General features: G+C 39.6%; 5 protein-coding genes, 1 long non-coding RNA gene and 1 pseudogene across 6 annotated transcripts; 4 read left to right on the top strand and 3 right to left on the bottom strand.

Moving 5' to 3' along the window:
* Positions 1–9,712: 9,712 nt before the first annotated feature.
* LOC140946912 (mitochondrial inner membrane protein Mpv17-like) lies at positions 9,713–43,667 on the bottom strand (annotated as a pseudogene).
* On the top strand, positions 15,361–19,550 carry LOC140946554 (uncharacterized). Its single transcript, XM_073395682.1, has 4 exons — positions 15,361–16,165; positions 17,835–17,924; positions 18,502–18,591; positions 19,426–19,550. The coding sequence occupies exons 1-4, from the start codon at positions 15,673–15,675 to the stop codon at positions 19,548–19,550; spliced, it is 798 nt and encodes a 265-aa protein (XP_073251783.1). The 5' UTR covers positions 15,361–15,672.
* Positions 21,278–26,180, top strand: LOC140946555 (uncharacterized). The gene has a single exon (XM_073395683.1). The coding sequence runs from the start codon at positions 21,618–21,620 to the stop codon at positions 26,178–26,180; it is 4,563 nt and encodes a 1,520-aa protein (XP_073251784.1). The 5' UTR covers positions 21,278–21,617.
* LOC140946938 (uncharacterized) lies at positions 26,815–28,798 on the top strand. Its single transcript, XR_012166889.1, has 2 exons — positions 26,815–26,912; positions 27,835–28,798. It is a non-coding gene; the product is annotated as an uncharacterized lncRNA (long non-coding RNA).
* On the bottom strand, positions 29,989–37,117 carry LOC140946880 (uncharacterized). The gene has a single exon (XM_073395984.1). It carries the CDS (start codon positions 36,787–36,789, stop codon positions 30,526–30,528), a length of 6,264 nt encoding a protein of 2,087 aa, XP_073252085.1. The 5' UTR covers positions 36,790–37,117; the 3' UTR covers positions 29,989–30,525.
* Positions 43,668–48,349: 4,682 nt separating the features above from the next.
* Positions 48,350–71,002, bottom strand: LOC140946910 (uncharacterized). The gene is made up of 2 exons (XM_073396013.1): positions 70,773–71,002; positions 48,350–50,129 (listed from the first exon to the last, which is right to left on the bottom strand). The coding sequence occupies exons 1-2, from the start codon at positions 70,999–71,001 to the stop codon at positions 49,813–49,815; spliced, it is 546 nt and encodes a 181-aa protein (XP_073252114.1). The 5' UTR covers position 71,002; the 3' UTR covers positions 48,350–49,812.
* LOC140946556 (uncharacterized) lies at positions 59,118–60,994 on the top strand. Its single transcript, XM_073395684.1, has 7 exons — positions 59,118–59,150; positions 59,303–59,398; positions 59,654–59,722; positions 59,861–59,949; positions 60,403–60,447; positions 60,688–60,790; positions 60,879–60,994. Exons 1-5 carry the CDS (start codon positions 59,118–59,120, stop codon positions 60,416–60,418), a joined length of 303 nt encoding a protein of 100 aa, XP_073251785.1. The 3' UTR covers positions 60,419–60,447; positions 60,688–60,790; positions 60,879–60,994.
* Positions 71,003–72,089: the final 1,087 nt, after the last annotated feature.

A 72,089-nucleotide genomic window follows, 5' to 3' on the forward strand; every position in this document is an offset into this window, starting at 1 on the left:
CAGCGTAAAAGTGGAAGCCAAGATTATGGTGTTTGATGATTTCCCCAAGAGGCGAAGCGTACAGCAGATAAGGCATCGTGCCGAGGACAGACCCCTGTGGAACTCCAAAGCCTAGATAATGATAACCATAACAGGGCATCAGGGATCTTAAGCCAAGACGTTTTTGTGCAGTTGCACTTACATTCTTCTTCTGAGGTTTTGCCATTTTTTATTCGAGCAAAGTGTCTTTATATTATTACCATTTGAGCAATTGAAAACGTTTTTTGTGTTTGCATAGCCTGATATAAACACCAGAGGGGTTGGGGGAATTCGAGACAGTTCGTCTCGGGTTTGCATAACTATCGAGAATTCTCCCAACCCCTCGAGTGTTTATATCAGGATATGCAAACACAGGAAAAAAAGTTTTCTATTGCTTTTATGAAATAACTTTCCCGAGAAATAAAGCAAAACTCTCTTGTTTAGAGCACTGATTAAAAGAGAAATTCTTACCAGTAGCAAAGTCTTGTACTCGAAGCTTGTTCGCGTAATCAGTTCTTGTTTTGCAAAAAAGATGCTTTTCAAATTACGCGTTTAAAATGTCAGCTCAAACGAAAAAAAAGTTAACACAGCATGTTTGTAAAGGTTTTTCCAAGTTTCAGCCGACGAGGAAATGGGTAAATAAAGTAAACTTGTCGACGAATTTTTCAAATCAAAACCTTTTTCAAATTAGTGCTTGCGTGATTAGCGCGCGAATAGCAAAACATCTTGACGTCACAACCATGTTTACATACTCTCATGTAAACACGCCTCTTGGCCAATCAGAGCGCGCGTACTATCTGAGTTATTTTATAAATTGTAAGAGAACATGGATGGGTATTGAACTCCCGTGTTTTAGTTGCGACTAAAAGTCAGTTTTTGGTTCTGATTACTGCGCTTTTCAAAAACATCCGAACACTGAAGTTCAAAAGCTGTCTTCGCAATTGCGTTTTTGGCTGCCGTCAACATAATTACGATCACAATGAAAGAAGCTACGCAGAGACACATAAAGCGGATCGAAATCCACCAATCACAAACTTCTGTTTCCTAAGAGATCCGCTAAGATGATTGACGGCAGTGAAGAACGCAAACATCATTTGGCTTTTGAACTTCAGAATTCACGTGTTTTTGAAGAGCGGAGTAAGGGGGAGTTTGGAAAAACCGACGGTTGGTGAAATTGGAATTTTCCCTAAAGACTTTTTTCGGTTCTTTTTTAATAGTGAAGTAAACTGCAATTGGTTTAGCTCATTGGTTAATAATAAAAAGCACATTTCCTTTTTTTTTACAATTAGAACAACCTTTTTGTACTGAGTTATTGAGTTATTCTTTTGTAGAAACAAAAATTACAAGGATCAAAGAAGAGGGCGTGTTTCTCGTTTCAAAATCAAGGTGGATTGAGTGAGATCAAAGCAAAGGTTTTTCAATATCGGGGAAGATTATCGGCTCTGCGAGCGGTTCAAACGTTTCAAGAATGTCTTAAAAAGGCGGATTTCATGCTCATGGTAAGTAAAATGAACCTCTTTCATCTCTACTCCAAATCATCGCTTTACATAACATTACAGAAAGTCGCCCCATGAAAAAGAACCCGGATTACGGAATCCGGAAAATTTTAACTTGACTGAATCCGGAATCCAGCAATATTTGCTGTTGAATCCGGAATCCTTGGTTTTGGAAATCCGGAACACATTCTAAGGAATCCTGAATCCTGCTGCCTGTAATCCAGAAACCAAGTTCTACTGGCACAGAATCCGGGAATCCAGAATCCACACCACAGAATCCAGAATCCAAGACTAGGACTCCCTTTCATGGATTCCGTCACAGTCTAACTTCCGGTAAACGACCGCCCAAAGTGCGAAGATTTGGTGGTTGCCTGCGAGTATCGAGCTATACGAGTCTCTTTCGAGAAGAGGTCCTAAGACATCTGCTTTTAGGCAAAGATTGTTTACTTCCAGTTTGTATATGTGAGGTTCCACGTTGTCACTTATAAAAGTTCTGTATACTCTTGGAAGCCTAGTACTGATTGTGAACATAGAGATTAGACCACGGGTCAGTTGGTCGCCTACAACAGGTCAATAATTACAAACCTGTCTCGCCCAAAAGTGGCCCGTAGCGGTCGCTTACTAGAGGTGGTCATTTTCTGCTTAGAGTAAAGTGGAGATCGTCTAAAAGCTCTACAGAGCTTGCTTGATCTCCTGCCTTGTAGTAGTGTAATAGGTTATGTCTGTACAAATGAATGTATGGTAAATAATTACAGGGTTTTGATTGGGAAAAGTTTTGATGTTTTTGGATAGATGGTCGCTTAGTATGTTGAAGCGATGAAAGAATCGAGTCAAAAGCAGGCCGGTGAGTGTGCTATATCACCAGATAAACTAAAGACGATGCTGAATAAGATGAGACCATCTGAGCGTTTGGATGCACCTTTACTTGGAGATGAACTAATTCCTGCTTTACCAAGTGAAATCAAGTCTGAACATGAGGAGGAGATCATAGATCAAAGGCTAGCTTATAGATAAATGCATACCGTATTTATTTGAATAAGCGCCCAACCTTGAATTTGCGCCCACCTCGAATAAGCGCCCGTCCTGAAGGCAGAAAAATTTAATAAGCGGCCAGCCTCGAATAAGCGCCCACCCCCACCCCACCTCCCTCCCCCTCAAACTCAAACTCAAATAAGCGCCTACTTCCTTTCTGGTCCCTCCCACCCAAAAAACCTTAAATAAGTACTAATAAGAGACTTGCCCGAAGCGGAGTTTTCATCAGAGTATTTTACAGAAACCTTGCTTTGTTACATCTTTGCCTTTTATTGTTACCATTTATTATATTGTTGCAAAATTGGCATCCTACACTTGCTGAAAATGGTGAAAATTTAAGTAGCTCCCAGGGCGGTTAATCGAATAAATACGGTAAATGAACTAACCCATTTTTTTTAATAAAAGCGACAATAGCACTGCCATTCTCATCACGTGTGACAACATTAGTTGTGCGATGGTAATAAGCAATTTCTACCAAAAACCGTGCTTTACATGCTTGTCAGGCGCGGATCCACACGGTTTCCACTGTTTTACTGAAATCAGTCATATTTTTCATAATAGATGTATTAAGTTGCAAGGCTTCATCGGAGGAGAAGGAACTGGCCAAATTATCCTGTCTGAATGACTCAGAAACCCAAGAAAGGGGACTTTGGGAAGTTAAAATCGAAAAAAAATTCCCATTGGGACATGCCCCCCGGACCCCGCAAAAGCTTGGGCCTTCGGCGCTCGTTTAGGAAATCGGTCAGTATTAATCCTAGATCCGCGCCTGCTTCGCGTTTTTGTTCTTGTTTCATTATAAGGAAGCTTAAGCAAAGACGTTTTTGAGTAATGCATGTCAACCGGAAGTGAATCCTTTACCATTTTAAAATGCCTTGATGGTATCAAAATAATTTGTATTCTTTAGTGTCTTTTCCCTCAAGGAAACGATTTGTGGAAAAAAACAAATGATCAAATACGCGCCCCAAAATTGCAAAAACGCCACATCCGGTTGAAGTGTTTGGCTCAAAAAAAATCCTATGTGCTTAAAAACTTCCTATTGTAATTATTATTATTATTTATTATTATTACTATTATTATTATTATTATTATTATTATTATTTCGGCTTTCCATTGTCGTTGTTGTGGTTGCTCAAGCTTGCAAGTAGCGTTAACCAACGATTTTGTCGAATAAACCAGCTATTTGATGGAAAACGCGTAACAAAAAACAGCGTCCACTGGTAGAGGCCCACTGCAGTTATACCCAATGAATGGTTCTTCGCCTACCTTTTCTTGTCAAACTGCCATTCGATTATTAGATCGAAAAGTCAGTTTTTAGGGTATAGTATTCTTGCTAAACGAAAGAGCGTGTAACCACGCATGCGTGACTGATTAAGAAGTTGAAAAGATACCTCAAGGAGATTGATCCTTGTTTGCCTCTGTTATAACCGCTATTTCAATAGGGCATTTGCACGATGGCGTCATTTTACTACTACGACCAAAATCCTCTTCGTTTTTCTTTTCATATTTAAATTTGGCAATCCCAGCGAGGTTTAAATAACAAAAGCCCTAATTTGCACTAGATAACAATTATTCACCGAAGTGGAGGTGGCTAGTCCTGGATATTTACCGAACTGCGAAATCAAACATCTGTAGTCGGGGGTGAATAGCGCATGAGTACCTGATCTGGCGCGAAAACCACGTGAGGGAGAACGCCTTAAGCTAAGCCGGTCTATTTAATCACGTGAATATAATTCGTTCTTCATTCCGGAACGAAACTCATTCCGGAATGAAAGTAATTTCGGGATCCTATTAACATCCCCTTAAGACCGCTGGTCGGCGAAAGCATTCTCTCCTCTGGTCGAAATTCTCTCTGCTCGCCCGCACACTTGCATATCATTCCCGTTCTAAGAATTCCGAGTAACATGAGACTGGCTCACAGTACAGGGTTTTTCGAAAACTGATGTCTTGTTTACAATAATTTCTTATTAACTATTCACTATTCTTTTGTGAGAGTGTACCTATTACTTTGCCATAGTACTTCCATGGCATTCTTGATAAATGGCTAAGAAAATTTATTTGCTTTCGAAACAACACTGTAATCAATCACAACAGTGACTCAATAGGGGCTTGACTCGGAAGGAAAAACATTTGATAAAGCCAGTTGAATAAGATACAGGGAAGGTGCAAAAACCCGCGACTTTAAGAAATTGTTAGGCTAAAACTTGCCAGTTAGGACCCCTCTATAAATAACCTTTTTGGCCTAAAACTTGAAACAGGTTACTATTTTCTAAAATTGTATGAAAACATTATGTACTCCTGGGCAAATAAGATATTTTAGTCAGCATGCAGAATCCTAATTACTGGAGACAACGGGGCAGGTTGTCTGTCGGCTGCGTGATAAAGTTGCTTATTAAATAGTTTCAAAGCTGTTTGTATTTATTATCCCGGCAAGTGACTATCCCCCTTCCCCTAAAAGTCAAGTAATAGTCCCATTGCGGGAGGGACGGGACACGCAACGGCCTCTTTGTATGCGTGCGCAATTTTGTCTTTTCTCCACATACACGCTACCAAGGACTATATTGGGCTTTGCCACAGGCAGCCCAATAACTACCAGCTTAGTCTGTTTCAGACTCTAAGCTAATGATATACAGAGATCGTTAAAACTGATGCGATAAACCCTCGGAGGCTATTAGGCTTTGACCTTTTTCTCGATCGAATCAAATCAAATCAAAATCAAATCAATTTTATTTAAGCTCGATAGTGTGAGGGGTGGTTGCCCAATCTCGCGAGCCAGGGGCTCATGTATTAAACGCTCGAGCATTCCGGATCGAATTGGAATTTAGAAATGTTGGTTTTTGCGGAGAGGGGAAAACCGGAGTACCCGGAGAAAAACCTCGATACTATTTGAGAGCCTGGCACTGGCTACTAAACTGTTTAGAGCGGATATTTAAGTCGTTTTTGATGATCATTTTTAGGCCTGGAATAGATTTCCAAAAACAGTTCAATATAATAGCCCTGAAAGAACAATTTAGCTGTCATGTTTCTTTCTTTCTTTTATAACTTGTGCAGATGCTAAAGACAATGGAACCAGTGGCACATTTACCAAGAGAAGGTGACTAAATGTTAATTGTAATAAATAATACGAACACGCATGGGTCGATGAGGTCTTAGCGGAGCTCCATGGGCTCCATTGAGTAGTCCCAACTAGCCATACCCCTCCCCCCCCTTCCCGCGGATGTCACTTTGCTTTGCTTGCTTTATTAGTATTATCTTTTTTTATAGATTGAAATCACATTTTCTGGTGTAAGCTTTACGTTGCTTTTTATGTTGTTGTTGTTGTTTTGTTTTTCTCTTTTTAATTCCAGGAAGAAGACAACTACCTAAGCTATGAAAGTTTCCCGGTGTTGTGTTGCGATGTCGCCTCCATCCTTCACCGCCATCCAAGAAGTATGTTTGCAAACAGACTTTTGACTGCTGCCATGAATACAAATGCATGTGCGACTGTATCGCCCAAAAATCGTACTCGGAACTACCCTACAAGCTTCCAACACTAGCTAGCCTACTAATAAACCCACCGCGAAACCCTGAATATTGGTATTCAACGTTAAAACCAGGCTCTATGTGAATGCGACCATCTGACCTTTATTTTCTTCACGTACAGTATAATTTCAAACAATTGCCCCTATGCGAGAGCTGTCAGGGTCCTGAATGATAACAGGAACTTTTAATTTCACTAGTTTTGCTCTTGAATATATATTTTTTAATAATATGAGCCGCTTCCTTCTTTCTTTTTTTTCTTTTCTTTTTTCTTTTTCTTTTAGTATACCACGAGACACTTTGACAAAGCGATAGGAGTAGGTTACAGAACAATTTTTGTCATTTATGTAATACAACCTGCAAAATCAATAAACTTTGTTATATATATTTAACTGCATGTTGTTTTGGTCATTATTTAAGTTGCTATCCTTGCTTCCTTGCCATCTAAAATAAACCTTTCAGTAGCCTGCGTAACAAACTTTTCCGCTCGAGTTAATGTGCGATAGCTGGGGTGAGTTTTCTCACAAGTGAAATGCTACTCAGGCTAACTTTTCAGTTTCTCTTGAAGCACTACGATAACTGTACAATTTGTATCATAACAATTATTCTAAAACATTCAGTCTGAGTTCCTTAGCCTATCTTTATCTTCGTTTATATTGTTGTTTATTTAGTATCTTTAACTTTAACGTGGAATTTGTTTGCCGAGCCCTCTGGCTCTTTCCAACGTTGCCCAGGAAGGGGCTTAAATGCCATAACTGTGCTGGCAGGACAAAGTATATTGATGGAAGGCAAGAGAAGTGATACCGAGGGGTCAGTTTTACCCGAGGGGTACCTTCTATATGACTAGGGGGCGGAGACACCCGTCAGGAAATTGGAATTAAACCCCTAAATGAGATCCACCTGGGTGTGTACTAAACTTTATTGATCCCTAAAAGACACCATTCTAAAACAGAAAGCACGATAAGAGCTATAGAAAATTAAATTGTAATATTGAGTTTTCAAAGATTGCTTTATATTTAGGCTTTTGTACATTATGCTAGCATTTTTTCGAGCATTTTAGTGAGGCAAAAGCATTGAGCATTAGTCGAGCATTTTAGTAGCATTTTCCCCCGAAAATTAATTTTTCCGAGAAAATAAAATAGAAATTAACATTTTTCGGGAGCCCATGCCCCATGAGCTCCTGCTTTTTTTAAACAAAATGAAGACTAAAATTCAAAATTCACAAAAAACCTAATACAGCTGGTTTTTTTGGCTGTATTTATGAACTTGTACACGTTGTCGTTGTTACTTGCAAAGCTTTGCAACACTTGCACGTTTTTGTAAGTGTAAACTTTGAAATTAATTAAAAAAACGGTTTGTATAATGAGCATTATCCGAGCATTTTAGTGACTTTTTTGGGGAGACCGAGCATTTTAGAGGGAAAACTGGAACATAAAGGTGGAGCATTTTAGTAGGGAAGCAGAACCATAATGTACAAAGGCCTATTTATATTTTTTTCTTCCTCTCTTCTGTTCTCTTATTATAAATACTTTCAGTTTCTTTAAGTTTAACCTGCATGGGTAATCACATTGGCTTTCCGTCCTGAAACTAATTCCTACGTGGTACTAAACACTGTAGTTTGGACCTCTAAACGAAATGGCGTAATGTCTAACAATCAACCATAGAATTTGTGGCTGTACCCCTTGTATCGGCCCAAGGCGTTGTCTAGCTAAATATCGGCCAATGAAATACAAACATTTGACTTTTTGTGTTTTTTTTTACGTGTTTTGTTCTCCTCTAATCTTCGTCGTCTTAGGGGCAGCTAGTTTGCGGCCGTTTATTTTTTTCCCATTTGAATCCCTCCCAGTCGTCTCGCATGGTGTTGAGAAACTTTGCGATCAGAATTCCACCAAGTCAAGTTACCTTATATCAGACTGTGTGTATATGATTGCTCCATTTCTTTCTACTTGGTGGGAATAGCATCGCAAGCAAAAGCCCATGAACGAACGGCGACCTCCGAAGTTCACGACAACTCATCGAGGAAAATACTGAAGACAAGACAGAAGCCGGCGTAAAAAATCCTCAAACACTCCGTTTTACATTGTGATTGTACTACTCTCGCCAATGGTCTTCCGGTAAGTGCGATTTGTAGTAACAACCCGTTCGAATTCGGACTTTTCGCTCGCCATGCGGAGCGACGAAAGACGGTTGAAACTCAGTTGCTGTATTGTACGATCTCTGATTAATGCGACAATTCAAGGGTTCCATCGCGAAGAGGAAATGCTCATGTAAAGCGCGTCGGTTGTTTGTTAATCATTCACTGTATTAAACATCTTCGAAAACATGGTATTATTAACATTTTAATTTATAGTTCTTTCATTGAGATTAATTAATCAGATCAATGTGATCTTTTTTGCAATAATTCTAACTGGCGGCTAGGGGCAATTTGCGTAGGGTGCTTCACCTGCGAGTTTGATCAGATAATTACAGATTTCCCACAAATGTGGTATTCTGCAGTTTATTTACTGGAGAATGTAATTTTGGTGTTGTCCCGGGGTGGGGCGTTTGCACTCCATTGTTTTAAGCTCACCGTGCGGTATTTGTATGAACGCCCGGCCCCAATGCGGGGCATTTGCCGCTTTTCCAAAACAAAATGACAAATGCCCAACAAATGCCAGGGGGAGGGGAATGGGCACGCTTGGAATTAACTGTATTAATAAACTCTTCCAATCGGCAGTGGTTTTGCATAAAGGTTCTTCGCCAGATAGCGAATCGAACAGAAAACACACAAGAAAGAAATCGGCAAAATTCTGGTGGCAGGGAAGCGTTTACAGTCAAACCGGGAAAACTGTGAACAACAGTAATATTTCTGGAATGCTATTGTGTTGCAAGAAAAAAGCCAATCAGGCGTGAGAAAACTAAGAACGCTGATTAGTTTCTGGTTTTGTGGCTTAGTTCGTGTGTGCTGATCTTTGCTGTGATTGGTCATAACACGATAAACATTCCTAAAATATTTCAATTGTTCACGGTTTTCCGGTCGCACTAGAAATCTAGGGGTAAGGGGACCAGGAGAGAAGTCCTTCCGGGAGGAACACAAGATCGAGTGGTACCAGGGGTAGCCACCCTGGACAGAAGTCCTGAGAACAGTCTCCGGTGGTGAGGCTCATATTCCCTATCGAACTAAGGGGAATCAGGAGGGGTGACCCTCCTGGGTAGAGTACAGATCAGGTGGGACTCGGGGTCCCACCTGATTTATAAGCCACCCCTTCTCCCCTAGTGTAACCTCTCTGATAAGCCCTCACTCCCCGCCCTTTGAGTGATCAACAACGATTTTCTCCTAACAACATCGTCAAAAGGAAAATAATTATCAAAAAGATCACAATCAAGGAAATGTTTTGATCTTTCAACAAATTATTCTCTAAGAAAATGTATGGAGGTCAATCTGGAAAATTTGTTTGTTGCTATTGGTGTTTAAAGGGGTTACACCCCTCTCCCCCCAACTAGTAAGACCCCTAATATTATTGTCACAGAGTGATTTGTTTCACAGCAAAAATATCTTTACTGTTAAATTTAGAACACCTGGCCATGAACTGCACCTAACAATTTTCAGCAGCATGTGTTGGAACCAATGATTATAATTCCCCTGAACTAGTCACAAAACCACAAACTAATCACCATTGTTGATTGTATTTTATTTTTCCCACACTGCACCTGATTGGTTTGTTCCTTCCGACACAATGACATTCCAACAATGTTTTCAAAACAGCCTTCTAATAATTTATTATTCCTTGCCTGTAGAGTTCTCAAAATAAAATGTCCAGTGTGTGATAATCAACTGATAAAACAAGTTTGTAAAATTTAAACCACGTATTATTTAAAAATTGATTTGCTTTAGTTTACGTTTAGTTTCTCAGAATTTACGGCTCATGCAATTCAGAATAAATTACCAAAGGCTTGCTGCTTCAGTCTTTATACATAATAGCATCATTCCCACCCAGCCCATGTAAAATATTATATGCCTGAAGAAAATAAATAAGCAATGGTAACAGCAGCATGCAGTAATAAATAATCAGAAGCTGAAATTTGACCTTGTTCATATTTGGGCATTGTGACAGACTATATTTTTTGTCTCTTGTGACTTCAAATTAGGACCAAAGTAGTGAATGATATCTACACTATAATTTTTTTTTTTGAATAGAACTGAATTAGTTGAAGGATTGTCTGTAGATGTGAATTTTTATCCTCAACCTCAATCAATGTCTGATGAGAATGTGATTCCAATATTTCAAACACCACTTTTGTATAACTTGTGTCGTTGAATTGTAAATAATTTTATATAGTAAATTATTATCACAACAATATTAGTATTTACAGTGTAATTGCATTGGAAATATTGACGTTATAGTTAAAAGATAAACTTCTGGTTGACCAGCTCTACTGAATCAACTAACCATACAGAAGGTGCTGTGAGTCACATCACTGCACCAGCTCCAAAGGGTCCTTGACAGTTAAGGCTGCAGCATCAGGTTATGGCTAGTTAGCCATCCATGACAGGTATGCATTCCAAAATATTGCTACAATTTGGACAAAATAAACACGGTGCTGAATGGGAACAAACGTAAAATTCAGAGTCTGTGCAAGGAGCAAGATCTTGTAATCTGTGATCATGAGTGTCTGTATGTAGCATTCCGAAGCATCTCATTAATTTCCTGTGGTCGTTTTCAAGCAAGTGTCTCTCACACAATGAAAAAGAAGCATATCATAAGAGGAGCAAAGAGACTCTGATCCAGCAGCATCTTTTTAAAGCCAGCAGTTTTTACAGCCCCAGGGACAATCCTTTCCAGTGTAAGATATCATGATCTTAGCACAGGGCCAATAACTAGTCCAACCACTCCCATACGAGCTGTCATGATTTGTGCCACTTCGCTCAGCAAATTGCTGGGTGATGACATCTCTGGCAGAAACAAGGACACCTAACGGAAAAAAAGCAATGAAGAGTTACACTCGTCTGTCTAATTGCAGCCCAAGGGGAAGTGCTCCCTTATTTGGCCTAATAATGGGTATCACCACTGAACAGGGTTTGGTTTTGGGGGTTTAGAGTCTTAAACAGACATAATTTGGCTATTTGGCCTCTCAAACAGTGTGTTGCCTTGAACAGGGTGTAAACTTTAGGAGAGTGCAGTGTACATGTGTGTGAGAAGGGGATGCAATGCCTAAATGCATGAGTATGTGGCTCTGAACAGAGTAAGGGGTTGGGGGATCTCTTGTCTAAAATAGAGTAGCGAAATGAACAGTTTTATAAGGCCTTGGTGGCATACAGCTTCATCAACCCAGTCAATTGCCACTTCCTCTGTATTTTTACACTGTACATAAACACATTAGATAATCACCTATTTACCTTCTTTCAAGTTGCTCATGCACAGTTTGGTCCAGCCACATTCTACCTGAATGGAGAGACAAAAAAAATGGGGAAGAGGTGGATTAGCATAAGATTTGACATGAAAGTGTAGTGAATAACAGAAATTATTACCATTCAGACAATAGCTGCTATAACATTATGCACTCCATGAACATGGTACAGTACAAGCAGCATGCAAAAAGAAAGTAGTGTCCAATAGCCCAGGGCTAGTGGATTTTGCTATTGGGCTACTGAATTTCATTCTTAACTTGACTGATGTACTAGTGCAGTTTTTTGAGGAATTCAAATTACAGTCCAAGAACTGTGTAATCAATGCAGCTCACCAAAAAGTATTTGGGGCTAGTTGAAATGACCTTTGCTGAGTGGGATAGTGCATGCTATAGGCCAAACTAATGGAAAGCTGTAAAACTTACTTTCCTTGCACCCTGTACATGCAAGTTAATTCACATTAGACTATACAGTCTCCTATTATTCCATAAGATCATCAAGTTTAAGCAGACTCTAGCTGTAACTTGCATACATCTGGGATACAAATGTACTAAGAGGAGATGGCATCAGAGTTCACAGAAGTAAATGTGTAAGGGGAAGGATTCCCATCAAGCCCCCTGAATGCAAGCTGCAGTGATGTGAGGAAAGTTCCCCAACCCCCAGTCCCAGGGTAGAATTGATACTCTTCCCTAGGTTACACTCAGTACATTGGCAACTTAGTTGGCTACCATTGAGGCAAGTGCTTAAACTTAATGATCTTATAGGAGGCTGAAATGCTCAACTTTCATTGGTTCTGCATGTTACAATGGCAGCTCAAAGTCTCGATCCCATAATAGTTAGACCCAAGTTCAACCCCAAAACTATAGCATTCTCAATAATTTATCAGATCAAGCTTGTTTTCTGGTTCAAGTACCAGAATATGCATTTTTGTCATCAGGATATTGTGGTATAGACTGTAAGTTAATTATTTTGTGCTACGTCAGAACTTAGTTCCTTTACCCATACATCAAATGCTTCTTTAGAACTTTAAAGAAGAAATCCAAACAAAATTTTCATCAGGGAGCACTAATTTAAACCATAATATAACTTTTATGAGCTTTTATGATAATTTTTGCAGGCATATAACATTAAAACTTGAAAAAGTTGGCCCAGCTTTTTCAAGTTTTAATACACATCCATCCTTGCCATTCGTAGCTAGACAACAGGATAAACTAATCAATATAGTCTCGCATAACAAAACTGGACCATTTTTTTTGGAATTCAATTGATGCAAAAACATGTTTTAGGTTTTAACAATTTAGTTAGCAAATAGTGTAGCCTAGCTCCTTTAATCTTTCTGTTATGAGAATCTCACTAAGAAACTACGGTACAATCGGAAAGTCCTTTGTAGAAAATTGCTCTCAAATTGTTTGTAGTGATTTTGCTACAAATAGGTATGGTGAGTCCTGGGACTCATCTTGTGAAAAATCATGAGTCCCAGTCCATGCCAGTACCAATAAGTCCCACTTCAAAAAACAATGAGTCGTAAATTTATTGAAAATGCTTCTGCCTTTATGTTAAAATCTGCAGACAGTTATTCTGAAGACAGACTCCAAAACTCTGTATTACATGTACAGTATACTGAAATTTATTTAGAGTCCTTCTATTTTAATGCACAACAAAGGCTAAATGAAATAAGCCTAGTTTAACAAAAGCCATAATACCTTCCACAGAAATCGCATGAACAGGATATTCTACAAGAACACATCTTCAGATCGATCAACCGATCTTTGATTTTATTTTGCATCTTTGGAGATTTTTATGCGTCAGGGACGCGGGATGCAGAGATAACAAAATCTCTGTGTTTGTAACAAAAATCTTACTATTTTATGAGCAACAATAAACAACAAAAGAAAGATACTTGTACAGTATGATTAAACTGCAGTAAATTATAAAAAGGATACTGTGAAACCTAAGAATGAATTAGTTAATTATTATAAGTGTTAATAATTACAAAAATTTGTAGATAAATTATAAGCATGAAGTTGTTTACACTTTTTTTCTAGTGCTTGTCAGTCAAGCAATCAAAATAAATAAAAATAAATAAAACACTACGTTGCAAAGAAATTCCATTTCTGGAGATGCCCTGCACTTTTGTCCCTATTATTATTTAACAATTATTCGCCGAAGGCGAAGTTAATATTGTTGAATAATCCCCGAGACGAAGTCGAGGGGATTATTCAACAATATTAACTGAGCCTGAGGTGAATAATTGTTTTAGTATATTCACACGAAGTGATCTCAACAGAATCAGAAAGGAAACCATTAAAAAACCATTAGTTTGATTGACGGGTGAAAATTCATGCGCGAACACGAAGCCGTAAACAGTGGATGCGCAAAAGTTAGATCTTTACAGTATCTTCAAACATGGCAAATGATAGTTTTAATCCTTTTGTATCGAGTTTTGTAAGCTTTAGCATCAACGGTTTAAAAGAAAACGCCGAAAATTTAAATTACTACCCAATTCTGAGAAGAAAAGTATCTAGAGCTTTATTTGTCCTGTCAACTCACCGTGAATGAGAAAGTTTTCTTCGTCGCTTCTTGCAAATGCTGTCAACAGCGGCTGCGATCAAGGTAAGCGTTGTTTATCTCCAAAGTTCTTTGCCTTGTTAACTTGCTGGCACGTACAATTTTCGAAAATATTTGCCTTCCTCTCTTCTCCATAAATTAACCTCTATTTATAGGCAAAATTGGTCTTGCGAGAAAATCCCGAAATCACAAAACAGTGACAAAGCGACCTCGTTTTCCTCTGTAGTGGTAAACATAGCTTCGAGCGTACAAAAAGTCAGCTAAAGTAAACCACTTCACAATAAATCACGCTGTTTAAACACCATGAAGTCTTTTCTTGCCTTCAAAGTCATCAGCACTTGGATATTCGTGTATTTTCAAACAGGTTTTACTTTGAAACTTTGGCAAAACACCCAGTTCACGACAGCGACTTTGCTCGGCTTTATATTCACCGCCTAGCGCGGTGAATATAACGTCATAGTCCGAGATAGCTAACCAATCAGATTGCTTGAATTACCAAGATCACTGAGTGTGTATATACTAAAGTTATATAATTATACATGTAGATCTTGATTTTACAAGGAGCAGACACAAAACCACACTAGCAGAGACAACTATTGATTAAGAGGCAAGTATTTTGAAATGAAATATCTTACACATTCTATTTTGACTCTGACACGAACTTAAACTTGCCTGTAAATAATTTACATGCATAGTCAACTTAATCCACGTCAACAATTATTGTTTATACACTCATGTTTTGTCAAAGATGTAAAATGTTGGGTATCCATGATGGAAAGTTTAAATCTTCCTATTAAATATTAACATAGCTAGCTCTATCCACTCTTTGGGAAATATTTTCTGTGAATGTTTATAAGTCAAAGTGACACAGCCAAGGTTCCTAGCTAACTTCACCATAGCCAAATGACTGACACTTAATTGTGCTTTATAAATTTATGACATCAGCATTTCTTGTGATCAGACCAGCTGGAGAAATTGGTTTACTTTCCAATATACATACACTCTTCTTCAGTTTTAAAGAAAAAGATGCTTGAACTTATCACAGATGTGAAAACATTTAGCTGAAGAGTCATTTACAGATGCTTGTTCAAATGTTTGAGTCATGCTGTTGGAAGATAAAATTTATGTAAGGTGCATACACTCAAACGCAGACGCGTATGCACAAATTGCACATAAGCATTAAGCATTTTGCCGCATGCACATTTTTGGATGGTTGTTTCCGAACTGCACTCTATAGCTATACTCTATAGGTATATAGTGCAACTGTGAAAATAAAGACAATCTTTCAGCCAAGAGCATCATCCCCTTATATACATGCAGTCAAACCCCGTTTTTTGTAGCGGAGCTCTAGCGCGCGAAGCGCGCAGCGGAGCACCATGGGTAACAAAATGTGGTAAACTACCCATCCGAGAAAATTTGGTAATCACGTGACCGTACACCGACCGCCCGACCGTCCGTCCGCACCACAGGCATACCAACGCAAAATTTCGGGTAGTCTGTGGTAAGGGTTTTTTGGCGCGAAAACGAATGGCAACCCGCGTTTTGTGAAGCATAAACAACTTAGAAGTTAAGGAAAGTCAACTCAGAACAAAAAGAAATTTTTCGTGACGGTTGACGTCTTTTATACATCCGTATTTTCTACATTATTTATTTATTATGCCCTCTAGTTTGGAGTATAGAGATAAAGAGAGGCAGAGAAAACGAGAAAGTAGGCGGCAAGCAAGCCAAGCTCAACGAGAGAGAGAGCGGCAGAGAGCTAGAGAAAGGAGGCGAAACTGCTCTGACGAGCAACGGGAGAGGGAGCAAGAAAGAAACAGAGAAAGGAGGCGCAATTTTACTGATGAGCAACGGGAGAGAGAACAGGAAAGGGACAGAGAAAGGAGGAAACATTTTACTGAGGAGCAACGCGAGAGAGAGCAAGAGAGAAACAGAGAAAGGAGGCAAAATTTTACTGACGAACAACGGGGAAAAGCGCAAGAAAGAGAAAGGGAAAGGCGACAAAATTTCACTGAAGAGCAACTGGAGAATGAACGAGAGAGAGCAAGAGAAAATAGACGCCTAATAAGCGACGAGCGGCGAAGAAGGGAGCGAGAGACAGCAAGGAAAAACAGGCGTCGTGTAAACGAAAACGAACAAGAGGGAGGAGAAGGTGAGCTAATTTTTGCCGAGGTTAGCTTTCTGTTATATGAATCGGGGATTTTACGAAAACAGAGGTAGCTTTTGTTTTGTTTGTTAATCAATAACCTCTTTGTATAAATTGCATCAGTTTTTTTGGACCAATCACCACACGTCATTTGTTGTCACGCAGTCTAGAGTTGATACCTTTATCATCCATTGAAGTTGACCTGTGTCCTCTTCATTGAAGAGAAACGATGTGATTGAAATTTCACTTTAACAAGACAGTCGCGTCCAAGATAAAATTATAGAGTAACCTTATAATTCGTGCTCCTTGGTGTATTTTCGTTGTCTCTGGCGCGGAAAATAAGGTAATCTTAAATTGTATTAATGAAATTTTATCGAAAATTATAACCATTGCCATGTGTCCGATGCATCGCTGAATGAATGATAACTCCTTATGTAAATTTTAGGCGACTCTGGAGGCGACTCTGGCCTCTGTGACAAGTTAAAATGATTCAGTGTTAGAGGATTGTAAATTATACGGTCTGTGAAAGCGTTGTTATGTTTTTTGAAAAGAGAGCAGAGAGCACCTTGAATTTGAAGATTTTCAATGTTTGTTGAAAGAGCGTTTTGGTGCAGATTGTTCGAGCTTACCTCTATTTGTTTTATTCAGGGTAAACAGAATTTGAAGGATCTATTCTCCGTCTTGTAATTGAAATAACTTTTATTATTTTACTATAAATCTAGGCTTTTCCATTTTGTAGATACCTATCTTCGAGTGTTTAAGAATGTGTATGGAGATCTATGTAAATAAGGAGGGCAGCCAGGGTTAGAAATTATTTTTGAATGTTGACAGGCCAAACAAATTTAAGCTCGGTCATGTCTAGTTACTAACCGGTCAAAATAAATTATTACCTGCCAAACAAATTTTAGCTCGGTCATGTCTAGTTACTAACCGGTCAAAATAAATTATTACCTGCCAAACAAATTTTTGCTCGGACCGGTCAAAAGACAGTAAAAACTCGTAGGTAAGAACCTGGATTTTCCCATTGCATTAACAGGTACGTTCTTAAAAAAATAGTTATTGGCAAAAAATTTGTCTATTTTTCTAAAATGAAAAGGTTCTTATTTTCTGAAAGAAAAAAAAATTGCAGATTATGTTTCCCAAAGAGGTTCACCTGAATATTTTCCAGGTGTATAGAATTTTTTTTATAGATTTGAGAAAATAAAGATGTGTGTCAAATATTGGGCTAAACAGGTTCTTGTATAGAGGGGGCCTAATTATAACTGGCAAGTTTAGCCTAACAGGTTCCTAAAAACCAGGTTCTTAGTCACAGCTAGGTTTTTACTGTATTGAAGACATTGTACTTTGCAGTAATAGCCAAATTAAGACAAAAATTATGTGATCATAAATGCTCAAAAACTCCTTGTGTTGAGAGATGGGGAAATAATATAAACCAGTTTTGAGGGTGGTTATCAAGTTGTTCATTCATTGGAGGGTACAGTGTAGTAAATAATATTTCCAGGAATATTGTCAAGCTCAGCTCTTTTTTTCTTAAAAACAATTCCCCATTAGAGTTAAACCAGAAATTACAACTTTTGGCTCAGTATTGTTCTGACATGTTTTCTTTGAACAATAGGTGTATGTAGGGGTGAGGGAAAATTCTTGCCCAACTAAAGATTTTATCTTATCTTCTTAGCCATGGAAGAACATGAAAGTCAGGTCCTCCAGGTTGAATGTAGCATGGAATGCTCTCTGCTTGGTGAACAAGAGCAAAGTCACTCAGCAGGTACTGATATAGTTCTTGGTAGATGGTATTTATTATAGAATTGCATAATTGAGTAAAATCACGCATTCTGATTGGTTAACGAAGAGAGGTATTCAGTGTGGAATTGCGAGTTGAAAACGAGGCTAAGGGATGTTTTTTCGCATCTACGTAACAACTATCGTCAAATTGTAACACAACAACTGCAAAAAAGGTTTTCTACGATGTCATTTTAAAATGTTTTCAAGATCATTGTCACCTTTTGTATATCCTTTCTTAACATACTGTAATGTCGCCTGGTCCTCCACCTACTGTTCCAGCCTAAACTGTATTTACCTTTTGCAAAAGCGTCTAGTGCGGCTCATAACAAAAGCTCACTATCTAGCAAATACCGCCCCTTTGTTTAGCCAGCTTAAAGTCCTTGACATATTTAGTATTAATTCATTTTCTGTCACTACTTTTATGTATTGTTATCACCATAATCTTTTGCCTAGTAGCTTTCGAGCTGGCTACTCTAAAACTTCTGGAGAACACTGAACAATAGAAATATATAAGAACCAATGAGCCTCAGGTGTCACAATCTGCTTGCTTATCTTCGTAGCCATGGAAGAACATGAAAGTCAGGTCCTCCAGGTTGAATGTAGCATGGAATGCTCTCTGCTTGGTGAACAAGAGCAAAGTCAATCAGCAGGTACTGATATAGTTCATGGTAGATGGTATTTATTATAAAACTTAATAATATACATGGAAAAATTTCTTGAATGAGATTGGCTTAGAGCAGTGCAGTTTTTAGTAAACACAGTAAAAAGACAAGGAAACATAATGCAAAAATAAGGAAATAAAGTGCAAATTTCTCAGAGAATGAAAACCTGTGAACAATCAGTGTTCTCCAGAAGCGCAGGCGACTGGTGGTTTTGCTGCCTACTCTTATGACTCAAAACAGTAAAAAAAACTGTCTGTACCTTTTATCTTGAATTTTTCAGAAGGTCCTAAAAGAAACAAAAACAATAACTTGTCGTACAAAAAGCTCTTTTGCTAATGGTGTTATCGATATATTTACTGAATGATTTTTGATGAGACATTGCCAGATAATATTTTTAATTGTAAAATATCTAAGACAGTACATGCATTCTGATTGGTTAAAAACCAATAGTTTATTGTGCTGGTAATCTCATAGTAAACTGAAACATGCTTTAAAGTTATTTTATAAAAGTAAAAGACCACATTTTCTATGGATTTACCAGCATGATAACTCACTTGGTTCTTGGGAGAACTCTGGAAAAGCTTATAAATCACGAGCAAAACTTCTCAGATCTCTGGGCTTAATGTCCCCAAACCCCTCCCTTAGATACAGTACTCTCGCTTTATCAGTGCTTGGTGTCAGGCACCAGTTTCTTTGCTTTGGGAGCTGGCTACTCTAAAACTTCTGGATAACACTGAACAATAGAAATGTATAAGAACCAATCAGCCTCAGGTGTCACAATCTGCTTGCCCAATTTATTAAGATTATATCTTATCTTCTTAGCCATAGAAGAACATGAAAGTGAAGTCCTCCAACTTGAATGTAGCATGGAAAGCTCTCTGCCAGGTGAACAAGAGCAAGGTCATTCAGCAGCTACTGATATAATAATTATTGATTACAGAAGATGATATTTATTATGAAAGATAATAATATACATGGAACAATTTGTTGAAAGTGATTGTCTTAGAGCAGTGCAAATTTTAGTAAACACAGTGCAAAAATGAGGAAAAATTATGCAAATAAGAATAAAAAAATATGTTCTCAGAGAATGAAAAAATGTGATTAGCTAATAAACAATAGAAATATATCAGAACCAATCAGGTACCACAATCTGCTGGTCACCCCGTGGGAAGCCAGGTAGGTAACTTGACGAGTGGAAAAATAGCTGGCATACAAAGCAAAATTTAGTTCTGTTATGACAAAGTACTATTGAACAATTGAAAACAAAAATCAAATATAAACGTTGTAAACAGGACCATATATTGATTTGATGTTTGAAGCTATTGTACAAAGAGAAAGGATTTTCAGAGAAAATTGAGAGTTTCTAGGATGCCAAACCCAACAAACTGCTTAGTGGAGTCCTTCTACATCAAGACTCATGAGTAATATAAACAAACAAGTGGGCAACTATGTGCCCAAAATGGTCTGAAAATTAATTATTATGACAGCTATGGACACGCATTGAAAGAGTTAAGGATACACCTGTCCATAACTAAGGACAAACAATTCAGTTCCTTGATTTTGAGATGCTAAAATAAATGCGAAACAACTAAGTATGTGTTGCAAAATTAAAGCATACAAAGGCAGGCAGGAAAGTACATGTAAATTATTTCATGTATATTATTAAAAAGTAATCATATGACTTTTCTCACTCAATGTGGAATTTATTTGCACTCATGTGTTTTTCAAAAAGCTCAAATTGCATTTGCCCTTTAATTTAAGGCTCATTCAGTTTTGATATTTTTTGAAAAATGGAAATTGAACTCAAAGGCGAGTGACTACTTATGCAAACACTCATGCCCAATTCACACGCTACCCATTCACACCAACTAAACATGTATTAAAATGAAAAACAGACACAGAAAATTGGACCTCAGATTCTCACACAGGATTCAAAATAATGACCTTCAACCATTCTGGTAATTTGCAAGAAACTTAGTCAGTAAGCAGCTATTATAAAGCAAACAATTTTAACTTTGTTTAAGCTTTGGTGTGAATGGGGTTAAGTATTTTGTGGAATATAAATGAAGAAGAAAAGGGGAAACAAATGATAACAATATTTGTAGTGAATCATGAAAACAAATGCCTGTATAAGATCCTTGCAAATAAGGGAGCGGACATGCGGACAAAAGTACAACCACTTAAGGATAGCTCCATGGTGAGAATAGGTTCAAAATAGTTGTAGCACAGCATGAAGGTCCTTTCTACAAGTACAATTTGTAGCAGTTTTCTTTATAAAATGAGATAATGTTAGTAAAGCATGTGATAGTCAAGATCTATACATTACATCAAAAGACTGATGACTGATTTATGAAATCTCAGTCAGTAGTTATCACCACTTAGAAAACGATTTTCAAACCTTGTTCTTTTATCTAAGGTTTGGAAAAATACTGTGTATTTCCTTTTTGAAATCAGGTTCTGAAATCAGTAACACAAGCACCATTAGGTAGGCAGGCTGTAGCCTGCATAGCCCAAGAGTCACAATTCTATTAATTCTTCTCCTGTAATTGAATACCCCAAACAACTTCACTTATCCCTCAGGCATGCTAAAAATAGAGTCCACTAGTGCCACTAAGCTTATATTGTGTAGTTGGTAAATAAAGATAATTCATTTACTAGGAGAAGAGATGGAAAGGGACACCCTTGTAGTAGAAAATGCCCCAATCGAGGAAGCAAGCAACGTGCAGGAAACACAGCAACCTCTTCCAGAAGTAAATAATAGTAGCCACCTAGAAGATGACCGCCTTATTGCTAGAGCAAGGGCAGTTGGTGTGGACTATGAGTTTGCAAAGCCTGGTGAAGTGGAAACGGAGGATGACAGGAGAAAAAGACAGCGGCGAAACCAAAGAAGAATATCAGAACAAGAGAAAAGGTTGCGTGAAGCCGTTGGAGATCTACCACCTCCTCCACCTGCAGGGTCTAGTCAGCAAGAAGATAATGCATACAGTGCTATTCGTGCATTTGAGGTGGAGCAGATGACTTATGCATTCTTTTTTTGTGAGGTCTGCAAGGAAAGGCGATTGGAGTGCAAGGGCACGAGAAACATGTGTACTCGCTGCAGAAGAGATAAGAAGGTGCCAAAAGTTTGGTCTGGTGAGAATAACATGGATCCAATGGCTGTTCCTGAGATTTTGTCTAACATGTCAGATGCTGAACAGATGCTGATAGCCAGGCTAGCACCTACTGTGCATGTACACCTACTGAAGCATGGAGGTATTGCCTCAAAGGGACATTGCATTGCTTTCCCACAGGCTGTGCAAGAACCAGCCACTATTCTTCCACGCCTACCAGCAGAGGTGGATATCATACGCGTGAGAAGACAAGGAAAAGATGATACCCATAAGGACTTCAGGGTTAGAAGACACCGTGTTGAAGGAGCCCTTCGTTGGCTCAAGGACAACAATCCTGCTTATGGTGATGTTGTTATTGATGGTGCTCGCATAGAGAATTTACCAGAAGATGGTGAGTTGCCGAATTTGAGGACTGTTGAGTTCTCTGAAACAGAACGCATTGATGACCAAGGCCCTGCACCACAACAATTGGATGTTGGGGAAACAGACAGCACTGATGACTCAACAGTCTCTGGAATTATTCTTCCTGAGCCTGGAGTGAATGTGCAAGCACAAGTAGAAGCAGCCATAAATGAAGTTGTTTCTGAATCTCGGGAAAGTGAAGCTGAAGAAGCACAAGGAAATGTGCAACGACCAGTGATCCCTTGGCCGACCACGGGTACAACACCAGCATCAGAGTTTACCACTCCCTACTTTTTTACGATGGCATTTCCTTGCTTGTTTCCCCATGGAAAGGGTGATTTCCACATAAACCGGCCAGTGACATCTCCTTCACTGCATAACTGGGCAGAGCACCTGCTGTGGTACCAAGACGGAAGGTTTGCGAGGCATAAGGTGTGGAAGTTTGTTGTCCACAATATGATCATGAGGAAGCGTGCCCTGGAGCAGAGTCGGTTCTTTGTTGATCAGCAACTTGGTGACCCACACATAACTGTTGCAGACCTGCAAGAGCGACTTGCGAGAGGTGACACTTTTACCGACAAGTTGTTGTATTTTGGCGCAAATCTGCGTGGTACAGCTCAGTACTGGCACCAGAGACGCAGAGAGCTTCGTGCCCTTGTGGAGTTCATGGTCAATGAGAAGCGTGGGTTGCCTTCATTTTTCATGACTGGAAGCTGTGCCGAGTTTTACTTTCCTCCTCTTAGAAGGCTACTGGAAGAGTACATCTTGCAGACGAAAGGCGAAGAAGTCAACCTTGCTGAAGATAGCAATGCCCGCTTCAAGGCAGTACAAGAAAATACTCATGTAGTGGTGAGTTACTTTGACCTGCGTACCCAGGCTTACCATGAGAAGATACTGAAGCCGGTATTTGGTGTCTCTGATTATTGGTACCGCTATGAGTTTGCCAAGTCCCGTGGTCAAATTCATTGGCACCAACTCAGCTGGAGGGAAGACAGGCAACCACATCAGCTATTGCATGAAGTTCGTGAAGATGGTTGTGAAGAGGAAGAGTATGCAGCTAGACTTAGTCAGTGGGCAGATGAAACCTTTGCCATGACAGCATTACATCCAGCTGGCAATGACGAAGAAGGGCAGCCAAGAAAAGACCTCTGGCCACCACCTGAGGGAACGGCTGAGCCCATATCAGATGACAGAGATCCCTTAGTGAAGATGCTAATGCAGATCGCAGCAACACAAGATGCAATACTGGAGGATCATTTGCTTTTAGTAAACAGGGTTGGACTCCACAGTTGCTCTGATTACTGCTTGAGAACTCCTCGCCATCCGGAGCAAGGACTGCAGCCGAGAGAACGTATATGTCGGATGGAGTTTGGAAGCGAGTTCCACCCAGGGAAAAAAGTGCACAGTAATCCGGAAATTGTGGAAGATCATAACGGAGCTCCCCGCCTGGAGATGCCTCGTGACCATCCACGTGTGGTTCAGCATTCTCGTTATCAGTTACAATCGTGGAGAGCAAATGGGGATGTAAGCTTGATTCTTTCCAATTCCCCTCCAGACAATCCTAGCACTGATGATATCATAGCCATAATCGACTATGTGTGTGGTTATGCTTGCAAAGATAGCGAACCCACTGGTGCAACTTCTGATCTCTTTAAGGACATGGTAAATGCTGTTGATGCAGCTGATGCAGACCAAGTGACAGGTAAGTCAATGTGTGCTAAGATGCTGATAAAGACCGTGGGAAGACGAGATATCAGTGGACCGGAGGCATCCTTTGAGCTGAGTGGCCTAGCACTTTGGCGATGTAGCCGTCCATTTACCTATTTGTCAATGTCGGGGTCAAGGAGACTTGAACGTGATGGTGAAACTGCAACTCGCAGCACCCCACTGGATAAGTACCTTGCACGACCACGAGATGAGCACTGTTCTTGGTACCACTTTGCATCGAGGAACGGTAATGTCCCTGTTGTAAGTGGTGGTTCTACACACGCAACATGGCCACTGAATGAGGACTACTGTAGGACTATGCTCCTGCTACACTGGCCAAGCTGGTTTGACATCCAAGAAGTGAAGGGGGATGCTCAATCTTGGATTGATCGCTTTAAGGACTTTTTTGCAAGTGATGACTGTCCAACATTTGTGAAGGCCCAAGTTGCTAAGGCACGGCGTTATGCAGACCACCCACAAGAACCAGTATTTGAAGAGGATGAGGAAGATGATGCTGTCGAAGCAGAAGAACAACCAGACTGGGTGGATGTATATGCGGGGCAGAACCAAATATATGAGGGTGTAGAGAGGGACTTTGATTATGATGATGGTGGGGATGACTATGACTGGAGCAGTACCCGTATCATTCTTCCTGAAGGACAAGACCCAACAAAATGGCTTCAAGAAAGTATTAAAGCAGATGATGAACAGGAGACAGAAAGTGGAGACCTTGATTTACCTCAGGTGTGTCCATTATCTCTAAATGAAAATCAGAAAGCCATAGTGAGTCTAGTTTTACACACCCTGTACAACTTTGTTGAAAACACTGAATATTACCATCCACTACGGCTTGTAGTCTCTGGAACTGCTGGTACAGGAAAGTCATATGTCATCAAGTGTCTCCAGAGGTTAGTGCGGCAAGTTTTTGAAGCCAATGATGCAATACAGGTGATAACTCCAACGGGGAATGCTGCCTATCTCGTTCACGGCAGTACAGCTCACAGTTTTCTGGGAGTACCAACGGGTGGAAGGTCTTGCAATGAGTTGACTGTACCTACAGGTCCCTTACTAGAGAAAATTCAGAAAAAGTGCGAAAATCTGAAAGTTCTGGTTGGTGATGAACGATCAATGTTTGGACGCACAACAATGGGCTGGATGGAACAGCATGCACGTTATGCAATCAACAAAGGAGCCAATGCAGGTGAGTTATGGGGAGGGATTCCTGTGGCGGTGTTTATGGGAGATGATGTTCAGCTTCCTCCTGTGTGTGACACCCCTGTGTACATCTCAGATTGTCGTAGTGCACCATCTAACCACGGTCGCTTGGTTTGGACAATGTTTGATAGTGCTGTTGAGCTTACTCAGATTATACGGCAGAATGAATCTGAACAACAGCTGAGAGATGTGCTAATGTCACTAAGAAATTATAGGACAACACCCCAGCAAATCCATTGGCTACAACAGTTTCAATGGCACAATCTCTGCATGTCGCATGGCCCAGAACTCCTTGCTAGGATGGATGAGCAAGGTCTGTACGTATTTCCCACGCACCATCTTGAATGGCAGCGTAATAAAACAAAGCTGCTTGAGTGTAACAGACAGCCAAACCACCCAGTAGCAAAGATCAAGGCAGTTGACAATGGCAGACATGCAGTGAAGGCCGACAGTAATAAGGCGAGAGGATTGTTACCTCTACTGTATCTTTGCCGTGACAGCAAAGTCATGCTGGTAGTCAACTTGAAGGCTGATTGGGGTTTGTACAATGGGGCAGTAGGCACAGTCGTAGATATTGTGTACAAAGATGGCCGCAGACCTACTGATGATCCTGCTCCTCTACCTGATGTAGTTCTGGTGAGGTTTCCAGGATATAGGGGGCCACCATACGTTAATGAAGATCCGACAGTTGTGCCAATTGTACCGGTAAGTCGTTCCACTGAATGCGCATGCCGATGCAAGCGTCTGCAGGTTCCATTGCGACTGGCATGGGGAACAACAATCCACAAATGCCAAGGGATGACTGTGGGCGCCGGAGAAGCATTCAGGTATGTAGTGGTTCACCCTGGGGACCATGGCTTTGAAGCCAGAAACCCAGGAGCTCTATTTGTGGCATTGTCAAGAGCCAAATCGGCAGGTGGGGAAGGAAGAGATCCTGATTTTGCTTTTCATGAAGATATACTGATAAACAATGACAGATTCAGACCTGTGGACACTCCAACTACAAGAGCTAGAGCAGTGGAGATTGAGAGACTGCATGTCTTAGCAACTCAGTGTCGGCAGAGAAGGGTGTTAGCACCAGCGTATAGGGAGGAAACCTTTCTCAGACTCGTAGAGTGGGCTCAGTCTCAAGATCGTCATTGAAACATGTGGTCTACTGTCGACAAATGTAATAATTGTTTCAGAGATGAAGGCCTTAGCATGGTGGTGTCTTGTTTGGAATCATAATTTATCTTCAAGACGTTTGCCCTAATGCCTATGTTGTAATGAATGATATCCAAGCATTGCCAATAATTAACAGTGCAGTTATGCTGTAATCAGCCTGTGTGGCTGAGGGCCTTTGTGGCCATGCATAACAAATAAAAGTGCTGTTATGCTGTAATCAGCCTGTGTGGCTGAGGGCCTTTGTGGCCATGCATAACAAATAAAAGTGCCGTTATGCTGTAATCAGCCTGTGTGGCTGAGGGCCTTTGTGGCCATGGATAACAAATAAAAGTGTTGTTATGCTGTAATCAGCCTGTGTGGGTGAGGGCCTGTGTGGCCATGCATAAAAAATGAACAGGCCGTTGCTCTAATCAACCTGTGTGGACAAGGGTCTACTATGTGACGAGGCCTAACAAATATACATGCTCTTAAATTGATGTTGGGCTAAGGGCTTGTGTTGAATGGGTTATTACTCCAAAAGCTGAAAGAGCCATTTTGTCAGGCAAAAAGTAAGTGCTTGGAATAATTCAGTGTGTAATCGGCTTTTAGCGTGGTTAAATCCTTAGTGACAGATATGCTTACCCTTGGGTAGGACCTTCAATATGGTGTTTCGTATTCCGGTGTGCGAGGTATAAAGTAAAAGTTTACGCCATCAATCTTCGGCTTCGAAAGGTAGGCGTTACTGGTTAATAAATAAGTGTTCTTTCATAGGCATGGTGACCTGTTTTCTGACCAGTCAGCAAAAGTGACCTGTATTTAAGACCCGTAGTGGATGTAGCAGCCAATGAATTATAGTAATTAATGTATTCTCACAATACCAGACGAATTATATCTCAAAATCTCTGAAATCCTAGCATTCGAGAGAGTTGCTAGGTTACTCGAGAGAGTATCTAGGTTACTCCAGCAAGACTTTTTAAGACACAAAGGCGTCAAGAACTTCCATTAATTAACTGTATATTGCCAGTATTCCCTACAAATCCCGGAATACCAATTTGCAGACCAGTTTCCAAGAAATTTATAAAATTTATTAGTATTATTATTATTATTGCTAATACTCTCACATAAAGGTGTCAAATACGGTTTTCATCTACTCCGGCCAACAACCATCAAGAAGTATCTTTTACTTTACTTTTGCTCAGCCTACATCTCCAAAACTTTCCTAAGGACCCTTGCTGACATTAAAGGGCATATTTTGGAATAAGTTGAATGGATGTGTCCACACCTATGGTCCTCTGATTTTCTTTTAACCTCAGCAGTATCGTCCCCAATGCCCCCACCACTATGGGCATCATCATTGTCCTTACACCTTACATCTTTTGATAAATTTGTCTTGTGAGATTTTGGTATTTTTTTACTTATCCTCTTTTGCTCGCACCCTTCCATCTTTCATTGTCCATAATTGCCACGTCTATAATGTTGCAGTTGTTCCTTTTTTTTGGTCAATGACCAATAGATCCAATCTCCTAGCCTCAATTTCATGGTCTGCTCGTATACTGAAATCCCACAGCGTCTTGTAATCCTCATTTTCAAGTACGCTGTCCAACACATGTTCATACCACCTCTCATTTCACTGAAACCCATATTTTCCTGACAGGTCCCAATGGATTTTTTACAATAACTGAGCTAATCCTCACACGCTGATTGGTCGAGAGCTATATGGTCCGATGATGAGAGTATAGACCATGGAAATGATATAACCTAGCAGTGTCGGCTGTTTTGTTTTTGGTTTTTGTAAAAATAATTTTACTCCTCAACATGCCCAAAAAAGAACCAAATTTTAACATATGGGGAGAAATTTCTGACAGTGAGTCGGTGCTTGAAGCTGCAAAAGTAGAGAAAAAAATATGCAAAACAACAATAAAAACGTCGCAGGAAATTAAAAATTAAATGTTATTGTAAAAAACAAGTCGACCACAATTTTTCATGGTCTACACTCTTGTAGACTGTAGAAATGATGCCATAAAATGTTCAAAACTTTGCAGTGCGACTCGTGGTTCCAGTTGAGTTTTGAACTTGTTATGACATAATTTCTGTGGTATATAAGGGCGTGTTTACATGAGAAAACTCGCACCTGCGCGAATTTCCTACCAGGATGACTTTTTGATTTTGTATCCCATTTACATGATAACTGGGTCATTTTATATCTCGTTGTTTGAGGGTACACTTCATGTGAATAAAATATGTGTGATTCAAAATTGCAAACATTAAGCATGCGCTACCTGTTCCAGTCCACCGGCAGACCGATTTCACACCGCAGCAAGTGGTTGTTTCGCATTTAGATGATACTGTTGGGAGATTTTGTACCGGAGTGAAATTCTCGCCGTGCTGCAACGACCGGGGTGAACTGACGCTGGAGTGACTTGTGCCGGCATGGTGGTATTATGTAAACAAATGTAGAGCCATGAGAGGGAACCAGAGTGAACTTGCGTCAGGGCGAAAGTTGCCCCAGTGTCATGTAAACATGCACCCCTAAGAGTGTACACCATGGAAAATTGTGGTCGATTTGTTAAATAGATTGCTTTAGCTATTATTATTGTTATTATTATTATAATCATAACTATAACAAAATTCTCAAATCTGATTGGTTCTCAACTGCCCTGATTTCAGCCTTCATAGGACAGTTTAATAGGACAGTACGTGTCATGCCTAAATTGGACAGTACGCGCCATCACGCACGCGCTTAAATGGCTTTTTTTTTCATTGTTAGCGAAAAATCTTGGAATTTCTTGTGTTTTGATTTAAAAAGAGCCCTATATATCACAAATTTTGTTAAAGTTATGATTAACTGGTAACAGAACTTCGTGTCATCCAATTCGATCTGTAATCATACTCGTGATGAAACAAATCGGACTCCCGCTACACGGTCGTCCGATTTTGTTAATCATTCGTATGATTACAGACCGAATTGGACTCCACTCAGTCCTGTTACCATTACTTATTATTATTAGTATTATTATTATTATTACTATTATTACATGTAATAACTTGGAAGGTCTGCTTGAAGCAATGACAATTAAATAATCATGACCATAAAGGAAATATTTAACTGTTGTGATGTAGTTGACTCAGTTACATAACATTTGGTTTCCAGATTTATATTCAAAGTGTTAAGCGAAGGATTTATAAATCTATTTTTTAGAAAGAAAGGGAAATTTGACACCATTTCCAAGGGGAAAACATCAGACTTTGATTAGTCTCCCAAGCAGCTATTTTTGACTCATCAAGCAGCAAAACGCTTAACAAATGTGGTTGCGTGGTAGACTACAACTTGATACCAACTGGCAGGTATCAGTTAGGCTATATTGTATTATAGTTATTATTACGTAATGAAATCGGGAGCTCCGCTTTTAGGCTTGGCTAAATATATATATTACACCTAGTTAATGAAGACTGCTCATTAAAACAGTTTGCTTTGTCCCGGGGAAAGACAGTCCTTACCCTTACATTATCTCTTTCAACCTACTTAAAATAATATATGGACACCCTGTTAATAAATACAGTACTGGCCCCCTCAGTGTCTGTATTAACAGATTTGAGAGTACCAGCAAGCAGGGAAGGGGTTTAAATACACGTTATGTATTTCATAGCACTCTGATCAATAGTGAGAAAGCAAAAACATCTTTCCATGCAATTCTTTATATCCTGCAGTACAAATTGCTGAGTTTCATTTTTCATGATTTCATCTTCATCCTTGAACGGGTTATAACATGAATTATTACATTCATTCACAGGCATAATTCATCATAACCAGCTTGTGGCTGGCCTCCCGTAGTACATACAACAAGAGGAGTTGCTAACAATCAACACGAACGTCCCAAACGTAGTTTATTCACAGGTCCTCGGTACAACACATTCTTTTTACTCCTTAGTTCTTGGATCCTGAGTCCCGAGATAACAATCTGACATGACAAATACATGATAGGCTAAATACGTGATTCGTAAGTACTAAACTTCAAAATGTCGTGTGAAATACTCTCTTGGGATTTTCCGTAAAATGTTCTTTTAACAGTTCTTACCGTTTAGGCCGTACAATGTCCGATGGATGGCGATAACTATCCAAAAACTTGAACAACACGAGAAAGGGCTAACATGGCGGCCGCTTACTAAAATCTGGTGCGGCTGCTAAGCTTTTACATCATACCGCTGACTGCGCAGCGCTGCAGTCACATGGCTCCCCTAATTGTTGCCTAACAATTACTTAAGTTAATGTCCATACTAGACAGTTAAACAAAACAAATGTTCATAAAGGCGGTCACTTGTGTCTTCTACACCTGTCGGGGCGACTTCACTGAGTAGTTGGCTCCTCGTTGGGGAATTCCTCGGTCTCCCTGCTGCTATCACCAACATCCGCTTCATCTGCAGAGGGTACCAGTAAGACTAATTTGTGGATTGGTCTATCCAGGAACGTAGATGGCTTTCGACGTCTGCCTTGGTTGTCAAGTTCTCCATCAGCTTTCACAATTTTGACTTTTCTGATACATCCGTCTTCGCTAGGGTAGACTTCTACGACTCTAGCGAGTGGCCATTGGTTACGTGGTCCTTCGTCTTCCTTGGATACGACTACATCTCCAACTGATAGATTTCGCTTTGGATACATCCACTTGTTACGAGCCTGCAGGCTATGAAGAAACTCACGGCGCCATCTAAGCCAAAATTCGTTCGCGAGATATTGTACTCGGCGCCACCACTTGCGGGAATATAGATCTGCTCGCTGGAACCTTCCAGGCGGTGGAAGTACAACTTTAGCTTTCAAGGTAAGTAAATGACTGGGCGTAAGTGGTTCTGGTGCCTCTGGGTCATTTAAGTCGTTCGTAGACAAGGGTCTGGAATTAACAATACACTCTGCTTCAGTCATGAAGGTTCTGAACGCTTCGTCGTCCAACTGTGTGCCAGCGCTCAGAAGTAACGTCTCCAGTGCACTACGAACAGTTCGGATTAACCTTTCCCATGTGCCACCCATGTGGCTGGCATGAGGTACATTCATCTGAAATGGTATCCAATCACATCCGTTCTCCACTAAGTACTCTTGCACCCGGTTCTGATCCAGTTCTTCTAAGGCAGCTTTTAGCTCATTCCTCGCTCCTACAAAGTTTGTACCCTGATCACAGCGGAGCTGTCTGACTGGACCGCGTCGGTTGAGGAAGCGACTAAGTGCGTTGATGAAGGAACTGGTACTTAACGAGTTGGCTGTCTCCAAGTGTACACCTCTGCTGGCCATACAGGTAAAAATAACTCCGTAACGTTTAACTTCACTCCTCTTTTCCTTGATCGGGAAAGGTCCAAAGAAATCTACAGCACAATACGAGAAGGGGGCCGAAGGTTCAACTCGATCCACAGGCAAATCGGCCATCTTCTGGATTTGCAGGGGGCCGCGCATTTTTCTGCATGTAACACACTTGGAAATACAATTTGACACTGCTGACGATCCACCAACAACCCAGTAGCCTCTCTGGCGCAACTCATTTTGGGTGATACCTCGTCCCATGTGGTTCACTTTGGCATGCCAGAATCGAATCAGCAAATCTGTAATATGACTTTTACGAGGAAGTATCACAGGATGCTTCGTTGCAAATGGAAGGTTAGCTCGTCTCACGCGGCCACCAACGCGGATAACACCGTTTTCATCGAGAAATGGATCCAAACGATATAAGCAACTAGACTTCTTGACGGCTAGATTTCTTTCTCTTGCGATCTTTCTAGTAGTAAGCTCTCCAACTTCCTTAAGTTCCTTTAAAACTTGCATCTCGTCATGGAAATGTTCACGTTGAACAACCTTAAGAACTTCCCTCTCTGCTGCGTGAAGTTCTGTAAGTGTGACTGATACCTTCGGTAATGGTCTGATGCTCTCACCACCCGTTTGTCTCGTCAACTTCACTTCTCTACTTGCCAGTTTGCTCTTCAGTCGTAGACACAAAGCTATTGCCTTCAGCACATGCTGCCAGCTTGACATGTGGCGCAAACGGCTTGACGTTAACGGTTCAGGGGCTTGAGTAGCTCTGCTCTCTACACGAGATGTGAAAACGGCTGCTTTCCTTACTTCAGGATCACTTTCGGTCACTTGAAATTCTTCTATCTTCTCAGGCTGGAAAGTTCCACTCTTCCAAAGAAATAAGGGTCCAGTTAGCCAGTTGGTTCCTTGTAATAACTGTGACGCTGTAAGGCCTCGCGAGGCATGGTCAGCAGGATTAAGTTCAGTGCTGACATACAACCAAGAACTCGGGTTAGTGACGTCACGAATCTGCTGCACACGATTTGCCACATACACATGAAACCTCTTAGCTTCGTTGTTAACATAACCAAGGACGATTTTGCTGTCTGTCCAGAAATGTTCCTTAATGTCCGTGTAAGACAATTCTCGACGAAGAAATTCACTCACGTTTGCTGAAACAGTAGCTGCAGCCAATTCTAGCCTCGGCACAGTGATTTGCTTTAACGGGGCCACTCTAGATTTCCCAATGACAAGGGAACAGTACGCCTTGTCCTCCACATTGATTAGTCGAAGGTACGAGCACTGTCCATAACCCTCTACACTAGCATCTGAGAAATGATGCAACTCGCTGGCTTTGACCTGCCCAAAGTTCTCCGGCTTAAAACAACGTTGAATTTGCAGCTGATCGAGATTCAGAACATCCTGACGCCATTTCTCCCAATGAGTATACAAACTCTCTGGAATTGGGCTGTCCCAATCAAGCTTGTCTCGGCACATTTGCTGCAAAACTTGTTTTCCTTTCAAGGTAACTGGGGCAACGAAACCACTAGGATCGTAGATTGAACTGATTGTGGAAAGTACGCCACGTCGCGTTAGGGGACGGTCACGCAGCTCGATGCGGAATTGAAAACTGTCATTCTCAATGCACCACACTACTCCTAAGGCACGTTCTAAGGGCAGTGGATCAACCTTCAAGTCTAGCTCCTTTAATCCTTTGGCGCGATCTTCGGCCGGAATCTGTTCAAGAACTTCTCTTTTGTTTGATGAAATTTTGTGCAGTCTCAGGCCGGCCTTGGCGCAAATGCCTTGACTTGCTTTTATCAGTGTAACAGCTCGCTCCACGGTAGGGACTGATTTTAGTCCATCATCCACATAAAAGTCCTGTCGTATAAACTCAGCAGCTTCTTCACCAAACTCTTTCTCCCCATCATCTGCTGCTCTCTTCAGACCAAAATTTGCGCAGCCAGGTGAACTACCAGCACCGAAAAGATGAACCTTCATCCTATACTCAGTCACTTCATTTGCAGGATTCCCATCCTTCCACCACAAAAAGCGCAGGAGATCTCTGTGTTCCTCTGACACCATAAACTGATGAAACATACTCTTAATGTCAGTCATAAACGCAACATTTTCTTGTCTGAATCTGCACAGGATCCCCAGAAGAGTGTTCATGAGGTCGGGTCCTTGTAACAAGTGATCGTTCAGGGACACCCCTTCATACTGGGCCGAACAATCAAAAACAACCCTGATCTGGTCTGGTTTTTTTGGGTGGTAAACACCGGTGTGTGGTACATAGTTAACCATTCCATCCTGAACTCCATGGCGGTCCGGTGGTACCTCTTCTGCACACAAAGCAATCACATCTTTCATGAATAAGCGATAATCTTCCAGAAACTTGGGGTTTCTCTTAAACCTTGCTAAAAGTTGGTGCCATCTCTTGACAGCTAGTTCGCGGTTGAAGGGTAGAGACGGTTTGTCTGTCTTCAAAGGGAGAGGCATCTCGTAGTGCCCATCCGATCTCTTCACAATACCATTCTCAAGGATGTTGAGGAATCTCCTGTCTTCAGCTGAACAGGGCTTGGTATTTGCAGAACTTTCTGTAAAGTCTGACTCAAGAATCTTAATAATCTTCTGTGGGTTGATAATCTCTTTCACCTTTGTCGTAAAGGCAAAGTGTTCATGGGTTTCTTTGACCATCACCTTGTTGCACACTCCTTCCTTATGGTTGGCTTCACCTGTAGATTTGCACACCTTGCCGATTATACCCCACCCCATTAAAGATCTTTGGCCGTAAGGGTCGTCTTCACCTCCCACTAGGACTTCTCTGGGTCTGACGATACTAGGGCAATTATTGCCAATCAGCAAGGAGATTTCCACACTTGGATTGTAGGGCATGAGCTCGTCAGCAATAGGACACAGATGTTCCCATTTCCGGGCAACACTGGCTTTTGGAATCTGCGACCGACTGGCTGGGATGATATCTCGCTTGAACATCATGGGTAGCTTCACAGCATGCTCCCTTCTAAAATCCAACACCTCAACTCCACAAATACGGTTGCTTGGTACATGTACATTTCTCTCTTGCACTGTTGTCAGCAGCAAGTCGGTTGGTGGGCCTTGCAAGTCCAATTTTTCACACAAACTTTGCGACACAAAACTCACATTGGACTGGTCATCTAGCACTGCATATTGTAAGACTTCTTTACTGGGTTGGCTAACTTGTCTAACCCAAACAGGTACAATCATGGCATGATCCGAGCCGCCCTCTTGCTCTGGGATGGTACAAACATTTGTACAGTTCGTAATACTTTCCTTGGGAGTTTTCTGAATATGGAGACATGTAGGGTGATTTCCAGAACACGTGCGACATTTAAGTCTGTTCTTACAGGAGGATACTTGATGTTGACTGCTAGAGGCACATCCAAGACAAAGAAATTTCTTATAGAAGAAGTCCTTCCTTTCCTTGTGCGGCTTCTCTGCAAACTTTTTACACTCGTCTAGCTGATGTTCTTCCTTGCAAAACAGACATACTTCGGTCTTTTTCTTCTCGCTCCTCCCTTGCGAACAGGTTGGGGGTCTCTCCTTTTCACCTTGACCCTGGGCAGTCACGTTCTTGCTTGGATCCAATACATGAGTTTCGAAGGAAAAGGCCTCCTCGCCTTTTGGTGAGCGTCTGAATGGTCCTCTAGGCCTAACAAACTCTTTGGTTTTGGACAGCTCCTCAAGTTCGGGAATGTTCGCTCTCTCTGCACACTCTTTCACAAATGAAGCAAATTCAGAGAAGGTAGGGTAAGTACCATTTCCTTTTGAGACTCTACACTGTTGTACTATTCCTCTCCACTTATTCTGAATTTGAAATGGCAACTTGTTTAGAGTTTTAACGTTCTCCTTCGCAAAGTCTAAGACAGCAAGACTAGGAGTAGTTTCTCTGGCGGCAATTATCTTTTGCAGGAAGTCAGAAAGATCTCTTAGGGCCTCCGCATCTCTTACGCCAATCTTAGGCCAGTTCTCCAGTTTGTTCATAAAGGCTGTCCCTACTACATTGCAGTTACCATACCTTTCCTTTAACAACTTTCTCGCAGACTGAAAGGCATCTTCAGTACCAATTAACATATACTGATCAACAACTTGTTTGGGCTTTCCTGAGATGTACTGATGTAGGAAGTTCAATTTTGTCTGCGCGTCCATTGGTTTGGAATCAATAAGGGCACTGAAGGAACTGTTCCATGTAGGATACTCCAAAGGATCTCCACTAAAAACTGGGATTGAAATCTTAGGCAGTTGCCCTGAGATTGCTAGTTGCCTGTTCACTAGGTTCTGCTCCATAGTAGCTGCCACCAACATACTACTTGTTTCCACTAATTTGTCCATACACTTTTCTAAGACGACAGAGTGTGGTTGAAAGGGTGTGGCACTGGGGCTTAACGTACTGTGCACTCCATTTTCTACACGCGGAAGACTGAAAGTGGGTTGGGCTCCACTTAACTGAGTTGAAGAGTAGATAGGTTCTTGCTGACCAGGAGAGAGATCACTCTTACTTGTGACTGGAATTGAATTAAGGAATTTGTCCATGTCCTTGACTTTATCAGCGGGGGGAATCGAGTTTAGATCCTGATCATCAAACAGTTCTACTTTATCTGCTGACATGCATACATTAAGCTTTGCTTGATTCTGAGCAAGTTCACTTTGTAATCTTAGCTCTTCCAACTTTCTTTCTTGTTCTAATTTGGTCAACTCAGTCTTTCTGTGTTCTAATCTCAGTAACCGTTCCTTCTCTATATAGGCCAGTTTAGCCTTTAAGGCAGCTTCCTCCTTTTGTAACTGAAACCTATCTTCTTCAACATTATCATTGGAACTTATTTTTGACCTACTACTTTTCTTGGATGCTCGACTGGACCTTTTGGATGCTTCAGAGATTGAATCATCCACGTGGTGTTCGACAAATTCCAGAAACTTTATCTCTGATCTAATGTCACACTCAAAATTTGACCATTCTCTGCCAACTTGATCAACCATTCTTTCAATATTTTCCACATTCTCATCTGGGTTCGCAAAAACCTTAATCTCTTCAACCATGTCTTGAAATTCGCAATACAAAATCTGAGCTTCGCTGAATTCTTTCTTAAATTCTACTAGTTTAGTTGACTGACCTCGCTTCAGTAGAGTACCTCTCATTCGCTTCACCAGTTCACATTTCTTAGTTTTCAAGTTACTTGTTTTCAAGTTCAGTTGATACGTATACCCTTTCTCCGTCAGGAAACGCTTCCTTGATTCATCAGTTTCTTCTTCCAGCGCCACATTGACCTGGTCTTCGGGTCTTGCTTCTTTGTTGACGGACATGACTGCTACACGAAGATCGTCAAACGATTGTTATTGTGGCTGGCCTCCCGTAGTACATACAACAAGAGGAGTTGCTAACAATCAACACGAACGTCCCAAACGTAGTTTATTCACAGGTCCTCGGTACAACACATTCTTTTTACTCCTTAGTTCTTGGATCCTGAGTCCCGAGATAACAATCTGACATGACAAATACATGATAGGCTAAATACGTGATTCGTAAGTACTAAACTTCAAAATGTCGTGTGAAATACTCTCTTGGGATTTTCCGTAAAATGTTCTTTTAACAGTTCTTACCGTTTAGGCCGTACAATGTCCGATGGATGGCGATAACTATCCAAAAACTTGAACAACACGAGAAAGGGCTAACATGGCGGCCGCTTACTAAAATCTGGTGCGGCTGCTAAGCTTTTACATCATACCGCTGACTGCGCAGCGCTGCAGTCACACAGCTACTGTCGACCAAATTTGGAAGAATTTTCCCATTATTGAACTGATTGTAAAATTTGTAATTTGTTTACCCATGGATCACTAAGGAGTTCATAAGAACACGTTGAAACGTGTCCGTGCGTTCCAGATCGAATTGGAATTTGAAAGTGTTGGTTTTTAAGGAGAGGGGAAAACTGGAGTACCCGGAGAAAAACCTCTCAGAGCAACGGAGAGAACCAACAACTAACTCAACCCACATATGGCGTAGACGTTAGGATTCGAACCCGGGCCACATAATTTGATGGGAGGCGAGTGCTCTCACCACTGCGCCACCCTTGCTCCCTCAAGAGTGCAGCAAAGTTGCAGATTATTGAACCGTTAACCAAGAAGACCTAGGGAGGAGGTTCAGTAAACTTGTTTTTGTAGTGAGAACAAAAATGGAGGAACATCATTCCACCAGCAAGAAATAGGCAAACTATTGGCTAAAAAACATAGCAAGAACAGCAAGAAGACAACTTGAAGGACAACAACTGTTATTTGTTTGCATAGCTGAACAATCCCTTAACTCCTAAACTTGCCGATTGACGTGCAATATCAAAAATGAACTTAACATCAATGGGAGGTAAGCATGCTTTAGTTTGTTTTTAAACTTCTAGGAATTAAATTGAATGAATAATAAAATAACTATTGTATTCAGCTTTCATATCATCTGAAGAATTATGGCGGTCGAGGAGGGTGATGATACTCAGCCTCATTCAATAATTGATAATTAACCTGAGCTCCCTTTTGCCTTGCTAGCTTAAAATTGGTAGAGCACAATTCAGGGGTAATCAGGCTCATAATCTCTAATCAGTAGTCCTTAACTCACTCACATGATATTTATATGTACTCACTGAATTGCACTCCGCTTAGTCCTGCATAGCCACACCTTTAACTTAATACCATTTATAGTGTAATCCTGGATGACAGAAACAAGAAATGCATATTGTATTAGGTGTCTTGAAAAAAGTCCAGGTGAATTTCACAGATATAATGTGCAATATTTTCTCTCTGAACCGCTTTTATAATCATCTGTTTTCATAAAACAGGGCATACAGTAAGGATTCAATAATTGATATTGTTTGCCTTGTGGTGATCAAGTCTTTTGATTGGGGAAGGAATATTTGAATCTTTTCACACCTGACTTAAAGCGCTTTACAATTGTCACAACTGACCATCCAGATGATTCCCGACATTAATAATGAGAATTTCACATTTAACCAAACTATCCAGCCAGATCCGCAAATACTAACTAGTGTGCACGGAGGAGATAGTTTTTCCAAAAAAAACAACGACAAGAACAAAAAAAAACTCCTGAACAAAGCATATTTCATTTTAATTTTCCACTGACTGGTGCGGTAATGGTCCCGCCGGCCAGATCTGACAAGTGAAAAATGCCCTGAGAACAATTGAAAGTCAACTTGGAATAAACAGCCTGAGATCGCTTCCTGAATGTGCCATTCTTTCAGTCCTTTCAATCATGAACTGAGTTGTAACAGTTTAAATAGTCCATGACATCAGACAAAATTAAAGGTGAGTGTATTGTACACACATACAAAATACATACATACATACATACATACATACAGTGAAATGCTGCAAATAAGAAGCTATATTTTTTGAAGTTTGGCAAAATAGATTCTTATTGTTTGGAGTACATTGTACTTATTGGAAGTTTAGGCTAAATAGGTTCTTAATTAGGTTCTTTAAATTTTTATGAAGAAGGATACTGTTGTTGAGATTACAAGAAATATTGCTATATATGGTATTTGTCCTTCATAATAGGCATTTATTTACCAAAAATCTAACAAAACTAGGTTGTTGTTGCATTTTACATGATATTTTCAGTACTGTAATGTAATTTTCCCATATTAAAACCAGACTTTTGGTCAAAATGTTTATGAAAATTTAATGTAGTCTAACACCACATATAAGAACCTGTTGATTTTTCTTGGCTAAACTGGTTCTTATATTTTGGAGTATTAAAATGACAAATTTCTGCCAGCAGGTTCTTAAATCCTAGGTTCTTCTTTGCAGCATTTTACTGTACTTAGCAGGGATGCCAACCCCTGGAGATCTAAAATCTGGAGACTCCCTTTTTTATACTCCCTCCCCCCCCCGACAAATTGACCCAGCCCCCAATGGGAATGACTTAGGACATCATATATGAAGTCTTACATGAATTACATACTATCAAAATTCGCAATCATCATTTTGTTGCTAGAAATAATCTTTGTGAGTGACTATTAAATACGTGCAAAGATGCCCCAGAAACCGTCCTGCGAATAAGAAAAATTCAAGTTTCGAGGGAAAAATGGGCTAAATCTCAAACTAACACAGAAAGCGACCCGCACAGGAGAGTGGGAGATCAGTGCCATATCCTGGAGACTCCTAGATAATCCAGGAGAGTTTGCATGTATGACTTAATACATGTACTTTATTAAATTGTCAGAACAGTTAGCTAAGAAGCTAATAGGGGACACAAAAGAAAAATTCCTATCTACAAATACATTTAGGGTGTAGACCAAACCTGAAACTTAATCCCCCACCCCCCACCCCCTTCCTGGACCCCTCATTTAAAAAAAAAAACAAAAGAAATAATAAAAAAGTAAATTAAAAAAGCAAGCAAACAAATAAAAAAGTCCCGTATTATATAAACTGTCTAGCACTTTTTACTATGAAGCTCGGAGGGTGACCCAGAAACACATTAATTAATTAATTTTTTATAGTTGTACTAAGGCTGGCAAACTATTATATCGTCAGTATCCGCGAAACTTTGCGTGCTGTTAATGTGATGACTGCTCGTGACTTGGCTCGCATCCAAAAGGATCAGTCATGTTGAAACGTAGACCATGCAGACTGTAGACTGCAGACTGCAGACTGTGCAGACCGTGCAGACTGTGCAGACTGAGTGTTATTTTTTTTACTTATACCTTAATTTTCTAGTAAAACTTTTACTAAAGTTTCCTGCTTCCTCTCATTATGTGCACTGTGCATCACTATCATATGTGCACTGATGTGTACCTGCAAGGGTCATGAGTAGGAAATGAGAAAATCAAGGGCTCATGTTTACCGGCAGATGTAAAAGCAGTTGCGCGTGCTTTTAGCTGTGCCGCTTTCACGCAGGAGTGAGCACGATGGAGGAGGGTAACACCAGTATTTACTAGTTTCATCCTGCCATGCCACGTTTATTTATTTATTTTTTTTAGTAGAAGAAGCTTTTTCAGGTTATGTAACTTAAAATAAAACCCTTTTCGGCTTCATACAACGGTTACGAGAGAGACATTTCCTCAATTCAGTCAGTATAAAACACGGACTGCGGACTGCGGACCAAGGACTGTGAACTGGGTATAAAACACGGACTAGGTATAAAATGCGGACTGCGTATTATGTTTATAAAAACAGCTTTAGAAAGGTAAAACTGAGAGAAACGGAAAGCGGGCTTATATAAAACAGTAGTTCCAGCTCCTTGCCTTACACAAAAACATTCAGTAAGCCGGTCACGCAGTCTATATTCTCCTCATGTGGAGAAGTAAAGAATACTGAACGCACAAGGAAGGTTATGCTGCTATTCAAGGCAACTGAAATTAAACTCTGAATTTTATCAAAAGAAGGAGTTAGAAGAGAACAAATCGGAGAAGCACCGAATAAAAAGAATAGTATTGGTGTTAGCCGAGTCAGAGTAAAATTCTTAAAGATGCCTCTATTCCGTTTCAAATAAAGCATTGGGAATATGAGGAAATGAAGAACTCAGACGAGAAGGTCAATATAGGGGCATTCCGCGAGGTAAAAAAGTAGTATTTAGGGGGGAAGGATTACTCACCTATACGTGAATAATATCCGAAATGAATCATCCAACCCAACGTTATTTTCTATGCGATGATTATGATGACATGATTTACACCCTGCTCCTGAACCCCGGAAGGGGGTACTTATAGGAATTTTTTGGTGGAGTTATGCCTGGTTATGTCCGGTTTTCCACACCCGTTTTCAGACCTGATCTCTAAAATCCATAACCATTTTGAGACCTGGCCTAATTTAGCCTGTTCCAGGCACTCAGATAAAGAGGAGGCTACCCAGTTTCCTCCCGTTTTATTTTAGCGCTTTCTCAATTCAGTGGACCCAACTATCTCGAAGCTTGGAACAGGCTAGGCCTGATTAGGCAGAAATTATGTCATCATTATATATTATAGATTAGAGCGCAAGCAAAAAATTCTTCAAATGCATTTCAAATTCGCATATTTCTATTTCGTTCTCATTCATTTAGAATTGAAAACGATAAATACATTCGTACATGTACGCCTCTGTAGTTTCCTCGAAAACCATACCCGATTCCAAACCAAAATACTCAAAGTGTTTTCAGACCACCAAAACGGCCCATAAACCCTACCCTTTAGGGCGGCAAATACCTATATGGCTTACATAAGAGAGTAACCCCGGGTCCTGACCCCTTTCATGATTTTTAGAGACCGAGACCATGTCTAAAATGGGAGTAGAAAATTGCATTTTTGTCAGGCTCTCGATTCAGAGAACCTCCACCAAGAATTTCTATTTTATACCCAGTCTGCAGTCCGCGTTTTATACCTAGTCGGTGTTTTATACCCAGTCCATATTTTCCGGTCCACCTTTTATACCTAAGGGGCGCGATCCATTCAACCAAAATTTTCGGAAATTTCGGTCCAAATTTCAATGGATCGGTTCGGTCCAACCGGAAAAGTTTCGAAAAAACGGGTCCACCTTTTGAGGTGGACCAATTTTCCCGGTCGGACCGGTTGGAATTTTGGTTGAATGGATCGCGCCCCTAGTCCGTATTTTATACCCAGTCCGAAGTCCGTAGTACGCACTCTGCAGTCCGTTTTTTATACTGACCGTTCCTCAATTTCCTTGATTGTTGATGATCGTCTTTGGTTTCACTCTGTAATTCAAACGGTGACTTGCCGTCATTTTTTTAAATCTTACAGATACCGATGTCATCGTTGTTAGCTCGGGATATCAAACTAAGACGTTTGAGATGGGCCTTGTTTTAAAATATGTACATAAATCAAGGGTATATCTACCTAAAAATAAATATATTTCTGACTTCCACGCGTTTGGCGGTTCCGTAAGCGTCAGAATTAAGAGAAGAAGGGCAGCGACTTGAAACTTCTCCCAGATAATAAGATAAGATATACCTAAGATACACAGCGGGGGATCTAGTTCAACGCGCATTAAAACCCCCTCCACATCTTCCAGTTGTACAAATAACACATTTGTTACAAATGAACTATTTAGTTTTGGAGCTGCATAAACAAGAACCATGATCGATACTCGAACAAGATTGTTGGTTTCAAACCACTACCACTTATTAGCGTGAATGCTTGGGGCAAATAATTGTCGATCCCTGAGTGAAAACCAGCCCAGAGGGACACTCTTGAGAATCGAATAAAAAAAATACATAAACAAAAGTCTTACCCGAATCTTACGAGCTAACAACGATGACATCGGTATCTGTAAGATTAGAAGAAATGACGGCAAGTCACCGGTTTGAATTACAGAGTGAAACCAAAGACGATCATCAACAATCAAGGAAATTGAGGAAATGTCTTTCTCGTAGCCGTTGTAGGAAGCCGAAAAGGGTTTTATTTTAAGTCACTTAACCTGAAAAAGCTTCTTCTACTAAAAAAATTTAAATAATCGTGGCACCTCCTGATGGTGCTCCCTCCTGCGGAAAACTATAGTAAAAATTTTACTAGAAAATTAAGGTACAAGTAAAAAAAAAATTCAGTCTGCACAGTCTGCAGTCTGCAGTCTGCATGGTCTGCGTTTCAACATGACCGCAAAAGGATGGGGGGGGGGGGGGGGGGGGTAAATGTATTTAAAATTTGATCACATGCATATAAATTCCATTAAGGAAAATCTCTTTGCATGAGGACTTTTACATTTGGCTAAATATTGAGGCGTATCGAAATCTAAAAATACACAAACCGTCCCAAGTGTGTCTCCAAACATCCTCATACCCTGACAATTTAGAGGACTTTAAGCTTAATACAGGCAAATCCGAAGCTTATTTTTTGTTTCGAAACAATTATAATTCTAAACCCCTACAACGCGATCGGTAAAAGAATTTAAGCTTATTTCACGGCAATTATTGATTTTGCACACATTTCAGCGGACATTTGAGTGAGGTGAATTTGTCTTCAAATCAATTAAATAATTACAATACCTGTTCCTGTATTTTGTGTTTTCCAAGGATGTGTTATAAGCAGCTGTTGATATTTCGCCCAATCTCTTCTTACAATACTCATCACGGCTTGCCGTATATCTTATTTTGCGAGCTTTTAATAATGATCCGCTGGAGATCGCACTAGCCATGGAATGGAATGGCTCCTAGCGACTGAGCCGTAATGAGAGGTACCGCTGACCGGTTCACATGTAGTACTTTAATACCTACACATGGCTACACATGTACCTACACCAGGGGACCCCTGACCTGCACTTAGCCACACTTTGCCACACATAGCCACACATAGCCACCCATAGCTACACACAGTCACACGTATCCACATAGCCTGCACCTATAGCTACACATGGCTACACATGGCTACACATAGCCACACTTAGCGACACTTAACCACATATAACAACACTTGTAGAACCCATAGCTACACACTGAGCCCCACACATCCACACAGCCACCCATAGCCACCCATAGCTACACATAGCTACACATAGCTACACATAGCCACAAATTGTTTTTTGAATGTTCCCCTCCTCGCCGTCATGGAGGCAGCTAGTTTGCGGCCATATACATTATTTAAATCCCTCGACTCGCATGATTATGTTAGAAGACTTTGAGTGGATCAGAATTCCACCAAGTTGAGTTAACTTATACAGTGGTCGCTAATTTCCCTTAGCTGCCCTTTTGTAGCCATGGATCGATTCGTCACGTCTTTGTTTCCTGAGCGGCTATTTGTCATGATAAACAAACGCCGACAATACAACATGGTGCAAGTTGCTTCCCACTTCAATTAAGAAACAAAAATATGTACTGTAATTCTGTGTCAGGATACTGTTCCGTGCAATGGTTGCCGCATATTAACTTTTACAAGTCGCCACCCACAATATAACTTTGGAATCGTTTGCATTGAAATTGTTTTCTTTTTTTTTAATTTTATTCCACTGCAAATTGCCTTAGTCTTATTCTTTTTCAAGCTTGCAAATAGCATTAAACAGCGGAAATGAACACCCAAAATGATCAGAACGGCCCTATTTACCAGGCCCGAAAAAGGTGTCTAATGGTTGCGAGTTGGTTGTATTAATGCGATTATATTGTAGGTAGCTTTCTTCACTTCAATTCTGGGTCTGAATCCATAAACATTTATCTTTTGGCATTTCCAAATGTTGCAAAAGTTTTGACTGAGCCTGTAGTTTCTCTATTGCAAGGTTTTAACGATGTGTGAATAGAAAAGAGGTGGAGGGGGGAGGGGGTATTGCCACATATGGGCTGTAGGTATGTGCCGCTGTTAAGGGTAATGGTTTTCAAGCAGTTTTCTCTGGGATAGAGTATATAACAGAGCGTTTGGGTCTCGAATAGGGTATCATTTTCCAGGAAATTGATCAATTGGTTGAAGATTTTAGCCTAGACTAGGGAAACCGGGAATTGCCACTAAAAAATGTACAAAAATCAAATCGGCATCATATCTAGGATAAGGGGCGGGGGTTTTGAAGAGTTTAGTCCAGTATAGGGTAGCAAAATTCAGCTGAACTAGCTCTGGTGTAGGCTAAGGGTTCCAGGGTCCCAGCGGCACATCCCCACCCAAAAATTCCTAAAGTACTCCCCTCCCCGGGCCTAAGGGTTATATTTATTTTGTTAACTGTGTGTATATGGTTACTCCATTTGCTTCTACTAGTCATGGTAAGAATAGCATCGCAAGCAAATGCCCATCAACGAACAGCGACCTCCGAAGCTCAAGAAAACTCGAGGAAAATACTGAAGACAAGACAGAAGCCATGCTTGATATCCCAGCGAAACCACGGACTACAGAGAATACTTCACAAACAACTATTTCAACAACTGTTCTCTCTTGCAACTGCAGAAAATATTGTCCAGCCGTTAACAGCACCAAACTAGAGGTAAATTACCGCCGTTTGTTTTCGTATATGTTGATGTGCGAAGTTGTTTATTGAGGAAACGCTATATGAGTAGCAGTTGAGTTATTTCTTAGGTCAAAATGTAAGGCTAGACAAAAGAGTAAATAATCTCAACTAAGTCGGCAGTAAGTTTCGCCATATTGAAACGGTAGAGAAATCTTTATCTGAAAAAGTCAGTTTACGGTTACAAAAAATTCTACACCGCGAGCGGTCGTCCTTCTTTCCTCGGAGCCACGCTCGGCGAGGGAAAAAGTAAAATTATGCGAATAAATTATTTTCTTCTTTGCTTAACATGGGCTTCCGCCCTTGTTCCTCGCTGCTTCGCCACTTCCCCCACCCCCTCCAACGCGTGTTCTCGATGTACTGTGTCTCACAAGAAAAATAAGAGACTGCTCGCAGTCTAAAAAAATTTATAAAGAATCATGGCTCTTTCATCCTTTACATTTGCTTCACTTTGCTTGTGGTAAAACCTCGTTCTCCCCTTTTTTTTCTCGAGATTATATATTAGGGACCGATCATTATTTATCACCTGGGGGGGGGTCGGAGGATTTTGGGGGGGATCACTTGATTTTTAGGAGAACAGAGGGGGGGATCAGTCGTAACTGAGAGCCCAAAAGGGGGGATCACTGAAAATTTTGGAAGGATTCAGAGGTGGGACCACTCAAATCTGCTTGAACAATGCCAGTTTGAAAGCATACAACATAAATGTGCCCATTCTGCTGGGAGATGATGGCATTTGCAATCTCAATTTGTTCTATTAACACAACTTTATTTAAAAAACGGAAGTCTGTCACACTGGCGAATGTGTGCATTTCAATTTATATCGAGAAAGCTTTGTTTTAACGCTTTTATATTTTTCCTTTTATAACGTGCTCATGACTTAGCTAATATTCATCTTTAAACATGACAGGTGAATTCTAAATTGTGAACTATATAAACTTCTGATAACTGAAACATTGTAAAAAGCGTGTTTGTTTAAACATAAACCATTTATCGCCTCTCCAGGAATGGGCGTCCTGTGTCAGCTCTATACTAAATTCGATTCAACTGCTTCATCTGCCTCATCTTGAGCCTCATCATCCCATTCAACAACTTCATTTGCCTCTTGACCCTCGTCAAGAGACACTTTTAAAAAAAGACTGCGCGATAACGGCTTTATTATGCTGTAAGTACATCATAGTTAGAAATACTATACCTGTATATGAACGTTTAAAACACTAAATATACACGTCGAAAGGTGAATATGGGTACAAAGACATTGGGGGGGGGGGATCACGAAAGTTATATATAGTTATGAGGGGGGATCACTTCAATAAAATAACATTTAAAGGGGGGATCGGCTAAATTTCATCGTGTTTAGCCCAAAATCCTCCGACCCCCCCCAGGTGATAAATAATGACCGGTCCCTTACCCAGATACTATAGCGACAAAGTTTTGTCAGGAAGTTTAGGAGTTACCCTAACAAGAAAGTTTGACAACCTGCTATAGAAAATAGCATGATTGATTGAAGCATTTGTTGGCGTTGCTAACAGGGAACTTAAGGTTATGTTCACAATGTAGCGGATAGATTTGACGCCGGCACAAAAACCGTACTACTAGTTCAAAAATAAAAACGGTGATTTCGGCGCGATTTATGTAACGGAGCAATAGTGCGTTGCACCAAGGTTAAAGATTGAGAGTCCTCGGATAGATGTTTATAAATCGATGAAGCGACCGATTCAGCTCTAGCCTGTTCCAGGCGTTTAAAATTTGGAATGCGGCACGAAGTCAGAGCAGCTGGGAAAAAAAATAAGGAGGGAAAGGTGGAGAGAGGAGGGAACCTTCCTTTGCTCGGCTCAACCCATGCTGTTTTTAATTTCTTTTCACATCTTTTTGTGCTGTCCACAGAAATTGAACGCCTGGAACAGGCTTACACGGCTCAGTTGACCTGGGTAATGACTATTTAACGAATAGATTCCATGTTGCAGTGCTCGCTGCGCCTGTTCAGTAATTCCAGATGACTTCAAAATGTGGCAAAAACAAAAATGCGGCACCGAGCTGCACTGAGCCGCATGCGAGTGTGTCACTGATGTTTTAACCAAATTTTGACGTCTTCTATGATATTAGTGAACAGACCCAGGGTTACATGGAATCTATATAGTTTACATAATGAGCAGAAAAGAAACAACGACACACTTGCCTCGTACCACTTTACTGTTCGAGGATTTGTCCTGGATTTTCAAGTCGTTCAAGAACTTGTCTCGGTTTATTCTTTTTTTTTTTCTTATCTATAAACAGCTCCTAGTAAGCCATTTTTAAAAGGCTTTCACTTGCTTAAAACAAACTCGCAAAAAATTTCAAAAACGCGCCCATGTTGAACAAAAAATAGAAAAGCAAGTCACCACGTCATCCATCATGTGTCTGTACTGTAATATATCATCACCACATTGTAAAATTAATGCGTGATCAATACATGGATATTGTGATCGGTTAGATGGGTACATGTAACTTGCGAACCAGCACCCAGGTATGAGATTTTGCGCAGGAGAATATTGTGGTCCACGCCATCAAAAACTTTTAAAAGATCAAATAGTATAAAGATAGAAATCTATTTAGCGTCCATGGCCAGTCCATGTCCATCCTTGTCATCCGTTGCAAAAAAGACAACAGGAGACAGTTTAAAAGGCCAAATATGAAGTTTTTAACAACAAATCTCGGGAACATTATATTTGGAATTCAAATGATGCGCACTAATTGAACGGGTTTTGCTTTTTAAATTGATAGCCCTGACGAGGCCTTTTAAGACAGTTTTGTTTAAAATAATATACAAATTGTAATACTGCCGTTGTGATCATGAGTCGAACGTTAAACGAGCTTATCAAAGAGGATTGATCATATATAATCAAAAACAAGCTTGCTTGTAGCATTTACGTTTTTTAATGATAACAAAGAAGAAGGAGAAGAAAAGAAAACACTTAGACACTTTCTCATAAGTAAGTAAACTTTATTAAACTCGGCCTTGAATATACTAAGGCCGATCTGTCGAGGCCTTTGACTGATTATTTAATTAAAACTAAAAATCTTTTTTTAAAACTGGCGTTAAATTTTTAACTGCATGTCTAAATAAAGAATGTCAATGTATATATCAATGTCTTAAACACGGCAGACATGCACCGGGACTGACTTTCACTACAATCTTCTATGAATGCTAAAGTGAAAAGACTAAAACCAGATTTTGCATTTGACGGGAGCGTTTTTAAGTTGTAATGCAAAAAGATTTTCATGGGGATTTTCGAGTCGGGGGTGTGTTCGAGCAACTCGCTCGCTTAGTTATAGCCATGAGGTACCAGGAGTGTGATTTACATTGGTCTTTACTGTTTTTTGACTTTTGCTAACAATCTCAATCTTAATCTTCTTACTCCTCTTCTCTACTCAATCCTTACTCGGCGATGAGTGACTAGTTCAAGTGTAGTAGCGGTTTTTACAGCCAAAGCTGGACATGTTTCGGTAACTGACCGTAGGAATAAAAACAAGATAAACTCGCGGCCGTGTGGGTAATGTTTTGGTATTACTAAACCTACATGGCTGCGATTTACAAGAAGCTACAAGCCAATATATAACTAAAACGCTGGTTAACAAACCCAAAAAGGAACTTCAACGAGACTATGAATGAACCAAGGCCAGCTCTGACATGAAAAACACGTCCACCTATGAAAAACTAACATCTGACAATGGCAAGAGAACAATATTCCCAATTAAAATGGCAATGATGGCATTAAGTAAATCCGCGAGCGAAGCAAACATTCAAGTAGAAATCTGAAAATCACAAAATAAACAAAGGAAAATACCTATGCGCACCAAATCCAAACTAACCTTGACTCACCTAATACATGTAATAGAAACACGAAACTAAGAGGAAATACAAATCTTAAAAATAACTATTAAAATACTTCACAGCAGTTGTAAAAGTTTTATTTAATTGACCTAAGCTGACGAGTGAGTTCTTTTGATATAACAGCGCAGGTTCACGTTATCATTGGGTTTTAAGTGCGCTAATTTCAGTCGAAATTCGCTGTTTCCAGACAGCTGGCTCGGGCTGGGAAAAAAATGTGCCTTTTTTAAATCTAAAAATTGATAAGCAATTAAAGTTATAATGAAATTAAAGCTTAATTACTCCAGTAAAATAGTAATTTACGGGAAGAACAAAAAAATCATTATCAATTTTACTTTCCTTGACTAAAAATATGATAACGTAAAAAAACTTAAATAAGCAAGGACTATATTCCTGTCTCGTGTTTAACAAAGATCAAGAGAAAAGAAAGAAAGAAAGATTTTCTACGTTGTCGAGAAATATACATTGGGAAGTACATTTTTTTGAAGGTAGTAAGTATGTTAATATAGCTGCATGTTTTTTGGCCGTACTTAATGAAATGGTTCTTTTTATATTTATTGAGTAGGGTCAAGATAAAATACCTCCACCTCATCAGGTGAGAAGTACTCAGTCCCGGCCAGGATTGTGTTTGGGTCCTGCACTGCAGCAGGAGCAGGGTAAGACCAGCCAAGGCGTGCGGCTGAGTTGTTGTTACTGTTGGCATTATTAGCAATGTAGATGCCTAGACCAAACACTGGACCATACCCTGACCACCTGCCAATTGCCTCGTCTGGCCTCCTCACCTCAACCACAAAGGGATCCAGCTCTTCCTTATTGCTAATTGAAAAAATAAACGCCTTGCGAGTGAAGCCCCAGCGACCACTGGACAGATCTAACAAACCAACAAAACGTGAGTATTAACTTTTGAGTAAACACTGTGGTGTAGTTACTCTGCAGTGTATTTTCCTTAGTTTGAATTTATTTATTTATTTTTATTTTTATTCTTGACTTTAAATGAATTATCATAAACTAAAACAAAACAAATTTAATAAGAACCATGAGTGAAATGGAATCACACATTTTTTTCAACTTTCCTTTTTTTTCTTATTTTCCTCCCTTTGTTTATTGCATTGCTATTCCTTACAGTTAGTTATATTTATGAAGATGGACATAGTCTTTAAAGACAGATATACGGAGATGATGTATGATATACGCCAATGATAATGCATTTCTTATTTGCATTGACATGTGATGTAACTAACCTTTCAGACCTTTTCCTTAGGGATAAGGGAACCAGTAAGGGATAATTGAGAAAATAATTTTGGAGATAATTGAATTGTTTTAGGGAGTAATGAAAGTTCATCATGGTTCGACATTAATTATGATCTACACTTATTTTTCTCCCCTTTACTTTTATTGGTTATAGGATCGCAAGCTGGATAATAAGGTGGGAATATCTTTGCCGCCAAGAAAAACCATTTTACTATATTCACAAAACCCACGAGACAACGGCTGCATGGTTATTGTGTTTTTGTTAGCACTCGAGAAGAGTCTTTGTGAAATCGCCGCTTGTTTACGCGCGTAAAAAGTCGCCTCTGGAAACGGATTAATCGAGCCTTTGCAATGCCATAACAATCACAATGACTATTGCATCTTTTCAGATACAGTTATACCCTCTTTAATTTTAACATGAATGTAACTACAAAAATTTGTGGCAAACATTTTTTTTTCTTTCCCACAAAAAGTGCGGGGAAAGGGGCAAGTTTTTCCCCCAGCACCGCCCCCTGTGTGTTCTCTTACTTTTAGTAGTAACGTTCTTACAACGTTTAGAGATAAGGGATATCTCCTCTTAGATTTACAAGAATAAGGGATAAGAACCCCCTCCCCCTACGCTCCCCCTCCCCAACAGGGCCTCATTGAACCGATTCCGGGATCATAACAAGTTTGATACCTGTTTTGTGCAGAAGTGATTATAGCTGCAGTAGGTATTAAGGTGGCTCCGTAATTAATACCAGAGCATTTTGCTGTGACAAATTTTCCGTCATAACTTTTTCGATTTTAACGCGATGGCTGCGAAACTTTGCAAAGAACAACAGATATCATCCGGCAATAATACAAAATATTCCGATTTTATTGATGGTAAATATTTCTTGAGAAATTAGCGCTTAAAAGGACCCCACTGTTCAAAGAAAATCGCGTCTAGTAAAAAATTTTTCTGATGTTTTTTACTGAAATTTCTAGTATCGGCTTCAATTGATATAATAAATATGCCAGAGGAATTTCAGAAAAATCGTTGGAGCAGAAGTCCGTAACTAAAAGTCGCTCAAAATTCAGCTGTGAAAATGTTTTGGAATTTCAAAAATAAATTACTATCAGGTAGAAGGAGACACCAGTTTGAATTTTCGGGACAAGTAAATTCAGCGTTTGCTAATTCTTAAAACAAAAGCCGATTGCCTATCGTGCTATTCTTTAAAAGGTACTTTTTAGTTTTAGAAGCACTATAAATTGCTCCAAACCTTGCTCTGAAGTAGAATTACTTGTTCTTCGACAGTTTTAAAATATCCCTTGGCAGTTTTGGCTCAAACTCCTGCTGCATACATTTTGATGTATTGCAATGCATTTTCAACGACTTTTACTGCTGTTCGTTGCTTCCAACTCAGGAAAAAAGTATTGAGATTGGACGCTACCTCGTATCAGAGCTCAGATAGAACTGTCCAGCACCTTTGTTTATGACTACAAAATGAGCAAGAGCGGCAGTTCTGCGAGGAATTCGCACCTCACCCAGGGGGGACGAAGGACAATGATGACCATGCCTATTAATTACGGAGCCACCTTAAACTAGATTCAATTTACTAAACTTCAACTTGACTCCTTGGAGGGTTCGGAGGGGGCAGGAGTGGGGTACTCCCATATTTTGGCTAGATGGGTATGTAACGCCCGAAAAAGTATGGTATTTGAGAGTCTTATCCTTCCATACTGAATCAATTTTTCCCTTGTTAGTGTTGTGTTCCCGCCGTTATCAATTGGTTAACATTCAAGAGTCTACAGGTATAAACGCCCAGCTACACGAGAAAAAAAAATGGTCTGTTAGCTGAACTTTACCTTAGAGTATCATGAAAGCGACTTAATGAAGACTTTTTCGGCGTTTCTTCACTCACGCTCTTTTCTTCGCGTGTGACTGACAATTAATTTACGAATAGGCCTTCTGATCACTCAGGGCATGTGTTGCCTTTAAATTTTTATTTTGTGTTTTTTTTCCTTGAAGTGGGTCTCATTTTGTAGGGGTGCGCCTTAAGAGCGCGTCTCCGTAAGAACCGACCAGTGATTTCGGATCAAAAAACTAATTTTCCTTATATTCTGGGATATTAAAGTCTTTACATAATTAGTCACAAACATGCATTTTGTTTGACCGAAAATGCGAAATTTTATTTTTTACGAATTTTTGAATTTTCGGCCGGTTGGCACCGACGCAATATAGCCTTTGAAACTGCAAAAATCGCCTACATTGCCGGCGCTACAGAAAAATAAACAACTCGTTCAAGAAACGATTTTCTTTTTAATACATGTATACGGATACACCACTCCAGATGTCCTAGCCATATCACAGTTCCGAATTATTTATTCATTTTAACGGCACGAATCTTTTTCCTGGCACGTGTCATCAGCCTTTCATCAAAACACGAAAATAGCTCAACTTTGAGGGGAGTTTAAAAAAGTGTGGCACCCGTCTGAACGTTGCTATCTGTATTAATACAAACTATAAATGATAGTAAAACGTAAAAAGGAATAAAATTTGTGTTTTTTTTACGTTTTCGAATATGACCGCCGTTTGAATTTCCAGAAATTTTGAAGACCTGATAATTAACGAACACTTGCCTTGTGCTTTGCTCGTGAAAGTCAACTTCACTTGATGGCTTGATGGATCTCACCTTAGTTCTTTTTCATTTTAAGGTTATTTCTTAAACGTCTGAAACTATATTGGCCGTTGATTCCGTGTTTATACTTGTTTTGTTGCAATGTTATCTGGTTTGTAAAATGGTCGTATCCGCGAGGGTGACTGGTTTGTGACACCCGACCTCGAGGTCTTTGCTAAAAATAGTTTTTCTTTAGGATCGACTCCTCAAGATATGGCAGTAAAATTTCTTGGGCAAATAAAACTAATTTCTTTGCAAATGTGACGCGATAAGACGCTAAGAAAGCAATTTAGCCCAGTTATCTATTTGAAATACGTATGCGTAGTTGTATGCGTGACAAGCCCAGTCCTCGTGGACTGGACACGAAGCAGACAAGAGGGTCTCAATGGGGAGGTGGCTTTTACGGCTTTCGGCTAAAATTTTGGCTCTTTTACGGCTTTCGGTTAATTTTTTTCAGTTACGGTTAACAAAAATGTTAAAAATTAATTCCTTTTGTTTCAAAGAGTTAAATATTTATAAACCGCTATTTTTGTATCTTTAACGCCAAATAAAGATCTTAGGACCATCTCGGGGTGAATTTAGAGAAAATGTAAGGGTTTTCTTTCCCCAGGGACAAAGCAAACTGTCCTTAATAACGAGCTGTTGTTGTTGTTGTTTTTTTTACCATAGCGAAGGAGAGTACAGTTCGACTGTCTGTTGTGGCCTTGGGAAAATCTACTTGTAGAGATTTTCGAGGTTAAACATGTTCCGTATGTACGTTGCAGAAAGAAAGAAAAGATATAACGAACCACTTAAAATACAAACTGATATTCGTCAGGGCGGGTCTGTTCGTATGTGTGAGGCATAATTGATCATTAATAATATTCATACTAAAATTCTTAATGGCAAAGCGAGTAAGAGTTCCGGAAGCCAGAAGTTTATTTAATAAAAATGTTATGCTTACGCCATGCGTCACGCCGAGTATTTACTGTTCTGTTCTCTCTGTATATTTTGATTGTTGTTGTTGCTTTTAGCAGTTGCCTTGTGATTGCTTTGCAAAAAAGCATGAAAGTGCAAGTATCAATAAATTTCAAGACTACTTCACTACCCTATTTGTATTCTGTTCTAGGTAAATCACTCTTTTGTAGATGAGGACGTCACTCTGATACCCCGTTAACAGGATTATGATCGTTTTTTACCTGCACCAGAATTGAAAGACTAGAGAGGCCCTAATTATTTTCGACTTAACAATTTTGTAGAAAAACGTGCATGGGTTAAGTTCGTTTGAACCTTGTGACCTAGGAAAAAAAATTACTTTATTTATGTGACAAGCTATTACGGTCAGTGGGGAACGTGTGGTGGAAACCTTTTGGTTCGGTTTAATACGTGCTTCTTGCATGATAAATTACACTCGCTGTACATTGATAACCCGATAACCGATGAGAGAAAGATTAATTGCAACGGAATTGCAATGACGTCAGTAGCAAATAAAATTGATTTGATAACGTTGGTCCTATGTCGGTCCCGTAACCGGTTCGGCCGCGTTATGGGCTCGAAAATCCTTCAATAAGAATGAGCGAGACCAGGTTGTTTTTTAGCATGCGAGACTGAGCCCCCAGCCAAATCTTTGGTCTTCACCAAAACGGCTGGACGCACGACCTGGTTGAGGTCATTGTTATCTAAGGTCTTCCTAAGTGCTCCTGAATACGTACAATATTCTTTCAACAAGCCTACGCCCTATATTCTCAATCGGGCCTGATCAAAACAATTCGGACCCGATTACTTTAAATCGAGCCCGATTTCTTTGAGATCCCACCTGAGATAGATCGGACCAGATTTAAGTTCGTGTCCGAATAAAGCAGTCGAGTCCGAGTTATTATTTGGGTCCGACTGGAAAATATGGAACCCGGTATCCCAGAAAACGATAAACATCCCCCTTGCCCGGCCCCCGCTTTCGCACGAAAGGAGATCGAGAAAAATTGACCCTCGAATCCACACTAGATATAAGACGTTTCTTTTCTTTTCTGTTATTTTCTGTCAGTGTTCTGTCATTTTTTTCCTTGCGGTAAACATTGCCTGAAAAGTCTACCCTTTAATATATTTCAACTAGTGAAACCCATATCCTTTCATATACCTGAAGACTTAAAAACGAATTCGTTTGGGTTCGGTGAAGGCCTCCCCATAAAGGCTGTCACTGCTGAGCTTCCCCGGATTCCCCTGATGCCCGATGTTAATTAAGTACGTTGTGTACGTACAATGTCAAACCTCACGCTTCATATCGCTTGACTACACGAACAAGGGAAACGAAGCCCCGCTGCAAAACCAGGCCCCACTCTTTAAACAGTACTCCCAGCAGAAGTTCGTATGTAAATATAGTTCTAAGACTACAAAAAGCCACTCTTTCTATGAAAACAACAACTATTGGGCTGAAAACCTCTTAGCTAATCCTATAATAGCTTTACAATGAGAACACAAAAGTATGATGAACAACATCAGGCCATCTCTGGTGTCGCGACACCATAAACTCTATGTGTTCGGGGAGTAAGGTTGCAAGGTCGGTTTATGTTTGCTTTGTCATTTCCGGGCTTCGACCTTGAGTGCACCTTTCCTTGTCTAAGCAGGGTTCATGCACGTGTTATGTCTTTTTGTCAGTCTTCTGTTGTACGGCTCCACGGTTAATCAACACCTATCCACCGCGTCGGGACCCTTCGCCTGCTCGTCGTCGTTGCTGCGTTTAAGTTAACATAAGTTCTGAGTCATTGAAAGACAAAATTTCCCACTTTTCAAGCATAATCTATTACGTGTCCACGTTACATTTAGAGAAATAAATTAGGGACGGGGGGTGGTATAACCCTTTGGGTCACCGACGAGAGCCGCGTTATAACTGCGAGTCCCGGGGGGGCACTTGGGTATTTTTTGGGTGGGTATGTGCGGCCCGGGACTCCAAATTGGCAACCCGTTCTAGAAAAAATTTCCCCTAAAATTGATACCCCGTTCTAGAAATAGGCCAATTTTTTATACCCCGTTCTAGAATTCGCCCTAAAACTAACACCCCGTTCTAGAAATGGGCCAATTTTTTATACTCCGTTCTAGGGTGCAACAAGAGTACAACGGTTTTTGTTAACGCACTGAACCGTATTTTTAAAAGCAATCTGTCCTTGAATGCTTTCAAATGGCTGCTTAAAAAAGGGGAGAGCTTTCGTGCGTTCGAAATATTATACCCCGTTCTTGAAAACGCCTCTGAAATGGATACCCCGTTCTAAACCAGGAGCTTCAAAATCACGACCCCTTTGGGCGGCACATACCCGTATAGGTAATGTATGGGAGTACCCCCCCCCCCCCCCGGGCTGCGAGTCCTCAAATTTGAATAGAAACACTTTTTAAAAGAGGGTCTCAATGGGGTGGTGGCTTTTACGGTTATCGGCTAAAATTTTGGCTCTTTTACGGCTATCGGTTAATTTTTTTCAGTTACGGTTAACCAAAAGTTAAAAATTAACTTCTTTTGTTTCAAAAAGTTAAATATTAATTAACCTGTATTTTTTTGAATAAAGGTCTTCGGATCATCATGGGATGAAATAAGCTATTCTTTTGAAAAATTTTAACATTTGATAGATTATACTTTTTATAACGTATTCCACTTCTAATATTATTTTACACTTAAAAATGTCAATAGTCAATCTAAAAATAATTTTTGTGAAAAAGCAAAAGCAGACACGCGAACGCCCAACTCAAGGCCGGGGCACGACGTTCATTATAACAGAAATGGCCGTTTTCACACTAGAGAAGGATTATTCGTGTGAGACGGGTTATCCGTTTGATGATTCGCGTCAGATAGGTAATACGTCTTAATTTGAAAATGGAATAGCTTTAAGTTTGAATGAACAATCCGCCTGACTTTTGAAGACGGGATTATCCTTTCCAGATAGCCTGTGTATAGCGGCCCCCTCCCCTGAGAAAAAATCGGAGAAGGGGTGTTACATGTGTACTGTCGCAATTTGTAATAATCATCGCACTTTGTAATACCTGTCGCAATTTGTAATAAATTCATCGCACTTTGTAATACCTATCGCAATTTGTAATAAACCGTGTCGCACTTTGTAATAAAAAAGGTGTCGCAATTTGTAATAATAGTCCATCGCACTTTGTAATAAACTAAGCTGTCGCAATTTGTAATAATTCCATCGCACTTTGTAATAATTTTTTGAGAGTGATTCAACTTACTTCGTCAACATTAATATAATGCCAAAATATGTATGGTACTTCATAAATAAAGATGATGACGTCTGCTAGCACGTAACATCTCCGTAACATTTTCTTTGGTCAAACACGCATGTCTTACGCTATAAATTTTTCTGCCTTGATTAATCACGTGACCAACTAGAAACGCTTTTATGAAAGACATGAAACTTCCTGTGACATATCACCAAAAAGAGATGAATCATGTTTAAATTCAAAAATATTTAAATAACAAAAGCAACATTTAACAACAGAAAATTCATGAATAACCTGGCATTCGTCGTCCAAATCCATGTTTGCTTGCCAAGTGAAGTCTTCGGGGGTGGGCGGGGGGGGGGGGGGGGGGGGTGGATAATCCCATATATGAATGGGCTAGATAGGTAAGTACCGCCTGATAGGGTATGGTTTTTGAGGATCTCGAGCCTTTAATAGGGTATCATTTTTTTACGTTGTTGGCCTTGTGTCTTTGGTTTGATCCTTACATGGGGTAACTCAGGTAGTAATGGATGGTTTATTCCATCCTTTCCATTTTGTGGAAAAACAGTAATCCAGAACACGCTCGGAAAAATTGCAAGGTCTTACGAGTTGTATATACGCAGGGAAGGATAATTTTTTACTATCCCCATGGTATTTGCTTTAGAGGACTCCTTATAGAAAACAATTATTTTAAGATGGAGTGAGTACTCCTTTTGTTCCTATATGGGACCAAATCAAGTGAGAAGAATGGACCAAATGCCCTGCCGGCTCAGGGTAAGACCCCAAGTGAGTGTTATAAAAACAGGTACATACGAAGGTATTGGCCAGCGATTAATTGGATTTTGCGTTTAGGTTTCTGTTGTAGTTCGACGGTTTGCCACTAGTGAGGTTTTTTTAATTATTTGCAGTAAACATTTTGAATCTTTCCAGGCCTCGTTTGATTAATTTGGCCAAAAAAGAAGCCACTATTACTTCTTTAAGATTGCGCGTTAGACAAGGACGATGCACCACGTGTTGTGTCGACTTGTTATAAGATCTAACAAGGAACTCTCCTGGTGTCCTTATTCGAATGACGTAGGATGGATGTTAAGATTTGCGGAAATTAAATGCTTTTTAATAATGGCTCGTTTGTGTCTAGTGTGTCTAGATTCTGTACTCTGACAACGCTCTGTCCAGAGGTACATCCCCGTATTGGCCATATAAGGAAGTACACCCGCCGGGTAACCATTGAAAGAAAACCACCTAGTACAATAGCAAGGTTTAAGAATACAGCATTTCGTAAGTCAGATAACTAATCAACATTAATCTAAAAAAAATGTTTAGGACGGTGAATAAAGTTAAATGTTTGAATGAGCAGAGATGTTACGTGCTAGCTGACATCATCATCTTTGTTTATGAAGTACCATGCATATTTTGGCATTATACTAATGTTGACGAAGTAAGTTTGATTACTCTGAAAAAGGTATTACAAAGTGCGATGGATTTATTACAAATTGCGACAGGTATTACAAAGTGCGATGATTATTACAAATTGCGACAGTACACACTTTCTTTTACGGTTAACTCTTTTTTTACCCTATTTACGGCTAACGGTTAAAATTTTTCAATTTTTACGGCTATCGGCTAAATTTTTGGCCGTTTTACGCCTATCGGTTAACCCCATTGAGACCCTCTTAAAACGTACGTTAAAACGTACACGCAGAATAAGTAACTGAAGAAATTATTCCAATATGAAAAAACTTATACATTAATTTGCTTAGGTTATCAACTACTTTATGGCGTACTTGGAAGAAGCATGTAGCACAAAGGTTAGATCTGACAAATGCTGTTTGATTCGTATATATGTAACATGCATCTAAACTCCTAAAATAACTTTCAGACATAATTAATCGAAAATCGTGCAAAATAAACCGGGACCATATAGTTATCCCAGTTTCAATCTCGTTGCGTTTTTCTTTAGCGAAGACAACAACTGGTGTTCGACTCCTTCTTTTGGACCAGATTGGAAAAGTGTTTGGAAGATGGGAAAGATATTTCATCACTGCGAAAATCCAAGGTATATTTTATATGTATGAAAGTTATATTATACATGTTGGGTGAGAACCAGAAGAAATTACCAGAAAAAAAGCAGACAAAAGAAAAAAAAAACTTTGGAATGTTTCAGATTTGAAGCGGTTGGATTTGCCTAATGTAAAGCACTCGTACTCATTATCACGACTGCCGGCGAATTTAGCAATTATATGCACTAATAAAACCATTCCTCTGCATATCCGGTATATAACGCATGTTTGAACTGTCATTGTTTCCAAAGGGGTCTCTGGAACAAAGCAGCCTTCTGTTATTGCCCATTAACAGAGGATATTGTCACTGGAGTTTAGGGGTAAGTGACCATCGTGACGGTAGGCTTTATACCCTAACTATAATCATATTATTCGAAAGGCTAACCAACACAGTTCTCCAAAGTTACCACCGTCAAATTTCTTGTCTCTTATTTTGTATTTCCTTCTTTTATGCACAGGCAGTGGACGTAAAGAAAAAAGGGATCATGTATTTCGATCCAATGTTAAATTCCGATAAGAATCGGTTGGAGTTTAGCGAGAAAATAAGGTAATCTATTTGTTTGATGCAAGCTCATTCTCTCTTGAGTGATGGCAGTGATACAGAAATAATAACTTCCAGCGAGTCCAATATTATCATTATTATTATTATTATTATTATTATTATTATTATTATTATTATTATTATTATTATTATTATATGACAAGAGTACGTATGTTTATTGAATCACGGTTAGGTTATTTTTGGGTCGACGGCTCGATGACCAAACCATCCAGGGCCGCTCAATTTGGAAAGACAGAGTACTTTATCAAGCGGTGCAAAAAGATGCAAAGAGCTGTGGGGTGTTCGTTCTTAAGGTTGGACAATTATTTATCTATGAGTACCATGCTTTTGGCACTACAATAACTGTGCAACAAAAATTTTGACGCGTTTAATAATAATAATCATCATCATCATCTAACGCTTCCGGTAACGTAACTATTTTTTTTTTTCTGGCTTTAGATGGCCGAGTGCCTAGCAACAGGACAAAAACCCACGTTTTCTCAGGTAAAGATAATGACAAATTGGACATCTTAAGATGCAGAGATAAATGCTATACTTGTTAACTTCAATTTTTTTGTATCATTTCTATTTTTGATAGGGAGATTGTGACAGATTGCGGCTACATATAGCCCATGTTATTCTCCACACAAAGGAATGTATGTCGTCTATCAAGGGGTAAGTGAAGTAAACCCTGAGTTATTTTGAATCAGTGACATGTTTCATTTACGGATATTTGATTAACAGACACCTTAACAAGGAAATTGGAACGGAGGAGAAAAGTGAAGAGGCTAAACCCGGTAGCACCTCTGAGTACAAGGCTAAGCTTCGAAGACAATCCAAACTTAAGGTACATGACGTTATAGATGGGACTCTTCTGATCGTTAATTGAAATAATAATAAGATTTATTAAACACGTCGCTCTTAACACTTTGTAGAGAAAATACAGGTCAGGGGAGTGGGAATTGAAGAAGAGAAAAAAACCAATACCAGAAAAGCAAGGAAACCCATCCAAAAAAGGCAAGAAAGCAGAACCATCCCAAGAGCAGGTAAATAAACAATAAAAACCTAAGATACAAGAAAAATGTTTTTAAAAAAGTGAGGCTCAACTAAGGCTCGATAAAGCATCAGTAAATTGCGCAACTGCCATAAGGTAACAAGATTTGTTGTTGTTCCTGGATACATGACATGTTGTTAAAGTAATTTCTTTTTAATTGCTTATAGAAACGAACTTCTAGTGCCACGAACCCAAAAATGGCGACAATGGAACAGTCGAAAGGGCCGAAAAGTTTTAATGGTAGGCTATAAACTAAGCCGGAATTGGAGCCTTTGTTATGAAATGGTATGACTATTTTACTAGCAAAAAAGTAATCTGCGCAAAACGAACTAAGGACTAACTGACAATCGTGCATTTACAACGGATCTAATTCTGCTGTATTCTTTAAAAGTAACAAATGACAAATAACATTTAGGGAGAATATGTTTCGAGTAAGATTCCAGCATCGATAGTTCCCGCGATAGTTACATCAGGACTGACTGGACAACAAAGAGAAGAGAATGTGTCTAACTTGAGTAAAGCAAGTTGTAAAAGACATAAATACATAAATTGACAGCTTTTTGTTTATTCTGCAAACACAGACCTACCAACCGAGATTATACAACAAATATTCCAACTAGTGTGGGATATTGAAGGGGATCCTTCAATCGCAAGGCTCAGCCTAGTTTGCAGGAGGTGGCGACAGCTGGCACAGGATGAAGGATTTAGAAAAGTCGTCCATTTTTTAATGGCTTAATACAGTCCATGATTGGACAACCGCCTCAGAGGATTTTAAAAAGAAATACTACGTAATGTATGAGATTATACGCTGCTTGGGATGTAACAGACTCTACAAAGATACCGCAGGGTTCTCGCAAATCGGAGGGAAACGAGGGTCTTTGAGATTTTATTCAGACTCAGACGATGCTGGACACCCCGGGTTCTGCACACCATTTTGTGCTAGTGTATCCGGAATTTGTGATGATCCGTTGGCGGACATGGAGTAGTTAGGTTTAATTGTACTTACTATCAGGGAGCTTAAGCAACGACAACTGGGAGGGCAATGAGAACTGCCAAAAAAAGAAGAAAGAAAAAAGAAAGAAAGAAAAAAAGAAAATAGGAACTGCGGAAAAAAAAACTTTTATGCACAGTCATGTATCACGCTTCTTTGTACGTGCATTTTTTGCCGCTACTGCACGACTATGACGTGTGCTAGGAAGTGCCTACTTTCATTCAAAGCTTAAAGAAAGTATGCTAACATTTCACTAATTGAACGGGCGGGAAGTGGGAAAAGCGAGAAAAAGTTTGTAAAAGCCGCGACTTTACTTTTTGAGTGACAATTTTGTAGCAGCCGCAGCCTCCGTGTACTGTTGGTTAAGATTCCTAGGAGTACTCTAGATACAATCCTTATATTTTCAGTCAATTTCAAGAAATGTTAATAAAGGGTTAACGTCGTCCATTTCATGCTAGGTCCATGGAGCTGACAGTTGATGATCAATAAAAGTATACAAAGTATCATACACACTTCACGTAAAGGGAAGCAAGATATTACAGATCAATATTTATTTAAGAAAAAATTACAAAAAAGAATTTTATTAATATACGGGGATGAAAACTGAGTTTGATAGGGAAGGAAACAAATTATGCATTATGCCTTAGAAAGTTCGAATTACATTTTCCTTTGAAAGATTATTACATTTTGCGTCAAAAATGTTATTACATTTTGGGGCGATTCTTAGTGCATCTTGCGTTAGTAATGCAATTTGCGGCGATTATTACAGTTCGCGGAGTAATAGTGGTGTCCTGTAACAAGGTCGTTGTAGTAACAAACCATAGTGTTACAGCTTCTGGGGGCGTGGCCAGAACTGATTTGACCTTTGCTCCAAGCAGGAAAATAAAAAGCGAACATCGCTACACGATGAATACAGTTTGAAAAGGACACAAAAGTGTTGTAATGTTATGTGGTGATTAAAAGTGGAATAAACAATGCACATTTAAATTTGCTTGGACCCTTTTATTCCAAACTATCAATATTCCTGTCTTCATTTACAAAGTCTTTGAGCTAAATTACACGGGATCTTGTGCGCGAGGAAAATATAATTTTGAACATACCAATAAGAGATTTTCACGACTTTGTAGAAAATTCCCTGACCTTGATTTTTTTGTTTGCTTTACCTTGGCACGTCCTTGCCGGTTAGTATCTCATGTAAGACTCCATAACATGTAAGCAATGAAAGTTAGATTGTTAATATTAAACATTTGGGTACAATATTTCCCCAATTATTAACAAAATAATAACACGTTTTAAAATTTCCCTGTTATTCTCGACATTATTATTGGCCGCTCACACGACAGACCAGCGGATGATTCGGATAAATGGCGTCAGACAAATAATTTGTCTTGATGTGAAAACGGAACGGTTACTTAAATTAAATTTGGGAGCAATAATCTGTCTGACCTTAACTGTCTGCCGTTATCCGTCAAGAAGGATAGTTAACCCGCCTCTTTTGTGAAATCGGCTATTACTTTTAAAGAAACAAAATCGAAATATAAGTGAATTACGGGAAACCTAGCTTAATATACGTGGGGCCTGATATGGTAGGTCGGGGCCTGGCTGGGGCCTGATATGGGGGGTGTAATATGGTATGGAACGTTCCAACCTTAGTAGGGAAATTTGACAATTTTACTCGATAAAATCAATTTTTATTCTAAAAGTATTTTTCGAGACCTCGAATCCTACTAGGGAATAAGACTGTTTTGAGTTTATTTTGCCATTTGTCAGGGGGCCTGGAACGAACTTTTGTAGCTTCACCTCATTTTCTTTTGGTAGTGTTTTAGTGAATTCTCAATTTTCTTCCCTAAAATGTGTTGAGCCAATTTTTTCAATGCGTCTACGTTAAACTGAAGAAGTAAATTTATCGATGTATGTCGATTCAAAGGCAATTACCTCTAACAAATAGCGGAAAAAAAATTGAATGTCACGAAACAACCATGTCACTCTCGCGACCAGCAACGAGTGCCATTTTTTTAATCACAAACAAGACAAAAACTTCTGTTGGAGGACAAATGATAAGGCACAATAGTATTCCGGCTCTACAAACCAAGAAGGACATTACAAACAGCGAAGTTAAAGGAGGAGAATAACAAGGCAAGTGTTCGTTGATTATCTTGTCTTCGAAATTTCTGGAAATTCAAACGGTGGTCAAGTTCGAAAACGTAAAAAGCACAAAAATTTTATTCCTTTTTACGTTTAACTATCGTTTCTAGTTTGTATTAATACAGATAGCAAAGTTCAGACAGGTGCCACACTTTTTTAAACTGCCCTTAAAGTTGCCCTATTTTTGTGTTTTGATAGCAGACTGATAACACGTGCAAGGAAAAAGATTCTTGCCCTTAAAATGAATAATTAATTCAGAACTGTGATATGGCTAGGACATCTAGAGTGGTGAATCCGTATATAAGAAAGAAAATTGGGCTTTTTGATCGAGTTGTTTGTTTCCTGTAGCGCCGGCAATGTAGGCAAGTTTTGTAGTTTCAAAGGCTATGGCGCCGGTGCCAGTCGGCCGAAAATTCAAAAATTCGTACAAAATTATATTTCGCATTTCCGGTCAAACAAAATGCATTTTTGTAACTAATTAGGTAAAGACTTTAATATCCTAGAATACAAGGAAAGTTAATTTTTTGATCCGAAATCACTGGTCGGTTTTTACGGAGACACGCCCTTAAATAAGGTATCAGTTTTCGTTCTTCTCATCCTAAAAATGAGGGTCAGTACTTCAGGCCCTCGGAGACAAACATCTATCCGAAATTTATGGGGGTACCCCACCTGGAACTTCACACGCACTGACTTGATCGAAAAAACTAAAAGTGTAAACAACAAAAGCAAAATATGTAACTAGACACAATAGCCCGAGGAGATGGATTCCTCGAAGTTATAAATTTTAGCCGTACAAATAAATAAATGAATTAAAAACAAAATAATGAAGCATTTCTCTTCATCCCGTAATAATCCCATGTAAATAAGAACACATGATGTCGACGTGTTTGACTTGATCGTTTCACCAAGGTACAAGAATTTACATACCTACAACACTCGTCACAATAGCTGGGACAGTAGTGGTATTTTCTACCCCCTTAATGTTGGATTTTGCGAGTTGGAATGACAGGAGCAAAAAAAAAAAACAACACTGGGAGGGAAGGAGCACATTTTTTGTCAGGAAATGGGTACAGCACGGGTGTCCTAACGTAATGTGACGAGGATTGTAGGTAAACATTAGGTATAACGGCGAGGCTCTCGTGCTCGCGAAACACAAGCAGCCAGGCACTATGGATAATAAAATTTGGTTATCTATGCATTCAAGAAATTTTAATTGTGACAAAATCTTCCGTCCTTACGTCCGCCCTTTCATATTAGCGCATGTAAAATGTCACACTCACTTATTATAAGCGTTAATCCAAGGTATATTCGATTTGTGATTAACTTGATATTAGACATACACTTGTCAAAATAGGGTATCCGCTAACAACTGTCCGTATCGAAGCCTCAGGTTTACAGCTTTCTTCAAAGGCAGTACTTAAAAGATCAAATGAGAGCTTCGTTTTTGGCCCTCGCTAAATCCACATGTTACCTTGGTAAGTGCTACTGACGAAATAAGAATTGGACTTAAATGAAAGAATTAATAACCCTGTAATCAGACATGGCCGCTACTGATGGTGAAAAAGGCCGCGGGTAAAGATGACGTATCTAATATCGTTCATGACAGAAAACATTTGATTTCTAACTTTCCATTCGACGGGTATCCCGACAGGTAAATATAAAGGATTTTTCCGCAAAAATTGCTCTGAGTTATTATAATACGGTAGTTTTCACTTTTTTGCGCGGGTATACTTTGGTCGGGTACACAGGAAACCAAAATGTGACACCCACAGGAATTTTTGTCTGATTTTGGCAACATAGGTATTCTTACTAGCTTGAGTACGCTGATTTTGAAAATCATTGTTGCCAAACTCAGATCTTGTGCTAAGGTGGAGTTTTACGGATTTTCGCTATGACGCAGGAGCCGGCTCCTGTATGACGTCATTGTCCAAATGAGGGGTTTTCTTTCCCCTTTAACAATTCCAAATTTAAAAGAGACAAAAATTCTTTTAAAGCGTTATTAGTGTTTTAAAAATTATATTCTAAGAATTTCTGATTGTTTTTACGCTGCTTATATTAACATACAGCCATCACGTGACACTTGACCACGCCCTCTTATAGAAAAATCACCTTATCACTTGTATATTTATCACATTGGTAGTCTTTACACTAGAGCCTAAATAAGCTAAGAAATATTTCAAGAGCAGTAAATTTTAATTACTTTAAGTAAAATAAAGCTTCACACACAACCGATTCTTTTTTACTTCAGGTTAACTTAAGCTGTTTTCCCACGCAACATAATTACGATTGATTGACGTGTTTCGCCTTTCTCAAACCTTAAGGGTGCTTACCATTTGACAGAAAATTTCGGAAATTCCAGATGGATGGTAAATGGTAAGGTCACTTTTTGGAAATTCCGACCAAAAATTGAGGAGTACGTTTTGAGGTAGTCCGTTTATTCCAGTTGGTACAAACCAAACGGAATATTGCTTACCAACTACAAATTTCTCGGTTTCAGACGCATTCGCCCCCTTTTTGGATTCAAACCGTAACGGATGTGGCAACTCTAAAGTAAACTAGTAAATCGCTTACCATTATGCTTTCGACACCCCAGCCAGATTTTTCTGTCAAATGGTAAGCACTCCAAGAAACCGCAAGTAACCGCAAGTCAGCTAAGTCGGTTTTAAGGACGCTTTTCAAGTCGCTTGAAACTTTCTTGAATCGTTTCAACTTTCCGACTTTAATGAGATACAAAGTAAAGTTTCTTGAGATTTTACTTAGGCCTTCACACACGAATTTTTGGTTAAGTAAAACTTAGCAGCTCTTAAGTCTTACTCAACAGCCTAGTGTAAAGACAGCCATTATTTTTTTGTAATGTACTTAGGAATACATATACAACTTTTTGTTTTTCTTGTGCAATGTTGAATCCTAGTAATTTCACAATTCACTTTGGGCCTCAAGCTTGCTAAATGCTTTGTTTTATTTGGGCCTCTTTGTCAACCAGGTACCTGTGTTGCGTGGAAAGTGTCCTTTCCACCTAGTAACGAATGGTTGATGTCAATGTTAGTAGCAGTGAACTGCATCAGGAAGTTGTCCGGGTTTAGAACCAGTTAGGACAACGGTGCCATTTATCTCTTTCAAGAACAGACTGTATCTTGTGCCAGTGAGGGGTCCAACTTGAGGATTCGGCTGTTGTAGCTGTATATGGCCCTCCTTGTGCACTAGATCTACTAACAGCGTTGAGTAACTAGGAGCGTACATCATAACTTGTATGATGTAATCCCCCGTATCAGTGCTTAAGAATTCGAACAAGTCTCCAACTTTTCTCATGATGCTTTCCTGTTGATAGATGACTGCGGTATGTTTGTATTAGTTTTTTGGGTTAGCTTATTATATCCCGGCCATACGTCAGATAGCTGGAGTATTTGGTTACGCTCTGCAGTATAGTGGCCGAGCTCAAAGCAGATAAAATCATAACGATAACTGCCTGTTGAGATTCCTCTTTCTTTTTGCTAGTCTGGTACTAAGCGCTCAGACACTTCTTGCGATACCTTCCCGGCACTTTTTCATTATCCAGATTAGCCTGAATTTCAGACGATTACTTCGAGTCCTTTTTTACTCTTTTAGCAACGTCTGAATCGACCGGCCGCTAATCCCGCCCAGTGTGACTTCACTACCCGAAAACCGGGTAGTGTTTGATTGGTTGATTGTTGTCTGAACATTCTCAGAATTATGTATAGTTATGAGAAATTTTAGCAGGATTGCCGGATCGCATGCCTTGCATGTTTGCGTGGAGTTAAAAAAATTCGACAATCTTTATCGTAAACAGCAAAATTGCCCTTGTCTTCGAAATTATGGATTCTTAAATTGAACTCCAATGAAGAATCATTGCGGAGAGTCGGTAGTTTTTTCATTTTGAGCTGCTTGGTGGTTTCGGCAGTGACTGTTTGTGGGAAAATTTCTGGGATTTAAGTCTTGTCATTTCCACTGTCAAGTGTAATGATTCTGTTTGACTTTTCTTTCTTGTTTTCTTTCTTCTTCGTTAAGGATCAAATTAGCTTCTTTTCAGTCAAAGCAAGTCTTTGTGTTTTTGAAGTGTTCCGTGTGTGTTTTTTAATAAGCTTGCTTTATCTGCGTGATTGCGATCGAGTTTGAGTATTGAATTAAACGTACAACAGACTTCGTTCAGAGTAGTGCATGCAGTTGACAGTTTAAACGTTAAATATGAATTACATTTAAAAAGAGTAAAGCACTTCTGTATCATGTAGACATTTCCAGACGATATGTCTTTGTTTGCCAGTTGAAAATCGTGTTTTACTTTTTGCATGACTTAGGAAAATGAGTAGTGACGTCACTGGACGGTATTAACGGCCAGTCGATTCAGATGTTACTGAGGAAGTAAAAACGACTCGAAGTAATCGTCTGAAATTCAGGTTAAATCCAGATAAGATGTTTAAATTGCTGGAACTGAATTGCTTACATTGAATGCTGTAAATGATCTGAGCGCTTCTCGATGTTTTCGGATTTTTGGCAAAGTACAGAAAGACTCCATTGTACAGGTGCGACACTATTCCTACTACTTCGTGCTACCTGCCCTTTTAATGAAGTGGAGGCCGCCTCGTTGTCAAAAGAAATACTTTTCTTCTGCGTTAGGGGGGTATTATTAGGGACCTTAAGACCCTAGGACGGCGACGGCAGGTAAAACGTCGCTGAAAAAAGTGAATTCGCGTTCTTTCAATCTTCATCGAGATTACTCCAAGTCACTCACTTTGTCAAATGTAGGCGAATCCTCCTAAAGTTGAATTCCTAAGAACCATATCCAAGTTCACAAAGAGAGAGGAAATTTCGACGTCGCTTGTGTACTTCCTCTGTACATCGTGAAATTAAACATTTTCACGTCGTAGTCGTGCAGTGACGGCAAAGAAATGTACAAAAAAGCGCGATTCACGTGCAGAATTGTTGTTTTGCTAATTAAACCTATTGCTTTTGTGGCGTTCCCGTTGCCGTCGCCGTCGTCGGATCGTAAGGTGCCTATTTAACATATAGCTTTTCCTTCAGAAGCTCAATTTTCACTTTGTGTATGAAGTCACGATAACAAATTTCTGTGCCATTGTGAGACGAAGTGAGTCATGAGTGGTTAGGCTTTCCACAAGCTGCTCGAGATTTTTCAAAAAGTTTCTCTTTTTTCTCAAAAAAGTTGCTCAAAAAACAAACAAAAGTTCCTCAAAAGTTGCTCGAAAAAAAAACAAGAAACTTTTTTTTGGTCTGATGCTAAAATATGCAACTTGTACAACAAAAGTAAGATTTCTAAGCATTTTGTGCAATTTTGCGGCGTAACCAGCGTTGCGAAATAACTTTGTCCTAGATAAAAACCAGAAAGTCTAATGAGCCAATAAAAATGTTGAATGACCTTCTTCACTCGAGACACAAGTCAGTCGAGTGTGAATCTTCGTCCACTTCGTGAATTTTCTCTAAAAACAGCTGACCTAGCAGCCCGGCTACTTTTATCTTGCGCTCATGATCTGCCCCAGGAGGGAGGATTTGGCTTCTTTTTTTATAGGAAATTCAGAAATTGTTTATTGAAACATTGTGAAATATGGAAGAAAGGCCAATTAGAAGCACTAAAAGCTGCTCCGATATCTCAGATTTAGAAGATAACTCGAGAAGTTGCTCGAAGTACGAGAAGTTGCCAAAAAGTTGCCGAGCAACTTGTGGAAAGCCCTAGGAGTGGTTACATCTCTTACTCTTTCTCTTTTTATTGTCTCTTTATTTTGTTCATCACAAGCACTTTTCCGTGCCTTTGCGCTTCTAGCAGCTTTGCACATCTCTCGTTGGTCCTTGTGGAAAGCCACTCCTGTCTGTACTGAGAGAATCGCTACAGCTCCTTTTCTTTTTAGATGTCTCCATGCACCTACATTTTATTAATCAGTCCGGCTATCTTAAACTATTTGAACTTACTTGAGTTTCAAAGTTGCCTTGGTCTGGTAACGCATTTAGTGAGAGGAAAAGTACCAAGAGCACGTGCAATCAAAGAATGGCTTATTTCAATATACTTTTTAATTATCTCAGTAAAATTATTACGATAAATATCACATCTTTAGCCATAATTGTGTAAATTTTATATCAAAGGGTGTGGTCAATTGTCATGTGACGCCTCGAAATTCGCAGAAACAGCGTTTCATAAATTCCCTAAATGGTCTTTAAAATTAAAACCATTTCTGGATCTATTTAATTTTATAATTATGGAAGGAAAGAAATCTTCTTATTTGGACAGTGACGTCATAATGAAATGCCCCAAAACTCCACCTTAACACAAGCTTGAGATTGGCAACAACAGTAATTTTCGAAATCAGCGTACTCGAGTTAGTAAGAATAGCTATGTTGCCAAAAATTAGAGGAAAATGCCCGTGGGGGTCACAGTTTGGTGGCCTGTATAGAAAACTTAGGTAACCCTTTGAGTCAATACTATGGTCCATGTATTTTCTCGCCAGGAACCGGGAGGATAGATATTCAACATATCCGCAATTTTACAGAATCGTTAATAAGTAACAACCAGCCTCCCTAGTTCTTACAGCAGTATAAATAGTTAGGAAGACTGGTTTGCCTCAACTTTAAGTTTTATTGCTATTTTGTTTTAAACTGAGGAAGCAATTTTCTTACCCCAAGGAATGTCCGTGTAACCTCCAAAAACGTATTTACCCTTTTTTATTATGGTAACTGTGTCTCTTTTTCCATCGCAGCGTCTGTGAAACTGTGTACGGACATTCCAGCCGTGCAATGTAGCCCGCCAACACAGTAGCCAGTGGGAATTGTACCCAACCGCAGGCTCCAGAAATTTTCCCAGATGGTAGAAATAAGAAGAATTTGTTTTCAATATGTTTGAGTCCATGAACGCTAAAAATAAGAGGAGAGTATAATAAAGGCTTCAACGATTGCAAAAAGAAGTGGCTTCTAGTGTTTTACATGTTCTGTTGCTGCTGCAACTGTCTGATGTCTTAAGATGGAACAAAAAGGTCTGACTAAAAAGTTCTTATCGGTCTTAACGTCAGCTTCTTCCCTTAACCCAGAGACCGCAAAGCTCCATTGAGGGGAGGGGGTGCTTTTTTACTTGGTCACGTGAATCGTTTGTACTGGCAACCTCTAAGTTTAAAGACATACTATCTCGGTGTTCAGCCACCGAAATGAGACCAGTATTAAAAGCTACGTACTGAAATAATAAATACTAATTTTAACACAAAATCAAAAGTACAAACAACCATGGCCCAAAATACAGGGCAATAATTTTAGACAAGGCTGCACCGTTAATTTGCACTCTTAAACTCTAAGGGCAAAAACGCTTTTGAACTTGGAATGCAACAATGTTGTGCAACAAGTTAAGAGAAAATGTTACCCGGATTACTTGACCTTAAAGATCATGTCAAAACTTCATGTGCTTTTATCAAATTGAAACCAAAGGAATTCCAAAAACCTTTCTCGTTTAATTTTTTTTTAAAATAGCTATCAACGAAAAAGAGGAAATAACCGCGATATCAATGATGATGATAATGACAATGTTTTCACCATTTGATAGACCCCGATCACACTGCGGCCTTTTTTATCAGAGGAAACTACAGTACAATCTCAATGTACAGTATATTTACCTGTACAATTAACGCTGTTCCAGAAATATCCTGGCTCCCTGCAGATACATAGGAAGGATCCTTGGGTGTTATGGCATATGTTGCTGCCGCTACAGTTGTGTTTTTCTGTTGCACACTCGTTGACGTCTACAAAACAGGAGGTGCTTCTATTCAGTTTGTCGTTTTTCTAAATAGTCGTTTTCGCTCACAAAAGGAGTACTGAAAAACAGTTTTCTCTAAACAAAGGGTGTCAATGGGGTTAACCGATAGGCGTAAAACGGCCCAAAATATATTCGATAGCCGTATTGATTGAAATATTTTAACCGTTAGCCGTAAATAGGGTAAAAAGAGTTAACCG

The sequence above is a fragment of the Porites lutea genome, chromosome 8 (assembly GCF_958299795.1).
Source record: "Porites lutea chromosome 8, jaPorLute2.1, whole genome shotgun sequence".
Classification (NCBI taxonomy): Eukaryota; Metazoa; Cnidaria; class Anthozoa; order Scleractinia; family Poritidae; genus Porites; species Porites lutea.

Coding starts and splice junctions, on each gene's coding strand:
- LOC140946554 (XM_073395682.1), top strand. CDS start 15,673: ATGCCCTCTAGTTTGGAGTATAGAGATAAAGAGAGGCAGAGAAAACGA. Junction 17,925..18,501: donor AGAGCAAAGTCACTCAGCAG/GTACTGATATAG, acceptor TTATCTTCGTAG/CCATGGAAGAACATGAAAGT. Junction 18,592..19,425: donor AGAGCAAAGTCAATCAGCAG/GTACTGATATAG, acceptor TTATCTTCTTAG/CCATAGAAGAACATGAAAGT.
- LOC140946555 (XM_073395683.1), top strand. CDS start 21,618: ATGACTTATGCATTCTTTTTTTGTGAGGTCTGCAAGGAAAGGCGATTG.
- LOC140946880 (XM_073395984.1), bottom strand. CDS start 36,789: ATGTCCGTCAACAAAGAAGCAAGACCCGAAGACCAGGTCAATGTGGCG.
- LOC140946556 (XM_073395684.1), top strand. CDS start 59,118: ATGGCGTACTTGGAAGAAGCATGTAGCACAAAG. Junction 59,399..59,653: donor CATCACTGCGAAAATCCAAG/GTATATTTTATA, acceptor TTGTTTCCAAAG/GGGTCTCTGGAACAAAGCAG. Junction 59,723..59,860: donor ATTGTCACTGGAGTTTAGGG/GTAAGTGACCAT, acceptor TTTTATGCACAG/GCAGTGGACGTAAAGAAAAA.
- LOC140946910 (XM_073396013.1), bottom strand. CDS start 71,001: ATGGACTCAAACATATTGAAAACAAATTCTTCTTATTTCTACCATCTG. Junction 50,130..70,772: donor TTACACGGACATTCCTTGGG/GTAAGAAAATTG, acceptor TTGGTTTGTTAG/ATCTGTCCAGTGGTCGCTGG.